This window comes from Apodemus sylvaticus, chromosome 11 (assembly GCF_947179515.1).
Source record: "Apodemus sylvaticus chromosome 11, mApoSyl1.1, whole genome shotgun sequence".
NCBI classification, from domain to species: domain Eukaryota; kingdom Metazoa; phylum Chordata; class Mammalia; order Rodentia; family Muridae; genus Apodemus; species Apodemus sylvaticus.
Genome location: NC_067482.1, coordinates 1,229,853 through 1,301,631, shown reverse-complemented (window position 1 = coordinate 1,301,631; position 71,779 = coordinate 1,229,853). Strand labels below are relative to the sequence as shown.

General features: G+C 45.5%; 2 protein-coding genes across 5 annotated transcripts in view; both read right to left on the bottom strand.

Moving 5' to 3' along the window:
* Positions 1–11,093: 11,093 nt before the first annotated feature.
* Positions 11,094–37,995, bottom strand: Cplx1 (complexin 1). The gene is made up of 4 exons (XM_052198800.1): positions 37,965–37,995; positions 37,703–37,825; positions 16,160–16,335; positions 11,094–11,291 (listed from the first exon to the last, which is right to left on the bottom strand). The coding sequence occupies exons 1-4, from the start codon at positions 37,993–37,995 to the stop codon at positions 11,094–11,096; spliced, it is 528 nt and encodes a 175-aa protein (XP_052054760.1).
* A 22,667-nt stretch (positions 37,996–60,662) lies between these two features.
* Gak (cyclin G associated kinase) overlaps positions 60,663–71,779 on the bottom strand; it is a 62,112-nt gene continuing 50,995 nt past the window's right edge. For 3 of the 4 annotated variants that reach the window (XM_052198719.1, XM_052198721.1, XM_052198722.1), the window contains 5 exons: positions 67,794–67,910; positions 63,066–63,278; positions 62,604–62,749; positions 61,389–61,565; positions 60,663–61,213 (listed from right to left, as the gene is read on the bottom strand). In XM_052198719.1, the coding sequence (XP_052054679.1) occupies positions 61,112–61,213; positions 61,389–61,565; positions 62,604–62,749; positions 63,066–63,278; positions 67,794–67,910 (755 nt within the window). In that variant the 3' untranslated portion in view covers positions 60,663–61,111. The remainder of the gene's footprint in view (positions 61,214–61,388; positions 61,566–62,603; positions 62,750–63,065; positions 63,279–67,793; positions 67,911–71,779) is intronic. The other variant, XM_052198720.1, reaches the window with a different exon arrangement.

The window sequence follows — 71,779 nt, the reverse complement described above, 5'->3', positions numbered from 1 at the left end:
ACTATCTTAGCTACTTTTCTGTTACTGTGAAAAGAATACCATGACCATCACAACTAAAAAAAATAAAAGCATTTAATTTGGGGCTCACAAAGGATAGTGGAGCCCATGACTTTCATGGTGGGGAGCGTGGTAGCTGGCAAGCGGGCATGGTGCCGGAGCAGTAGCAGAGAACTTACATGATTGGATAATGCCACCCTAGGGACACACCTCCTCCAACAAGGCCACCCCCATAATTTTTTCTAGCTCCACCATCCACGGAACAAGCCTTCAAATATATGCATGAGCCCGTGGGGTCTGCTCTCATTCAGACCACCACAGTTGCAAACACAAAACTTCAGATCCAAATTGAGTGCAGCCATCCACTTTCCAGGTGAGATCAGTGGGCAGCAGGATGTGAGATACCTGCTGTTTGAGACTAAAGCTGCAGCACAAGGCAGTTCCTTCAGGGAAATGCTGTCTGTCCCTCCGAAGGCCCCTCAGTTGCTACATTGATGTAGGCCTAGGGTCCCACTCCATGGTAGGTGATACTGTTTCTCCACCTGAGCACACATGGTATCAAAGAGTCAGATGTGGCCTTATGAAAGTCAAATGTGACCACCCCAACACACAACGGGCAGTGAAAACAGGTATTGCTCTTCAGAAGCTGTTACATGATACTATTACTGGGAAGATATTTACAAACATCTACTCACCCCCAGATAAGGAGCCAATGGCAGACCAAAGTATAGATCTCACCAAAGTCCAACTTGGTGAACCAGTGTTTTCTTGGTGTTAAAAGAATATGGATAAAGGATTATTTGCATGAAGCCAAAACTACTCATCTGCTTCACTAAAGCCCACACAGCATGGGTAGCAGTTTATAAAAGCTGGAAACCTGGAGCACACTGAACAACCTTCAGGCCTCTCAGCAGGTTGGGTATTGTGATCCTCATGGCTCTGTTGGTCTGAACCTTTTCCAGGCAGATCAACTGTTCTCTTCTTTCAGGTTTATCTTGTCTTTGCTTCTTCTGTGAAGTTAAACTGATCTGAGAAACCAGTTTTTACTCTTGGGGAGGAGGGAGCCTAGCAAATCTGATCAGCTTCAGCAATTTTGAGTTGCCTACTTCCTGGCTTAAAGGAGCTTCCTTGCAGGATGGAGTGTTTTGCCTCTCCTTAAAACATCCTGTTTTGCCGGGCAGTGGTGGCACATGCCTTTAATCCCAGCACTTGGGAGGCAGAGGCAGGCGGATTTCTGAGGCCAGCCTGGTCTACAGAGTGAGTTCCAGGACAGCCAGGGTTATACAGAGAAATCCTGTCTCGAAAAACCAAAACAAAAAAACAAAAACAAAACAAGACAAAACAAAAAACCCAATCCATCATCCTGTTTCACATAGTAAACTTCCTGCCTTCAAAGATTCTGCTGTGTCACTTCTCTTTTAAATCCCATGTCTTAAGTATCCCTACAAGACGGAAGGTTTTAACCTTGGAGGAAACTGCTTCACGACGGTAGCACACTTCATATAGAGGCACGATAAAGGTTACTGATCTTCAAGATGGAGGTTTTCATCTGCTTACTGTACACCACATTCTTCAGCTTGGCCAGTATGGGTTTTGGAGAGGCCAGTGTCGGAAAATTGCGCCTCAGAAACTGGCAAGTGTTCCTTCTAGAAACAGGTACTTTGCAGCATGTAGCTGTAAATGTAAACAGTGGAGTTCTTGTGTTAACCATGAAGGAAGGAATGAAACTGAATGTGGTGGCTCATACCCATAATACCAGCACTCAGGAGGCTGAAGCTTTAAGGACTGGCAAATTTGGAGCAATCTGGACTTCACTGTGAAACCCGGTCTTCCAAAGGCACCCACATAGTGTCTACCAACCATCTACCTGTAACTTCAGTTTCAGGAATCTCACTCCTGACCTCCATGAGCACCAGGCATGCACACAGTGTAAAGACATAAGCATGTAAAACACTCATACACATAACAGCCTTTAAAAACTGAGCTGTGTATGGTGGCATACGCCTATAATCCTAGCTCTCAGGAGACAAGGACAGGAGGATAATGAGTTTATGGACAGCCTGGGCTACATAATAAGAGTTGGAGGGGATTGTGGGGCACAGCCTCACCCACTCTGGTTGATTCCAGGTTGAGCAGCTCTGTTCTAACACATGTTCGCACCATTGTGCACTGTTTCACAAGTCCTAAAATTGACCATGGTCTGGAACCTCCTCGTTGTCGTGTATGAAACAGATGGCCTGGGAAGTGGGTGGAGTGGGGGTGCCTATTGGAAAAACTCCCTTCATCTACCCCATCACCACTTAATCCTGGCATTTCCTCTTATGTTGAACTCAGGAACCACCCCCCTTTATGGCTTAAAAGAATACCTGGACTTTCAATCAGAATTGCAGTAAATTCACAGTTTCAGGAGTCCATGCTCCCCCAAGACAGAATTTATTTCTCTACATTCTCTTGAGGTCTTCCTGAAGTTTTTCTCTGTTCCTCAGGACAGAGGCTGTGGCTCATGCTTTTATTGTAAGTATGTATAAAGAAAGATCCACTGATTTCATGCTGAATCTGTCAAGCATTCTCTGAGTTTCCATGTTGGGTTACATCATCTGAAACCTCTGACCCCTGGCTGAGGAGTAAGAGGGAGCAGGATAGCAAGCAGGTTGTGGAGTCCCAGAGTTCATGAGGACTTTGTAAGATCTTGTTTTAAGCATGATTCAGGTTGTAGTGTTTTGATAAATACTATTTGCCAGGTTGAGAACTTCTCTCTTGCTGTTGCTTATAAAAAAGTCTAATCAGAAATTTGTACTACTTATTAAGATAAAATAATAATTAACAGTTTTGCTTTGATTTGAAGATTTAACACATACAGATTTATATGAACTTCACTCTAATGAAGGCGGTGAGTACCTCAAGGAACTCTAATGCAATCCCACTGTTGTAGCTGAATTTTGGCTACTCTGGTTCTTTCTTCCACCCTTTCAACTTACTAACAAACACTAGGTAGGAAAGAAAAAAGGATAAAGGGGGCAACTATATCATTAGACTGCTTCCTGCTGATTAGGGGTGTTCCTTGGGACAAGTTTGCTGTTTTCTGTCAACATATTTAATTTCTTTTTGTCTCTTCACATATGACTACTAGACAAACTGCAGCCAATAGCATCCAGTCACCACTGGCCAACCAGACAGCAGCTCCTATCTGGGCATTTATGTATCCTCTGAAAAGTTCAGAAATCCATACATCACACACTGGAAGAAACTACCCACAGCTGGCAAAATCATGCCCCCCTAGAGCCCAACACAAATCATAGTGAACTGCTGTGGACAGTCTGAAGCACCCCATATCCCACACCTGAGATTAAAACAAAAACACATTCTTATAATAGTTCTGTGTTTCTAAAGAAACCAACGTTCTCACTGCACATTTTTATCACATCCTAGGTTATATTGTTGAGAATGTCATTAATAGAATTGTCCATATATATATAACCTTCACAATTGGATTCCTTCACTCCACTGAGTATCTTTAAGATTCATTCTGTTGATTTTGTCAATACTACTGTCAATACTGTTATTTAAATACTGAATATTATTTCCCTGTGTGAACATAACAGTATACTTGTAACCTGATGATACATTTTATTTCAGTTGTTTTAATTTTTTTAAGTTTATCTTATATGTAAGAATGCTTTATTTGCATATGAATGAGGTACCCATAGAGGCCAGAAGGTGGCACTGGATGCCCCTACAAATAGAATTACAGACCATTGTGAGCCACCATAGGGTTTCTGAGAATTGAGCCTGGGCCCTCTGGAAGAGCAGCCAGTATTCTTAACCATCTCTCCAGCTTCCAGAGCGCCATTGTTGCCCATTTATCATATGGCTACGTGTTGTGTGCAATCGCTGTACGTATCCCTCCTACCTTAGAGTTACTTCTTGGGGGAGAGGGGAGTTGAGATTGGGTTTCACTAGGGTTAGGGTTAAGAGCCCTGGCTCTTTATAGACCAGACTGGCCTTGAACTTAGAGATCTGCCTGCCTCTGCCACCCAAGTCCTGGGATTAACTACTCAGTGAGTTACTTGTTTTCTTAACTACTGAGTTTTAAGAAATGTTTGCATTTTCTGAAGCCAGTTGGGTAAGTGATTTGCTAATATTATTTTCTCCTCATATCTACTTGTTTTCCCCCTCCCTTGACTTTTCTAATAGATCTTTCTCTAATAAAGTCACATTTATAAGAACATATTTCTTGTATTCCTCTGTGTGTGTATATGTGTGTGTGTGTTTTACATCATGTCTAAGATCTCTGCCAAATGCCAAGTCACAAAAGTATTTATCTATTTTATTCCAAATATCTTGCAGCTTTATATTTGCTATTACATTTTTACTTAATGGTGTGAGGTCTAGCATCCTATCTGGATACCAGTTGTTGAGAAGACTGTCCTTTCTCACTAGTTACTTTGTATTGCTGTGAAAGACCAAGAGGCCTTGTGTGTATAAGTCTTATTTCTGAATTCTGATCTGTCCCCTTGCTTACTGCTTACCGTCTTAGTGGTTGTTGCTCTAGAAGTGTTAATGAAAAATGTGATTCTTCCAACACCATTAAGCTACACCCTCAGTCTGTTCTTTTAATCATCATCATCAATTATTGTGTGAGAGAGAAAATACAGTGTAAATTAGTCAGCTAATATACACTTGCTACTTGTAGGAGTCAGTTCTCTGTCATGTGGGTTCAGGGGATCAAATTCCAATCATTGGGGTTGATGGCAAGTGCCTTTACCTGCTGAGCTATCTTGCCAGAATGTTCTTGCTTTGTTCTGAACTTAGGAGGAAAACATTCTGCTTAATTATTACATGGTCATAGTTCATAGGACTGCACACTATAAATCCAAGGCCTTCTGGCTTCCACAAGTACTCACAGACTCCTACACACACACACACACACACACACAGAGAGAGAGAGAGAGAGAGAGAGAGAGCCTGAATGCATATTACTAGCTGAAAGAAGCCATTCTGAAAGGCTACATACACGATTCCAACTTGATGGATAATGACAATTCCAAGTATGTTGATAGCTTATAAAGATGGGGATTCATAGATAGTTGCCAGGGCCTTGAGAAGGGAGGGATAAACAGGAAAGCAAACCTACAGGCTTTGGGGTGATGGACTACTCTGTTACTCTCTGAAGGCCAGACTCACACAAAAGTAAACCCTGTGTAAATTAAGGACTTGTGTTAGTCTTCCAACTGGCTCATTGTAAGTAGTGGAGGAAGCTGTGAGTGTACTGTTGACATGAGCATCAGCCACAAGGACCAAAGCCTCAAACCCATGAGAAACTGGCAAAGTTCTTCCCCATATTTGGTTGGGCTCAAAATTGGCAAAGCCTTTCTCTGTCCAGGTATTTACCTGTTATTGATCATTAGCAACTATGTTTGCAGCCTGAGATTGCTTGGCTAGAGAGACTCTAACAAGGTTAGCTAACCCCTCTCCTTGTATTGTACATAATAAGCACAGGCAGGTGCTCAGATGAGGCTCCACCAGAGTATGTACACACAGCCCACCTGACCCAGATTTTCAGTACAAGTTTGTCTGTCTCTCTGTCCTTTCATTCTCTTTCTGCCAGAGTCAGATTTCCAAAAAGAATGTGAGGTTATGAGTTTAGCATTTATTTTGTTTGTGTTTGTTGTTGATCTGTCTTCCTATACATATCAGTTTGACCTTGAACTTATAACAGTCCTCCAGTCGCTGGCTCCCAAGTGCTGGCATTCACAGCTTGTACTACTATGCTTGGCACTTGGGTAAGTTTTGAAGATCCATAAGGAGTCAGAATGGGAGCAGCACTCCAGCCTTAAGCTTAAGCCTGTATGTCTAAGTAACCCTTTGCCAATATTCTAGGCTCGTCACTTCCTCCTGTTCCAAAATAGCTAATCTGTATGCAGAAATTCAGTAGCTTCAAATACATGTGCCCTGAGGTTTCACTTGACAGCTCTATAACCCAGGCCTGCAGTTTCTTGATCCCAGCAGGCCACCTGCTGACAGTGGAGCCAACGAAACTCCAGATCACTTCCCAGAGTCTGGGGGTAGAAGCTTGCCCAAGCTATTATATGGCCTGACTTTCATTAAAAACTTCGGCCTCGATAGATCGGTAAACTATCATCCTGGCTCTAATTTCTTTTTGCCCCCTTCCCATGCATCCCCGGGGTTCTTTTCCAAGTATCCGGTTCATTTGTAGCTGCTGGGAGCAACACCCTGCAGCCATTTCCACCTGTCCTTCTTGAAGGAGAGAAATTCAGGAAGAAGAGCTGCCCTAGCCAGGCAGTGGTGGCGCGCCTTTAATCCCAGCACTTGGGAGGTAGAGGCAGAGGCAGATGGATTTCTGAGTTCGAGGCCAGCCTGGTCTATAAAGTGAGTTCCAGGACAGCCAGGGCTACACAGAGAAACACTGTCTCAACCCCCCACAGAATCTGCCCAAACTGTTAGCGTTAGATACTGAGTCACTGGCCAGGGCACAGGCCTTCTGTGGGAGAGTGTTAAGGCTCGTGCATGGACCCCGATGAAGGACAAGTAAAGCAGGTCTGGGACACCCTGCTGACCCTGGGCCTTCACTGAGTTTTGGCACCCAACTGATGACCTAAGATTGAACACAGCAAAAAGCCTTCTCCATCCATCTACCACACCCTTCTCAGATATCAGGGTGCTTTAAGGACCTGTGCAGTGCAGGGCCCTCCCTAGTTCTGTTCTCCAGAATCTTGGTCTCACACCTTCATAGTATGGCAGCCAGCCAGAGAGCACATGGTAGTACACATACCAACCAACCCAGAGCTGGCACAGGTTGTCAGCTCCTGGTTTATCCTCAGCCTACCCTGACTCAGCTCACAACAGATGAGGCCAAAAGCAACAGGCTAGCTCAGAGTGCACCGGAGGGTTGAAAGATGGGTTCCGGGGTCTAGAAGGCATTCACCTGCACAGCTATTACTGGTCTTCTGAAATATCCAGCATTACTTGCTGCCCCCAGCAGTTCTCTTGCACCTCATTTTACCTGATCTTTATTTAAAGTCACTATGGGGAAAAAGGAAGGTAACCGTCCCTGTCAGCAGAGAGCCTTAGTTTGTGGCGAGTAGAGTAGGAACCCTAGGGAAAGCAACGTTGGTTGGTACAGGGCCCTGTCCAGTGAACATCTCCATCGGCTTTTCTGCCTCTGACCTCCATCTCCAGCACTGCTCCCATTCATGAAGAGGGAAAACCAGTACATGTTGGTTGGCATCTCAGTTGTAACTGCTAAAGGACAAGACCTATCTCACACCTGTAAAGGGTCAGACTGGAACACATTCAATTTGGTTTAGAAAAGAGAGAAAGCTCTATTCATGGCTTCTAGGGAAACCATGCTGTTGGTGAAGGGGGAGATAGGAACACCTTCTGAAGGAGAGGTGAGGTTAGAGAAGGAATAAGGGGAGGGTGCAGGCCATGAGGAGGGGGGAGCGGCGGTGGTGGAGGGGGGAGCGGTGGTGGAGGGGGGAGCGGTGGTGGAGCGGGGAGTGGTGTCAGTAAGGGGCGGGAGCATGTGACGAGAAGGTGGGACTGGGAGAGTTGAGGAGGTCAGACGGACAGACGCAGTATTCTGAGTCCACACCTTCCACCTTGCTCTGTGCCAGAAGGAGTCCTGTCATGTCCCCCACTGCCCCTCCTCCCCAGCCCCATTTCAAAACTGGTCTGAAGTTGACCGAAGACCTGAGAGTAACCAGTGTTCCAAATGTGTGGACAGGTGGCCAGAACCCAGGGGTCCTTGGCCCTGCTGGGTAGTCATGGACAACAGGATCTGTCTAGCTGCGGATTAGCAGGGATAGACAAAATGGTCCTTAATTGTTGGTCTTTTTAGTTTTTCGGATGGTTTGTGATTCAAAAGAGCTCTGCTTCTCGGTGCAGGTCTTAGTGAGCGGAGCATAGATCTGACTTCAGGGGCTGGCCACCTGCAGACACCAGGAAGAAGCTGTAGCCAGAGACTGGAAAGCTGCCGAAGTGTTCAGGATATGCCAACATTCGAAAGACTGAGAGACCTCCAGTGTTTGGGGTGAGGCTGGCAGATGGGGCTTTGTAGGAACATCGTGCCCCGCAGCATCAGGAATACCCACACCGTACACACACACACAGTGAGAGAGAGAGAGAGAGAGAGAGAGAGAGGTGGTGGGAAAGAGGGAGAGAATACACCCACATGGCTCCTGCTTCCTATCTTCTTGGTTTATGACAAGCCACTATATCACTTATGTGTATCAGTTCCTGATCCTGCCGCTCAGTATCCATTTCCCTCCAAACAGAAGTCACCAGTTACAGTAAGTATTTAACACCTCTCCCATTACACACACACACACATACACACACACACACACACACACACACACACACACAAAGACACACACACAGAGAAAGAGAGAGAGAGAGAACTATAAGAGAAGGGACCTCAATTATTCCAGGCCCTAGATGACACTATAACATAATTCACCAGGATCTGACCCATCAATCCTTGGGCAGCCAAAGGATCAAGTTCTCCAGCAGCTAAAACATTCAGGTCATTTTTTTTAAGTTCATAAGGAATGCAGACTGGGCTGTGAGGTAGGACACCCGGTGACAGATGGGGAGGCTAATGGGTGTCCTTGTGTGAGCATCCCTGCTGGGTGACAGTATGCAGCACAGCTCCAGAGAGAGGAGACCCAGAGATTTGGGTCTTAGGGACACATCCAGGAGAAAGAAGTGGCTGCCACCCCAGCAAGTGCAATGGCATCTGGGTCATAGTGGTACCCAGAAGGAAGTGTGCAGAGGCAGCTGCAAGGGCATCCCCCAAGATAGTGAGATGGACACGGGAGATACTGCTGTACTCGGAGGAGAGCATGACCTCTTTAAATCATAACCACACTTCTCTCTTCACCTCCACTCACCCCTGCAAGAGTGAGACATATGTAGCCTTTCTGCTTGGACTGGCAGATTTTGCTGGACCATCCGTGTGTAGGGAAAGTCATAGGACTTCCCACCATTACTATCTCCTACAAGAGAGGTGTCCCAAAAGGGAGACAAACAAGGGCTCTTTTAGGACAACTGTGACCACAGCACCTTGGGCGGATGAGCATGGGGCACAATGGGATTGAGGTAGGGACTGATAATGTGCCAGGGGAGAAAGCTGGCAAGTCCTGTGGTCACCTCTTCCCTATTCAGCAGAGTTGACTGCCATCTCAACAGGTGTACTAGTGTTACAGGAAATCAGGATAGCCCCTTGGGCTGGGCAGGGGAGCAGAGCTGTGGAATTCCTGGTGGGCCCAGGCCTGGGAAGCAGTATAGTCTAAATTCACCAGAGCCTAGAACTGTGAGGAAGAAAGTTTGTATGTCCTGGAGGCTCATCCTGGGCACTGGAGTCCCGAAGGGATCTTTGCCATCTGGAGAATAAGACAAAGCAGGAAGTCTACGTCAGGACCAAGGGACACCCTGTATTTGTCTTCAGTGTGAGAGAGGGCACCCCCTCCCACACCCCGGTCGAATGGTAGTCTTGGAAGGAGTAGCCACACGGTGTGAAATCACTGTTTATTGGCTGTGATTCCCTCAGAGAGAAAATGTGAGGCCTCTGACATGCAGGAGGTGCAGGCACGAGGACAGACAGACAGGTAACACATGGGCTATTCTAAGCTCAGTGCCCGGTGCCCCATGCGCTAGGAACAGGATGCAGGATTGACTCAAGAGAGGGCCATCTGCTTGGAGCTGGCTTCTCAAGTCATGAAAACCAGCCAGAGGCGCAGATAGTGGCCCGGGTGAGCAAGGTACTGTGGGCCGAGCATGCTTCATGTCTTTGGGCAGAGGGCGTTCTGGTTAGTATTGCAGTCTAATTGTTATGGCTTCTCTAAAGAGCTATGTAAGGTCATGAAGGTCAATGCTAAGCCACACACCTGGCCCAGAACTCATGGACACTTAATTCAGTTTTAATGTGAACAGGAAGGGTCGGGAAGACCAGGCTGGCCTTTCTGTCGAGATAAAACTTACCAAATACAGACCTCATTTACCTGAGATTCAACATATTATGATGTAAATTAAACAAATATGAAGAACAATGGCTGCTGGCTGGGCAAAGGGGAGTAATTGGGTCATACTGCCCCTGGCCACACACAGAACAAAACACCACAGGCCAAGCCCAGGAGCTTGCATTTACCTGCCACAGTCAGCCCTTCAGAGGGGGAATAGTGGAGAGGTGGGACACTTGATTAAGTGGCCCTCTGTCTGCTCTGCACAGGGATCACCAGAACCCAGGGCTTTTAGGAAGCTAGGCATCTTGAAGGTAGTGTCCAGAGGTAAAGCCAGGAGTACCCTAGGAGCCTTCCTGCCCCCAGGAAGAGGACAGGAGGCCACCAGGGAGAGGTGGGATCAGGGAAAGATGGACTCTGGAAAGTGCATTACAGATGATGTCAAGGGACTCCAAGTATGTCTGAAACCACCCACTCCAGATCTATTGCCGTGTTTCCTCTGGCTGTGGAATTCCTAAGCCAAACCTTGCAGAGCAACAGAGAAAGAGACAGCTGGACAAAGTATGCAAGGGCTGCTGGGGAAGACTAGGGTGGTAGCTCACAGACAGGAAGACAGAGCAAATGGTCCAGCAGGTCCAACAAGTCCAGAAACTGGGGCAATGGACTCAGAGAAGGGCTGGGGCCCCAAGCACCCATTGCTCATTCCCGAAGTCCCACCCCACTATGGCTGTGCTCCTGAGTTTAGGCCCTGACTGGTGGCCACCCATCCAGGGGTGGTCAGGGCTGGCCCTCGGGGCCTGACCTTGGGCAGGCTCTGTGGGAATGGTGAAATTAAGATTAGTAAGGAGAGGTCCAACCACCCAAAGGCGAGGATGCACAGCACAGGGGCCTGAGGTCACACCCTTGCCTGGGGGGGGTCAGTGGTGGCAGTACGGGGAGGGGTGGCCAGAGGCTCCCGAGGCGCGAGGAGGACATGGGCAGGATAGATCTAGGACTATGGCTTATTTTTGCGGGGGGTGGGGTGGCTGCATCTGCTCCCAACATCCCTTGTTGGGGGGAGACTCCGCGGGGGTCTGTACAGTGGGCAGGGCTCCTGGTGCTGACCCAGTATCATTACTTCTTGAACATGTCCTGCAGTGGCCCAGGCAGGTACTTGATGACAGTGTCCAGGATGCTCTCATCTTCCTCCTCTGGCTCATCCCCACAGCCCGGTGGGATAGCCTTCTTGGGTCGAGTCAGGCTGCCTTCTGAGTTGGCCTCCATGGCTGCCTGAGCCTCAGCCTCACGCTCCTCCTTCTTCTTGATGCCATACTGTGAAGGAGACAGTAGTCAAGGTGGAGCTTGCATACTCCCCTCCCCTGTCCCCAGCATGGGTGGCAAAACACAGAGAGGCCAGGTTCTTCTTCCTGCACCGAAGAAACCAACCAGCGACCCTGAAAGGTGGCACCTATGGCTGAGGAAGACACCAGCTATGTCCCAGGCCTGTCCTGCTCACCAGGGCTCCAGCCCACCAGGTTTTAGAAAAAAAAAAAGGAACAATTAAGAGGTGCCTGAAGGATACATGGGATGTGAAAGAGGAAAAAAAATCTGGGAGTGTGTGAGAGAAGACTCAGCAGTTACAAGCACTTGCTGCTCCACCAGAGCTTCACAAGTTTGATTCCCAGTACCAGTGTCAGGCAGTTTATAACTGTCTGTAACTCCAGCTCTAAGGAGTTCAAAGCCTCTGACTACTTCAGGCACCTGTACTGATGTGCACATGTACTTAAAAATAATAAAAATAAATATTAAAATAAATTTGGGGGATGCTACAAGGGAGGAATGGGAGCAGCAGGAGGGTGGAGAAAAATCACTTTGTTTATAGTGACATCTAACATACATGATTTTAAAAACATATATATATATATACCCAATAAACTCACTGCCCCCTCCCCCATTCTAAGGGAACACAGAGACTCCTGACACCTGCTTTCCCACCAGCCTGCCCACTCCTGTAAAGAAATGGCAATACTCAGTTTCCAGCTTGGGGTCTGCCTGGGCGCTTGTCCTCTACCAAACACACCTTTCCTCTCTCCTGGTGGATTCCAGTGCAGAGGATGAAGCAGCTAAATACAATCAAAACCAGAGGACACCAAGTATCCCTTGTCAGCATTTAGTCTAGGCTCCGCCCCACAGTTACCTGGCAATAGCCAGGTATGCCTGACTCACTATAAAAGGGGCTGCTGGCCTCCTCCTCTCTCTTGCCCTCTGCTCTCCTCTCTCCTGCTCCCATTCCCTTCCCTCCTCATGTGCTCATGACCTCTACTCCACCTCTCTCTCTCTCTCTCTCTCTCTCTCTCTCTCTGAACTCCCCCTCCCCATGCCCCAAATAAACTCTATTCTATACTACACCAACATCAAGTGTCTGGTCCCTTAGGGGGAGGGGATGCCTCAGCATGGGCCCACAGAGGCACCCCTTCCCCCACACCATACCATATTCCATCAAACATATTCCTACTTCCTACCTTTTTATAAAACACAACATCCCTAATAAATAAAAGGGCTCATCTCTGCTTCCTCAGTCATCCCTCCACACCCTTAACAGAAATGAGAATATAGGCCTTGATGGCCAGGGGGTAAAGCATGACAGGGGGACAGTCATTTCCCCAGGACCTGTTAGTACCAGACAGAGAAGTGATGGGTCAGCTGGCATGAAAGGCATACAGCATAGACCCTCCCCACAGGGCTAGTCCCACTGCAGGTCAGCTACTGGGAAAGCCTCACCCACACAGGCAGAGCCCCTGTGCTGCAGAGGGAGGACATGTGGTTCAGTGTCCTGCAGGGTAGTGCGTGGGCCGGAAGAGATGTTTCCAGAAACTAGGTCAGGCCAGACGAGTTTCCTTCCAGCCAGGGGAAGAGTAGCAGGAGTAGGCCAGGTGAGGTCTGTGGGCAATCAGAGAGGCTGAGCTACCTGGGTGACTAGTGCGGTGGTTACTTTCCTGAAGGCTACTCTGTCCACTGAGGATCAAGGCCACTCTGAGGCTACAGCCACACTGAGCTCTCTTAGGGAAAGTCCTGGTTATTCTGCCAGAGGATGCCATCTAGGCTACATCCCAGGGACAGACTCAGGTGCTGTGTCCTGTGCTGATCTTCTGGACTCCAGGAATAAATGACAGCCTATCCCAGGCCAGGTATCCATTATGTTAGGTCCAGAAGCATCAGACCAGTGACAGGACCCTGGGAGGTGTCAGTCAGATGTGCTAGAAGGCACACGTTCAAGAGCCAGGAGAAGATGGGGGAGGGCTGGGTTGAGGGAGTGTCATGTATAGGAGACAACAGGAGACCTAAGAACACTGTTAGAAAGGCTGGCATCCACCTGCATGACCTTTCATCAACATACAGCTGAGAGAACCCAGGTGAGTACAGAACTGTGGACCCTGAGACATGCCAGCCCTACAGCTGGGCCTTGTCTCCTTACCGGAAGGAAGGTTCTGGTTCAATGGACAGTTCACCGTGGCCATCTGGAAGTGTGTATGTAGTACATACGCAAACCGGAGGTGTGTGTGTGTGAAAATCTGGCTGTGTTCACAAACAGGGGGTAGAAATACACATCGGATGGTGGGTATGCAAACCAAGCACCTGCTCAGATGGCTTCCTAATGGATGTGGATACTTCTCCAGGAACTGCCCCTCCCTGAGACAATCCTGAACGGCCATGCCCAGTTCTTTAGATAGGCTATCTGGAGGCTCATACCATATATGCATATGAAAACTGGCCCCATTCTTAGTCTCCTCCCCTCTCCCTTATCACTGTGATGCCTCTCATTCTCTGACCAGGGCTCAAGACACTAGGGGTACACATAGCCCAGGGGACACTGGGGATCCAGTTCTAGTGAGTAGCAGGAACTGCCCAGTGAGGGCTGAAAGTCACATCGGACCAGCAGGATTCGTACCTATGGGGAGCGGGGGAGCTAGAGCAGCAGCAGTGAAGGCCCAGGAGTCAGGACTGTAAGCTTCTGGGTGGCCAAGCAGTGATACAGAAGCAAGTAGATGTCCGGAAATACGACAGCTTCCACACCATGCTGTCCAGCCCAGGATGAGGGGCATGGGGCCCAGTGCATCTGGGAGTGCCTGGGACTCTGGCCCTACAACTTCCCCTTCTTGGGCTCACCCTTTCCATCCGCACCAGCACCAGTGGGGCCTGCTAAAGGGGATCATTTGGATATTCTGCATTTCTCCCTAATCAGCCAGGCATAGGCTGTTAACTTTCTGAAGCAATGGCTATCAAGCTTCCTAATGCTGTGACCCATTAATACAGTCCCTCAGTTTGTGGTGATCCCCAACCATAAAATCATTTCATTACTACTTCATAACTGTAATTTGCTACTGTTGTGATTTGTAATGTAAATAGTTGTGTTTTTCAGTGGTCTTAGGTGACCCCTGTAAAAGGGTCATTGGTCCCCCCCCCCCATGGGTCTCAACTCACATGTTGAAAGCTACTGTTTTGAAGAACAAATTTCTTCACAATTTCCAGGGAAATATTTGAAAACATGGAGAAGGTACCCTGCATGGTCTTCTTTGAGTCCCAATTTTTTTAAACACACTGAGAGGTCAAAGCTTTGTGGGTAGGGTGGTATTTGGCAGGAACTTCCTGAGGGGGACCGAACCAAGCACAGGACTCTCCTGGATCAAAAACCCAGCCCCCGAACATGAACTTGCCAGAGCCACTACACACCTGGGCATCTAGCATAGTACCCTACCCCAACCTTGTTCTTCCATCCACAGGTAGCTGTTCTCTCTTAGCTCTACCTAGGGAGGGACCTCTGTGGCTCTCAGCTTTCTCTTGGTTTTCTTTTCCTCCCTCTAACCCCCCTCTTTCTCTTTCTCTCTCTCTCTTTCCCTCCCCGTTCCCCTCCCCCTCTCTCATCATTGTTGTCTGTCTCTCTCCCTCTCCTCCTCCCACTTCCCCTCTCCCTCTCTCTCTTAACATTGCTGTCTGTCTGTCTCTAACTCTCCATCTCTCTATCTCGCATGTTCATCCTCACCCCTCTTGATACATTACAATTAATTTTGGGGTCCGCTACTACGTCACTCACATGATCAACAGCACATCTTGCTAACCACAATAAGTGAGTCACTGGCCATAGAAGGTAGGGGCAAAGCAAATGCGCAAGCACCTTCTGCAAGACTCAGAAAACTATCCAGGGACAGTGCTTCAAGGCAAATGTCAAGTGCAGAGCCCAGACCCCGTAAACAGCACTCTACAACCAAGTGTGAAGAGAGGGTATGCTAGGGCCTCACATACCTCAGAGGCCAAACATAGGTGGAGAGGTGGCTGGGCACATTTGGCCCTTCGTGAGATCAGGGACCCAATGTGCCCAGCCACCTACTGGTCATCTCCCACTATCCACCCTAGGAAATACAGTTTCCTTCCCCGTGAGTCCCAAAGATCTGCCCCAACCATTGACACACCAACAGAGAAACTGGCGTGGATGTTCAGGTAGGAGGGGGACCTAGAACCTGGGATGTCTAGCATCTCAAGTCCAGGACTGGAGGACTGTGTGACCCGCTCCCTGCTTCCCACCTACCCACCCAAGCCTGCTGAACCACCCCCACAGAGCCTACAAGGATCTTATTCCCCTGGCCTGGAGCTTCCCTTCTGAAGTGGCCAGGGACCATCCTCCTGAAAGAGGTGGTTGTATACGATCCTCAATTCAGAATGCTACATGGGTCCTCAGTTTTTCCACCATGAATAGGCACAATGCTCTCTGACTGCCCTACTATCCCCAGCCCCAGAGATGATCACAAAGGTGACTGGGAGCAGGGAGGCTGCCACCCATCCACCCTGTGTAAGTCCAGGAAGCGAAAGTAAAGGGGAACTCTGGCCCTGATTTTCCTGACCCACAAAGACTCCCAGCTCAACCAATCCCCATTCCTCTCTTAGAGCCTTCTTCCTGGGCAGAGGCCAAGGCTCCTGAAGAACAGCCGGTCCAGTCCTGACATGAGGAGTAGGGAAGGACAGCCCTCAGAATGACGCCCCACCCAGATTTGAATACCTATAGTCACACAGTTAACAGTCTGGTTCCCAAGGTTTTGCTCCCTGAATTAGGAGTAAAAGGGGATCTGTTAGCAAAGGAAGGAGGCTGCCTGCCTCTGGTGGGGTGCTGCCCACAGCACTTCTCCCCGAACCGGTCAGTTGCTCACCTTGTCTCTTATGCCCTGCCGCATGACCTCACGCTCTGCCTCCATCTTGGCATACTTGGCTTTGCGCTCCTCCTCTGCCTGCCGCAGCGCCTCCTGACGCTCCTCCTCCTTCTTGGCGGCATCAGGGTCCTTCTCCTCATCACCCCCAAGCATCTTCCCCATGTCCTTGGTGGCCCCTAGGAATAACCGGCAGAGGTCAGGCAGTGTCATTCAGGGTTCCTTGTCCCTTCTGCTGGCCAGGAGTGTCCATCCCTTGAGAGAAGTGAATGTGTTTGTCTGTGTGCTTACACACAGACACACAGACACACAGACACACAGACACACACACACACACACGCACACACGCATGCGCACACACACAGTGAGTGGTTGTGTTGAAGTTGCATATTCATATTATTTGTCTCTGTGTATGGCCATGTCACTGCATATGTGTCCACTGATGTGTGTGTTCATCTATGTGCTCCTGAAGGACAGATGTACATCCTCCCTGAGACCTGTGTCCTGTAGAGGATTGAACAGAAGGTGATGGAAGGAAAATCCAGATGTGCAGATATACAGATAATGAACAGGCAGGAAACAGATGTATTGTGGGCAATGGTGGTTGCTAAAGAAGGTGACAGGCATGTACCCATGACCCAGGCTGAAGGCACTGCTTATCTTCAGCACCAAGCCCTAATTGTCCCTATGCTAGGTACCACTTTTCTCATGAGTTCCTGAGTCACAGGCCCTACAGAAACCACCCCAAACGCCCTTGCAGCTTAGCCCATAGGACAGAGGCTATAATTACACACCAATGGATGATCCTTAGCCCATTTCTCCAAGACACCAGTGACACTCAGGAAGGGGATCTGGCAAGCCTCACAAGATCTCAGAGTGGGGCACTGGTTCCTGGAGTTTTGTGTTTCTGAAGTACCTGCCAACCCTATACACCATGGCAAGCAAGAGCAAGACCAGCTGTCCTCTTTTCTGTGCACAATGCCCTCTGACCATATCGGGAAGGCTGGTGGACCCAGGATAAGAAGGCAGAGTCTCTTTAGTAATGTGGGACAGTGGTATTGGACACCAACAACAACTTCTTCTTCTTCTTCTTCTTCTTCTTCTTCTTCTTCTTCTTCTTCTTCTTCTTCTTCTTCTTCTTCTTCTTCTTTGTTTTTTTGGGGGTTTTTTTGGATTTGATTTTTTCAAGACAGGGTTTCTCTGTATAGCCCTGGCTGTCCTGGAACTCACTCTGTAGACCAGGCTGGCCTTGAATTCAGAAATCCACCTGCCTCTGCCTCCCAGAGTACTGGGATTACAGGCGTGCACTACCACGTCCGGCTGGACACCAATTTCTGAGCCCTGCTCTTCAGGTGCCTGTAGAGCCATGGGTTCTCTTGAGAGCCAGAGATATTTTGGCTGCCTGAAACTCTAATACAGGTGATAGGGTATGAAGAGAACAAAGGCATCTTTTTGCTGCTGTCAGGATGGAGACAGAGAGCAATCTTGAAAGAGGCTTTTGCTGACAAAGCAGATCAATGAACCTAACTCTGTCATGAAATTGTCAGTTTTTTATGTTAAATATGCCTATAATGTGGTTCAAAAACTATAGTCCCAAGTATTTACTCAACGGAAATAAAGCTTAAATTCTCATGAATTCAGGGACAAGAAAGTTACAGCAGTAATAGTGAAAAACAGAACAACGTATCTGCCCATCATCAGGCATTGGGCAAGTCAACCACAGACCATGCAGATGAGGGACAGAGCACTGCTCAGCATGGAAAAGAAGTGAACCATTGATTGGCACACCAATAGCATGGAAGAAGCTCAGGATCTTTGATGCTGAGTGGAAAAAAAAACTAGAAATGACTGAAATGGTTTTTACTTAAGTAAATACAAATGTGTGTACAGAGCCATATTGGGGCAGTCATGCACACGGTTTGAGTTTGACCTTGGTCAAGGACAATCCCTGGCTTCAGGCAGGAATCTGCCTATTAGGACATAATAGGGAAGTAGGTTAAAGCAGGAATTTTTATCCTAGGGTGGAGAAGCTCAGTGAAGGTTAAGTTCATTGTTCCTCTAGGTCTAGGAATTCCTGAATTAAGCAGGTGACACCCAGCTGCCGGAGCAGTCAAGATGAGGACCTCCAAGAGAAGCTAGACAACTTCCACCAGAACTCAGCCCGGAGTCTGGGGGGAAGGGTTTGCCCAAACTGTTAAAAGGTCTGGCGCCATTAAAGTTTCCGGCCTTGATCAGTGAAACGTTGTCTTGGCCCTTCTCCTTTTCGCCCCTTCCCCATCCATCCCTCAGCTTCTGTTCCAGCAACCCAGTTCATAATAGCTGCAGGTAGCTAAGGAATACAACAAATGTGGCTGATCTATGAGGAGAAGACAACTTTTGTTTGAGGTGGCTACAGTCTTGAACCTGTGGACATTTGCTGACTATTCTCTGTATTGGATTACTTTGCTAAACATTAGCTGTACCACAATTCAAACAAATATGTAATCTAAAAGACTAGACGTGGTAGAGACCATGTTTCCTGATCTAATCTAGCTACCAGTTCTAAACAAAAGATCAAATTTACAGCCACAGAGGTTCAAAGATTAGAAACATACCTGTAGTTTGCCCTTCAACAGAACTGGACATTAATATGTAAAAAGTTTGAAAACAGTGAAAGCAAACTCCTTGCAGTTGTTCTCCAGCTTTTAGTGAGTCCTTGGACCCAGTATGCACCTAGTAGTGTTTGCCTAGGGCACTGGCACATCTCCTACAAAGCTGTGAAGAAAGTCTGGACAGTTTCAGTCCTGAACAGTTTTATTTCCCAAAATCTTAATTCCATGATTTGATGAGCCTAATCTAAAAGACTATATGTCTAAAAGTAGGGTCTGTGTTTTGGAATAATAACAGTTTTTAGTCATAAGGAAATGAAAAAAAAACAATGTGGAGGGGATTCATAATCATCCTGAGAAAATTAAATCCTAGCTGGGTGGTGGTGGCACATACTTTTTTTTTTTCAAAGATTTATTTATTATATATAAGTACACTGTAGCTGTCTTCAGACACCCCAGAACAGGGGGCCAGATCTCTTTACGGATGGTTTTGAACCACCATGTGGTTGCTGGAATTTGAACTCAGGACCTTTGGAAGAGCAGTCAGTGCTCTTAACTGCTGAGCCATCTCTCCAGCCCCCAGCACATGTTTTTTTATTGGATGTTTTATTTATTTACATTTCAAATGTTATCCCCTTTCCCAATTTCCCCTCCAGAAACCCTCTATCCCATCCTCCCTCCCCCTGCTTCTATGAGGGTACTCCCCCACCATGCTTTTAATTCCAGAACTCGGGAAGCAGAGACAGGAGGAGCTTTGAGTTTGAAATCAGCCGGATCTACAGAGTTCCGGGACAGCCAGAGCTGCACAGAGTAGCACCATCTTTGAAACAAACAAACAAACAAACTAAACAATTAACAAACAAACAAACCAAAAAGTTAATCCACTGTAAGATTGGAATAGAGGGTCCATAGAGAAAATTTAAGCTGCTATGGTAAACAACAGCAAATGAGGATGTGCTTACAGCACACAGGTGTGACGGCCGTGCTGCTGCTCTTCATGTGAACAATACATGAACAATAATAGCGAGCACAGCATCTTAAAAAGACACGGTGCTCTGTCTCTCCACTTCTCTCCACTTCTCTTGCTGTTCACACCATCTTCTACCTAAAACACTCAGCATATTCCAGCAAAAACTGACCAGAACTAACTACAGAGAAGGACGGCCAGGGATGACGTTTACTTAACGCCAATTATTTTGCCCCCAGACTAACCCATGGCAACTGTCATAGGAGAGAACTTGCATTTACAATCTTGGAAACAAACTGCACTTGACAAAGAAATCTGTCGAAACTATGAAGAAGATACTATCTATTTAAGCTTCAATGTTTGTGAAACACATACCATTTCCCTGTGGGGCAAGCTTACTGTGAAGATGGTGACACACTGTGGGGTGCAATTGCATGCTGTTTGGATCGAGTCTCTCACTTAAACTTGAGGTATGTTAAGAATCTTGATAAATGTAAGATTCTGGCAGCACAATGAGTGACAGAAAAATAAAAATAGCAAGACTGAAATAGTGATGCACACCTGCAGTCTTAGAACTTGAGAGGCGGTGGCAGGAGGATCATGATTTCAAGTCCAATCTTAACTAAATAGTGAGTTTGAGGACAGACTGAACTACATGAGATCCTGGATCAAAGCAGAACAATAACAACAAAAAAGAATGAAAACACACCCTCTAGAGTCCTAGGGAGGGCAAGAGAGTAACAGATAGCTCCAAGATGCTCCTGTTGCAGATGTTTTAAATGTCATTATATCCACTTCTGGAGAAGGTGCACACTGAGTCCTTGGAGAAAGGGAATTAAGGACAGAGGCTTGGGAAAGCAGCCAGACATTATTACGTACACCCTTCTACCTAACCATCTCACTCCAGCCGTCTGTCAGAAATGGGTCTGTGTTGAGTCACAGGCTCACAGATGTCCACTACCCTAGCACAAGGCTAGAGACAAGGATGTTTTGAGCATGTAACCACATGACCAGTTAACATCTGTGGCTACAGTGCACTTGGGGATGTGGCACACCCAGGAGAGGATGATAAGTGTCCCAGGGGAGGTTGAGGGGCTGCCCAGTGCACTATGTCAGCTACGTGCAGGAAAAATACAAAAGGCTTCATGTCATCCTCCCCATAATCCTCAGCCCTGAGAATTGTTCACTAAGATCCACTAAATGCCAGTCTCTGATACAGTGAGATATCTCTCCACATGCCCACTGGGACATATATCACAAAAACAGAAAAGAGGAAGTATTGGTAAAGATGTGGAAAAAGTGGAACCTCGTACTGGGACAGAGGTAATGTGTAATGGTCCAGCCTGTAAAAGACAGTTTTGTGGGTCCTCAAAAGACCAAGCATAGAGACTGAAGAGAGAGCTTAAAGTTAAGATCACTTGCTGCTCTTGCAGAAGACCTGGGTTTCCAGCACCCACATGACAGTTCACAACTGTCTGACTCCAGTTGTGTAGGGTCCAGTGCTCTCTTCTGGTCATCAAGGTTGCTGAACACACATGGTACAAATGCACTTGTGGGCAAAACACTTACAGGCATATAATGAAAAGGCCAAGAACAGAATCACAATATGGCCCAGAAATCCCACCAGTGAGTACTGCACACAAGTGTTGAAAGCATGAACGCAAACAGATATTTGTCCACCATTAGTCTGAGCAGCATCATTTACAATATCCAGGAGGCAAAGCCACAAACGTCAGCCCACAGGTGAACAAAGAAAGAAAAAAATGTGTCTGTCCATACCTTACATATTGTTCAGCCTTAAAAACAAAGGAGGTTTTGACACAAGACGACATGGAGAGACTCTGGGGACATTATGCTGAGTTAAATGACCCAGTCACAAAGGACAGCTGCTGCGAAGTCCTTAGAGCACTCAGATCCGTGGAGCAGAAAACAGAAAGTAATTTGGGGGCTGGGAGACAGAGAAACCTAATGTTTCCCTGGGACAATTTCAGTTTGGAAAAATGAGAATAATAAAAATTTAAATTTCTTATATTCCCATCTCCCTGGTAGGTTTCCCAAAGCAGACATGAGGTTGTGACTAACTTGGTCAAAGCATAACTGGTAATGACATCCTCTATGCAATGTGTGCAAAAGTAGCCTCCCAAGTAGCCAATGGGCTGTGCAACATGGAAACTAGAGGAAGTGAGGTCCTGGTATAGGCCCTAGAAAGCTACCAGCTTGCAAACTCCCCAACATGGTTTCTGAGGCCATGTTGGCTTGCAGGAGGAAGTACGCCTCTGCCATAGCCCTCAGCTGTGAAGAAAGCAAGCAAGCCAAACAGAAAGGAAATTAAGATGACCAGGGGCTCAAGAAGTGGCTCAATGGCTAAGAGTACTTCCTGTGTAAGTATGAGTACCTGAGTTTAGATTGCAGTACTGATGTCACAAAAAGCACATCAAAGGTGGAGAGAGTAGAAGCCAGCCTATCTCCAGGCACAGAAAGAGTTGACGTTTCAAAGGAATAAAGTGGCAATAATGAAGCTGAACACTCAGCATCCTCCTTTGGCCTCTTTACATGTATACTCCCCACTCACACGTGCATGCACATACACCAGCACCCTCACACACACAAGTAAGCAAATAACAACCAAATAATAATTGCATTTTTCAATCCTCATGGGAAATCTTGAATGAAATCCATACCTCAAAATATAGTTATTATAAGAAGCTGAGAATGATGTCTAGGAATTCACAGATGGGAGCCTTCAAACACTCAAGAAACAGATTATTCCCATGATATTTAGAATGTTCTTGGAAGAAGTGGATTCTCTGAGTTGTTTTTACTAAATTAGCATAAAAGCAATGCCAGAAGTCATGTGGAAGGAAAAGGAGGAATGAAAGAGGGAGGAAAGAAGAAAAAAGGGAGGGAGAAAGAAATGAGGGAGGAGGGAGAATGGGAAGAAGGAGGGGAGGGAGAGAACTAGAGCTCCCAGCAGATTAGGAACCAGCACATGGGCCAGAGTAACATTCAGCCGAAGGGAAACTGACATCTGTCACTTTCTAGGGAATACTATAGACCAGCACACCCTGAGTTCAGGGATCATTTGCAGAAGGTGGAGATGCGGCAGCATCAAAGCATCAGTCACAACACAGATGCGACCCAGAGGCATGGTGGCCATTGGGCACCTGTGTCATAAGGTACTTTTCTGAGCACTTTTGTGTTCCCAGATCCTTCCTGCTTCCTTATTTCCTGACTAACAAGCCAGTGGGTTCTTGTGTGCCTGGGGTGGCTACAGTTTCATCCCCTTTAGAGCTTGCGCCATGCCTGACTATAGGCCTGCCTCCTTCATCTTGCTTTGTATACATGTGCCTGAGAGGTTGAGTCTCATATTTTCCATAATACACGTGTAAGGGACAGACCTATCTTACAGGTCACAGGCAGGTTCTGACTATGTCTTCCAGGTGAAATCTAAATTTTCTAAACTTCCTGTCAGTAACTCTCGGGATGTACCTGGGCAAGTGGCCAGTACACAGGTTTGCCCCGAAGGCCCAGTTTTCAGTGTGTATCTACAGGCCATGGATGGACAAGCTATTGTAGCTGCAGGATTTTCAATCCACACCCCAGTTCTTGAAATACTAACTCTGAAACTTGAGATAGCTCAGCTGGTTAAGGCATTTGCTGCCAGGCCTGATGACCTGAATCTAATCTTGGGACCTACATGGTAGGAGAGAATTGACTCCTGCAAGGTGTCCTCTGATTTCTACAAACACACCATCTTACATGCTCATGCACACACACAATAAAAAAGTAATAAAAATTTAAGTGTCTGTCTGTCTGTCTCTCTCTCTCTCTCTCTCTCTCTCTCTCTCTCTCTGTGTGTGTGTGTGTGTGTGTGTGTGTGTATGTCTGTGTTAAAAATAAACCTTTTAAGATAGGTGGTGGTGGCCAGGCAGTGGTGGCACACGCCTTTAATCCCAGCACTTGGGAGACAGAGGCAGAGGCAGACAGATTTCTGAGTTCGAGGCCACCCTGGTCTATAGAGTGAGTTCCAGGACAGCCAGGGCTACACAGAGAAACCCTGTCTCGGAAAAACAACAAAACAAAAACAACAACAATAACAATAACAAAAAAAATAGGCAGTAGTGGTTTACACCTTTAATCTCAGCACTTGAGAGGCAGAGGTAGGTGGATCTCTAAGTTCAAGGCCAGCCTGGTTTAAAGAGTGAGTTCTAGGAAAACAAGATATACAGAGAAACCCTGCCTCGGAAAAATCAATCAATCAATCAATCAATCAATCAATGAAACTTTTTAGCAGTATTTGGAACTTTAGCAGTATCTAGGGCCTCACATAATAACTGGGCAGACTCTTGGTCACTGAGCTATACTCAAACCACTCAAACAAAGGTTTGAGAGCAATTTAAGTTTACAGAAGAATCACAAAGGAAAAGAGGTCAAAGTTCTGGGAAGCTGCACCCAACTTCCTGGGTAACTGACGTCTTCCAGCTCTCAGGCACACTGCCAAGAGTGAACCAACACAGGAACACTGTATCTAAGGTCTCTCTTCTGCTCAGTTTTCCTGAGTTTGTGTGTGTGTTTGTTTGTTTGTTTGAAGACAGGGTCTCTATACGTAGTCATGACTGGTCTGGAACTTGGTAGATAGAGTAGAGTGGCCTTGAACTCACAAAGATCCATCTGCCTGTACTTCCTGAGTACTCGTATTAAAGGTATCTACCACCATGCTCAGACCGTTTCCTGGGTTTTTACTTCCACTTTTCTGTTCAGGGATTCCAGCCAAAATTGACACGGCAACCAGTTTTCATATCTCTTTGGACTCTGCTGGGCCAGCCAGTGTCTCAGACTTGTGTTGGTAATGATAACTGTTATTTGAGCCTTTTGAGAATTTTGCACACTCTCTCAGTTGGGACTCTGGGATGTTTTCCCATAGTTTGGTGGAACTGTGGATTTGAGGCAAAGGAGACACTACTTTCACACCATGGTGAGTATTCCCATGCAGACACCTCCTGCAATACTGTTGCTAACCTTGGTCTTCCACAATTACCTTTACTTTCCTATGCTCTATTCTGCAGAGCTCACTGTGCAGTGCAAATGTAAAGGTCACGGTGGCTTTGATATTTTACTCTTGCTTTTTCTTTTTGTTCTTTAGTATTTTGGTTTAGAGTTTTCCTTTCTTCCTCCTCCTCCTGATCCTTTCATGTGCCACCGCGCTCAGTAGATGTGAGTCTTATGAGCATTCCACTCCACTCTATGACATGCCTTTTTAAATTTCTTTAATGCAGTCTTTCAATGAGTACATTCTTTTATCTAAGTTGACCAATTCCTTGGCACAACATTAATAATATCTATTTGTTGTTCTCTTACTACCTGTACATCTGAAGAGATGCATACATCCTCATTTCTGATATTTGTCATTTGTATCTTCTCTCCTTTCCTGATCAGTCTAGTGGTAGGCATATTGATTTTATTGATCTTACTTTGGCTTGTTTTTCTCTATTTTATTCATTGCCTCCAATTTTAACCCGTTGGGCTATCTTTTTGGATTCTTATGCTAAAAGCTAAAGTTAGTTGTTTATAGCCTATCTTCTAGTAGAGTTTCATGGTAGAAATTTCCTTCTAAGCACTCCCTTAGTCATGTATGGTGGTGCACTCAGGGGGATGAAGAAGGACAATTGTGAATTCTAGACCAGCTCAGGCTATATAGGGAGATTGCAAGCCCCATCTGCCCAGGAACCAGGCAGTTCCCTGGAATGCTGAGAATTGTAGTTCTTAGAAAATAACAACTTATAGGAAAGTAAGGTTGTCTATAGGTTTGTCCACATAAGCTCCTACAACACCTGGATTGAGGCCATTCCAGATGGGAAATTAAAGGGAATAGTCCTGACCAAAGTCCATCTCTTGGCCAGTATTTAATATTTATTAAAGCTTGCTTTAATTTTGGCCAAAAATAATGGAGTTGATTTTTCTGGCAACTTGCAGGATTAATAAGACCGTCTCACCAAAAAGGGGGATGTTCAATTTTTCCAGTTCCTTATATACTCGCTACATATTAACTTCCTCCTGAAGTATAGTTGGCAAGAATTTTCTCCTATTCTGTAGGGTGTGTCTATACTCTGCTGATAGTTTCTCTTGCTATGCAGAGGCATTTTGATTCATATGACAATATCATTTATTCATTTGCCGATTATGTTTTTTGTTGTTGAAGAATACTTTATTGAATTCTCTGCAACAATAAATGGGCTGGAGTGCTATCTGTTGTATCTGCTGATTCATAGGATGATTTCTTGTGCTATTGGAGTCCTTTTCAGAAAACTCTTGCCTATGTATGATGTTCCTCAACAAATAAATAAAAAAACATCATCAACAACAAAAGGACTACAGAATTTCAGTCATAAGGAAAAAATATCCTTAGTGAAATAATCCAGACTCAGAAAAATAAATTTTAAATCTTCTTTTTCATATTCTAATTTTATACTTTAATTTTTATGTCTGTCTGTCTGTGTACATACTTGTGTGTAGGTCATAAAACTAGAAAGTGAACTACAAGAGGGAAAAACAGATCTGGAGGTGGGGAAAGAGTAACTGAATATACTTGATGTGAAAACTGAAAGACTACAGCGGAGAAAGAGACAATGTAAGGTGGAGATAAATGGGTGGAGAAGAATAAGGAAGAATGACTAACAAAAACAAAACATGCATGAAAATGCCATAATGGAACCTGTTACTTTGGATGGTAAACAGAAAAAAACAAAATAAACACGAAAGCAGATCCAAGGTAATGGGAGATGGGGTAAAGCATGGAGCTGCAGAGAGAGCTGAAGGAATGTTTGCATTCTTGTGGTTTAAATGAATGGTCCCCATAAGATCATATATTTGAATACTTGGTCCCCAGCTAGTAGAACTATTTGGGAAAGATTAGATGGTTGCACTATGTTGGAGGTGTACCACTGGGGGAGGCCTTTGAGGTTTCAAAAGCTCATGCCATTTCTGGTTATTTCTTTTTCTGCCTCCTACTTTCAGATGAGGATTTAAGCTACTGTCCAAGCACTCTGTCTGCCTGCTCCTTACATGATGGTCATGGATTCACCCTCTGAAACTATCAGCCCCCTAAAACGCTTTCTTCTGTAAGTTGCCTTGGTCATGGTGTCTCTTTACAGCAATAGAAAAGTAACTAACATAGTCCTGAAAGAAGAGCCCTTACTTACTTCAGATCCATCACTCAGCCACATAGGTTCAGACAGAACCATAGTTCCATAAAGGTGTAGAAGCATACCACCCAGCTCACCACACATAACCAAAAGAAAGTTCAGAGTCCCACACAGTCTGTGAACTGTGATCCAGTCAGAAGAACATGATCTTGAAGTCTCCAATCAAAACAGAACGTACTAAATGTATATTAGAGACACAGCGAGACAGGGAAACCAAATACAATATTGCATAAGCCTGTGGGCAGCAACCGGAGACCTCCCTGCTGTGTCCATTAACTGTAACAACCAGGTGCTGCCCATTAACAAATGTGAGGTGACCCACATTCCAAAGTTCTTGGAAATTAAAGGTGAAAGTAAAAATGATAAAAACTTAGCTGAAGGGTTAGAGGATAAATTCTTGGAAATAAGAATAAAAGCTACAGTGACACAAAAACAACAAAAACAGAAGAAAAAAGAGTGGAGAGAAGGAAAAGAAAGAGAACAAAGAAGCAGCAGGAAAACATTTCCAGGAACTGAACATTACACCAGCAGGATGAATGAAACAAGACCCATAGCAAGATATTAACTCCGAGAAATTCCTGGTGCTGAGAGTCTATGCAGCAGGCTGGAAGCAGACAGATTCTGGCTTCACCTGAGACCTCATAAGCTGGAACAACAACAACAACAAAATATGCCTTCAAGTGTATATGGGAAATTCATTCAAATCTGTAATTTTATACCCAGCCCAACTGCCTCTAATGAGGGTGAACAAAGTTTGCCTGTTCCCCTCCCCACAGCATTCTCAGAAAGATCCATACTGAGTAGCTGTCTAGAAATCTATTAATATGTAGAGAAGGCTCCAAGGAGAGAAACATGCCTAACAGTGTGTCTGCATGGTCACCCAAGTGAACACATGGTACTGAGTGCTGCTGTCTGGAGAGGAAGAGATCAAGTGAAAAATAAGAGTCATATTAACTACAGGACAAACAAAAGGCTTTGTAAGAAATGAACACAGTCCTAATTAGCTCCTCACTGAACAAAGCATACAGTGTGTGAGACAAGCACCAGTTACAAGGATGACACCTAGGAGTATAGTGCCATGTGTTGTAAGGTGTCAGAACTGACATCTGATCCAGGTAGGCATCTACTTAGGAATGTGTGAGGAGGCTTGCAGACATCTACCAAAAAGGTAGATGTGGAAATAGAAAGTGACACTGTCTCCTTTGGTTAGCTAAAGTTGTCACTGACTTCATTAATCTAAAGGGCACTGGATTAAAGAGGCTGTTGACCCAGTGCACTGCTCTATGCCCCCAGGCCTTTGTTTGGAAAGGCGGAGGGGAGGGGAGAAAATATAGATATATTGCTTCTGAAGCTGGACACTTAAGCTACACACTCATTCTATATCTCATCACCAACAAGTTGAGTATTTGCCCAAGTCAGCCTACCATGCAGAGTTCCTGAATATTTACCATTTATAGCTGAATAGGTGCTTCCAGGAGGGAAATGAGACCAGACTCATGTGTTGGCAGAAACATGAGTGAGCATTTAGAATCATGGGCTGCTCTTACACAGACCTGGTTTCAGTTCCTAGAACCCACATGGTAGCTCACAACTATCTGTAATTTTAGTTCCAGAGGGTCTAATGCTCTCTTCTGGCCTCCATGGACACCAGGCACATTTGTGGTAAAACATACATACATGAGGGTAAAACACTCATATACATAAAGTGAAATAAATATTTTTAAAAGGTATTATAAAGTATCTTTTATGATATAAACCAGAAAACATGAAAAGGGGAAAATCTGTTGAGGTCCATTCCTTAACCCGTTGTTTCCATGTTCATGATGGGATGACTATTTAAAACCACAGTGGCTATGGAAGCCATTTGATCTGACTGGGTACAGACCCATGGCTCTCACACACTGTTGGCAATAAATCAGCAGTAAGAGAACTCTGCAGGGCTCTTGCCAGCAGAGATGGATCTACAAGAATGCCATTTCATTTTCATAATTGCCTGTATTGTTTTGTTGTTACCCTATACTATTTTAATAAGAAAACATACTTTTAGTTTAAGAGACAAACTTATTGGCTGTGTGTAATGGTGCATGGATTTAATCCCAGCACTTGGGAGGAAGATGCATATGAGTTTAAGGCCAGCCTTATTAAGTAGTGAGTCCCAGGCCAGCCAAGATTACATAGTGAGACCTTATCTTAAAAGCAAACAACAATAGCAACCAAAACCAAACCAAACCAAAGCAAATTTAAAGACATAAACTTACAAGTATCACAAAATCCAATGTGAACATCAAAATACTTAGTGTATGAGAAAACACAATGTTAGCTCAATCTTCTACATCTAGCTAAAAAATATATAAATGAAATACTATAAAATAGGAGGAGATAAGAAAGAATGAAAATATATAGGAAAGTCCAGCATCTGGGAAGTGGATGCAGAAGGAACTTGAGTTAGGCCAGCTGGGGCTGCTACACCTGTGTCAACTTGACACTGACTGGAGTTATCACAGAGAAAGGAGCTTCAGTTGGGGAAGTGCCTCCATGAGATCCAGCTGTGGGGCTTTTCTTAATTAGTGATCAAGGGGGCAGGGCCCCTTGGGGGTGGTGTCATCCCTAGGCTGGTAGTCTTGGGTTCTATAAGAGAGCAAGCTGAGCAAGCCAGGGGAAGCAAGCCAGTAAGTAACATCCCTCCATAGCCTCTGCATCAGTTCCTGCTTCCTGACCTGCTTGAGTTCAGTCCTGACTTCCTTTGATGACTGGCAGTGTGGAAGTGTAAGCTGAATAAAAGCTTTCCTCTCCAACTTGCTTCTTGGTCATGATGTTTGTGCAGGAATAAAAACCCTGACTAAGACAACATCATAGTGACAGCCTGTCTTTTTCAGGTAGGGTAGTCAGGGAAGTAAGTGGTGAAGATTTTGAACGTGATGTAAACATTATGTACTATGTACACGTGTGATACGCAGTACATGATATACCTGTAAATAAGAAAAATTGCTATGTTAAATAAAATATATTTTTAAAAGTACATAGAACCTTTAGAGTTGCCTTGTCAAGGTCTTGACCATTTCTGACTTAAGCAGTTGAGGCTGAAATATTGGTATTTATTTTTTAAAATATTATCTCAGAATGTGGCCCTCAACTGGAGACTTGGTATGTAGACCAGGAAGGCCTTCAACTCAGAGTCTACTGGCCTCTGCCTCTCAAGTACTGGGATTAAAGGTGTGCTACTACACCCAGCTTTTTGGTATTTATTTATTTATTTATTTATTTATTTAGTGTGTGTGTGTGTGTGTGTGTGTGTGTGTGCTCATGAGTGAGAATGTGCCATACTGTGGATATGTAGGTCAATGGACAACTCTGAGAATCAGTTTTCTTCTCCTAGTATGTGGAAACCCAAGGATTGAACTCAGGTCGTCAGGCTCAACAGCAAGCACCTATTCCTACTGGATCGCTTCATTGATCCTGAAATGATGTATTTAAAGAACATATAGTCTCTAGAACATTGAATAAGATTTTTGTTTAGCTGCTTTTTTTTCCCCTTTGAGACAGGGTCCTTCACTGTTGCCCTGTATGGAGTGAAACCTGTCTATTGTTGTAGTCTTTGGATAGAGATTTTCAAATAAAGCCACAGGAATGGCAGACCAACTACACAATGGCATCTGATAAATACAAGAAACAATCAAAGTAGAATTCTAGGCAAAAACTAGAGAGTGTTTGGAATGGTTTTATATTATCCATTGGAATTTTAAAATTAAGATGAAACACCTTGTGCTGATTTTAGTTTTTGTCAACTTGACATGAATTAGTTACCCGGGAAGCAAGAACTTCAATTGAGGAACTCCTTTCATCAGGCTTGCTGAAGTAAGTCTGCATAGGCATTTTCTTGATTAGTGGTTGATATGGGTGGGCCAAAGGTACTGTATGTTATGTCAACCCAGCCAGATAAATGGTATTGGGTTTTATAAGAAAACAAGCTGAGCAAGCCATGGAGAGCAAGCTGGTAAGCAGCATGCCTTCAGGGTCTTTCCTTCAGTTCCTGCCTCCAAGTTCCTGTTTGAGTTCCTGTCCTGTTTTCCCTTAATGATGAGCTATAAACTATAATCTGAAATAAACCCTTTCCTCTCTAAGCTGTTATTAGTCATGGTGTTTATCACAGTGACAGAAGCCAAATCAGGAGAGACATTTCTCTCCATATTCTAACTACCTCAAATTGAGGAAGCTATACTAGGCGTTCCCTCTGCCTCTAGCCACTGCAATCCCTGATGAGTCCCAACCCACAGTGGAACTCCCCCTTCCTTCTTGGCTTCTTTCTGGGAATATCCATTCATCAGACATACTTGTCCTCACTCCTATGGAGTGTAGAGGAGGTAGCACATTCTGTACCTGGCAAGCTAGAACTCTTTATCCTTTCTGGGCAAAGAATAAACTTATTTCTAGAGACAAGACTCCACAGTATGTGGCCTGAGATGTTTGCTGAACATGTGTCTCCAATTCCTATCTCTCAGCTCACTAGGGATGTGTAGTGTTTTGATGACACAGAAAGTTGGCTTTCTGTTTATTCTTGCTTCTGTAGACCCATCCCATCTCTCTCTTGAGTATTGAAGCCCCCAATCCTACCATGCCATGTCTTCCGAGAGAGGCAAAAAGGTCCTGGGAGAGATTTTATGACCTGGGCTTTGCTTTGACCTGGCCTCATACTTGTGCACAATATTGATTGGTTCTTTATGGTTCTGCCTTGGGAAGCAGATTCAGAGTCCTCCAAGGGCCAGTTTTCATTCTAAATCTATTCCAGACTGTGTTGTGGAAGGCAGAATCTATGCCTCATGACCTGGGCTAGATAGAATAAACATACTAACTCAGTCTCTGCAGATTTTTGACCTGAGACATCAAAGACTGCTCCTCTGCCCAAGCCTTTCTGTGGTTCCACAAGCCTTTATATGCTGACTGGAGCTCAAATGGTTGCCTTACTGGCTGGATCCTTTGGAGAGGCTGGGGAGGCCTTCTATAGGTACTGCCACCCTTTCCTATACGGAACAAAGTGTCAGGCAGACAACTGTATCTGATCTTGGCTTTTAGGAAAGGACAAAAAGAGAGGAAACAGAAATTAGATGAAGTCACCAATTAATAAACTCAAAGAGTTAGGCTCTGTGACAGATGGCCCCGCTGCTGGTCTTGAATGTGACTGTAATCCTGGCCCTCTGCTCAGTCATTCTGCCAGTCACTAGGACTGATCCAATCCATTGCCTCTGCCATGTGCTCTCCCTCACAACCAACCTCAAAGGACTGGAAGTGACAGCACATTTTTTCTCTACTGAGGGAGACAATGGTCAGGAATAGAGAAGCATGACCCAAGGAAGGGGCCTGGGAAGCCCTCCATCCAGCTCAGCAGCTAGATCCTGCCATTTCCATTAGGTTCAGCCCACCTGGGAAATGTCAGGCTGAGAGAAAGACCAAGAACAGCTGTTGCAGACAGTGGGGCTCCAGCCTTCCTCAGAGCCTGCCTGACTAGTCCTTCACATCTGGGTCTAGCACCAGACACCAACTCCCAGTAGCAATACCCAACACTGAGCACCAGTTGAGTGTCTCTGGCCTCAGGGTGCACCTCTCTTCCCATAGAACCATGGACTGCTGAGCTAATGGCTCTGCAAAAATGAAATATGAGGCTCCAGGATCTTAGAGATAGAGAACAACGGTGAGTGTCCTAGTTCAGGGGATAGGAAGAGTGGCCTAGCAGTACCACTGGTATTATTAAGACCACTGTCTTAATAAATGAGGATAACTCTGGAAAATTAAATTATGTGGAGCAAAAGCATGTGGGGATGGGTCTGGAGAGCTAGTGAGACCAAAGAGGTACTTTACTGTTCCCCAGCAAGAGTTTCCTTCCTCCAAGGAACATTTAGGCACACAGGCATCTCAAAGAAGTCCTTGGCTAATAGTAGGAAATCTCCAACAATGGGGTTCTGTGGAGCAGGGTGTTTACTCCTTTCAACCCACCTTATGGAAGTAGACAGAAGGGAGCCAAAGCAGAGGTAGGAAAGGTGCTGGGGAGGAGCTTGCAAAGCTGCCTCTTCTCTCTTCTTCAGCTTGGGTTGTGCTTTGCCAGGCTAGTTAGCATGAGGAAGCGTGGGTTTGCCCCGACTCTGAAGCTCCTGTTCGTCTTACTGTTAACCTCCAGTACTAGATGGCCTGTCACAGCTAATTCTGAAGCGTGCATCATTAGCAAAGGCTTCTGAGAACTAGTGACCATTAGGGCTGTGAAATGTACGGGAGTCCCAGCCAAGACTTTTTGCCAACCAACAGGTCCGAATGTGAATGACAATCAGTGAAGTGCTCAGCTTGCTCTTCAGTGTCAGCCAGGACTAAGGCATTTAAAGCTGATCTGCAGCCTAATCAACCCGGAGTGTCCTCTCCGAGGAAGAGCTGCCTTTCAAGCTTTAGGGAGAGAAGCTGTTTCCCTCAAGTGTCCTTCTAGTCATTGAGAGTTATGGGACACAAGTTGGATCTGCTGCCATGCATTGCACTAGTGTCTTCTGAGTGCACAGGAGTGTGGGTATTTTGTCCTGAAGTGTTTGCTAGCTGCCTGCTCTACTGGGTAAGTCAGGCAGTGTGGAATCCTATCTATCAAGGGCTCGTGGTTAGCAGGCCTGGCATCAAAACTGCCCAGCCAAGCACTGAGAGCACTTAGTCCCTGCCCTGGTATGGAGTCTGTGCATCTACACTGGCCCTCATTTTTCTAGCTGCTTCAGCCCAAGGTAGCTAGTGGAAAGCTTCCACAAGATTGCACATACGCATCTGCCAATCAGATGAAGGGCTGCTCTTAGTTTCAACCCAGGGTAGAGGAGTGATACCAGAATAGCAACAGCCACTTCAAACCTGAGGAGTAGGATAAGAACAGAAGTGTAAGAAGGCAAAGGTAGGGTCATAATTCTTATTCATGCCAACTCCAGCCGCCTCCCTTCTGGGTGTCTGGTACTTTATCATGAGACACTTTTACACTTCACCTGCAGCCTAGCTCAGTGGCAACCCCATTATCCTCTCAGGACAGGAAGCCTTGAGTCTATACCTGTACTCCACACCACCAAGACCAGCAATAGTCTGGGGAACTCAATGCATAGAGCTGCTGAGACCAGACCCTGGCAAAACTCCTGGATGGGGTTAACCTCACCTAGAATCTCAGGGTGTCAGGCCCAGAGTGGGTCACCATAGGATACTATCCACACTGACTAAGTCACCCCAGGCCACTGGAGCTGTCCAAGTATAAGAGCTGTGTGAGAGGCCTTGCTGTCTTGGTTTTGCTCTTGGAACACATAATGAGGATACCCTAAGAGTTTCTTGAGACAATCCATGCACTTATTGTCCCCTAGGCCTTTGCATATTCATTTTCTGAGAACAGAACATGTTACTGGCACATAGGGTGTCATACTGAGAATAATGCAAGAACAAGCAATAATTTCAATTCTTTGTGCCAAAAGAGCCACTTCTACCTAATTTAGCTGATAAGAGCCCAAACCTAGAATATCACCCCCATATCTTGCCCAGTCTTCTCCAAGAATAATTATACACCTGAGCTATTTGCTGCTTCCTACACTAAGTATTCTAGGGGATCTTGAATCACAGACTTGCACAGATATGGCTAGAGCACCTGGCTCCAGTTCCAGGGCACTCTGCTGCAGAAGAGTTTCCTGCTCCCAAGATAGCTGTCACTCAGTAGTGCCAGCAGAGGTGCTTACTACTGTCTCCTTCCTTCAGTGACTGAGCACTGATATTGGCTCACTTAGGATTAAATTATTTTAGTAAGTTCCAGAGTGGTCCAAGGCCACAAAGACATTCTTACATTGGTAAGAATGGGTTTGTCAACAGGGGCCATTATCTTCCATGATTTTGTCATAAGAGAATGTTCCTTCCATCCTGTCTGGCTGGCACAGGTACCCACAGTCATGCTGTTGCATGTCATGGGGTGGGAGTTTTGGTGTCTGCTTCCAGGGAGAAAAAGAAAAAAAAAAGATGAGAGGCAGCAGACTGTTTTCTGACAAAGTATCTAGTCAAAGCCACTATTGTCTAAACCCGGCCCCAAGGGCCTGCCTGTTGGATGGTCTGTGAACCATGAGGCAGGCCATGGGAGCAAAGGGCATCAAGGGAAAGGGTAGTAATGGACAAAGAATAGTAGGGCCTGCAGCAGTGGCTCAGCCTCCAGACCTGAGATGCAGGTGTGGCACTTCCGGGCATGTCAGTGGTTACTGAGCAAAGAGTAGTGCTAGCAGGTGGTGGTCCTGTCTTAGTAAGGCCTGACTCAGACTCCTAGAGAGTTACACCAGAGCAAGAAAGACCATACTCTGCAATTAGCAGCTTCAGGTGCAAGCATCCCAGGGCCCAATGCCCATTGTCAGCCTGGACAGGGTCAGGGGTACAGAGATCATAAGGAGTCTGGAGGATCATGGCTAAACAAAGCAGGTGAAGTGAGGGGGGTGAGGGAGAAACCGAGAGAGAAAGCTATGCTGCTGAGACGTGACGGCTGGCATTTACAATAGAAGGAAGCTGATTCTGGGCACTTGTCCACCTGGCCTAAGCCAAGGCACCAGACTTTCATCTTAAGTCTTCCTTTTCTCATGCAGTGGGGACTCCAAAGTGTCCTGTCCTGATCCAAAGCTACCTCATGGTCCACAGAAAGAATGCAACAAATGCCACTAGAAGAGAGAACTGCTAGCAGAGAGCAGAACCGGGGCCTGACAGAACCCCACTGGTCCACTGAAGTTGCTCACACAACAGAATCTGGGCATCCACATAGCATCTACAGGAAGTACCTGAAGTTACCTACAACTTCACAGCCATCCAAGGTGAATTTATCTCTGAACTGAAAGCCTGTGAATGACTCATTGTTCCATAGCATTCACACACAAGCCTTGGTCTCTCTGAGCCTCATCTCTAGGATGCCACTGTAGCCCAGGCCTGTCTCTTAGGAGGCATTAGGGACATGCCAAAGGGAAGAGAGAATGCTGGTTAAGTGCTGCATGTAAGGCATGAGGCTTCAAAGTGGGGGCTGCTGCTCCTGGCAGGCATGGTGCTAGAATAGCCAGGCAAAGACAAGAGCATGTACCACATCCATGTCTAGCCAGATTCCAGACCTACCCCTCTTTGGTCTAGGGTCTTGTGAAGCAACAGATCACAAGTTCCTGAACATGAAACCATAAGTAGAGATGGCCCAATAAAAGAGCCACATATCTGCTTCTGGGCTATTATTTTCTTTCCTATCACCTTTCTCTGGGCTTGATCCGTATCTTGGGGTTTCTGTTGCCTTCTGACCCTTATCTGGAACGTATCCCTCTCCTCCAACCATCTCTGACTGGCTCCATTTTGCTCACACACACCCTAAGACACCACAACTGACACACACTAGAGCGAGGGGAGCTTGGGGTCCATGAGAAGACTGCAAGTGGCAGAGGGAGAACTGCTACAGTTCTACTCAGCATCACGAAGGCTACATCCTTATCTCCACACAATGAGTGTAAATTGAATATAGGGTAGTTTGGATGGTGCTCAGCCTAGTATGTGGCTACTACCCTGTAGCTTCTGTCTGCTGGTTACCACCCCGCCCTGGCAGCTTTCACAGCACCCCAAGAAGCACGCCCCATTGCTGGTGCAGGAGAAACTTTGGGCTGACATGGAACAATGAGGGAATCCAGGCTGGCAATTACCCAGCTAATTTCAGCTGTGTAGACAGCCAAATCAGAGATTTCAGTTTCTTTAAAAGCCCACCTCAAGGCCTGAATTAGCCACCAAATTAATTGTCTGTAGCAGCCTGGGACTTTCTGGGTATAACTCCGGTCTCTTCTGATACAGGATGCTGGCTTGTCTCTGAATCCTGTCCCGGTGATGTAATCATTATAATTAGATTCAACCCGAGTGTCTACCACAGTCGTGAACTCTCAGCAAGCACATTGGGTCTCCTTTTCATCACATATGAGTGAAGTCATAGACACCCTCTGGGAGATGCCTATTTCTGCAGAAGACTCTCCTCTTTCCTGGCCCCAAGGCCCCAACCAGCTTTCTGTGAGTGGTCCCCTTCCCTTTTCTATACCAGCAAAGGATGCCTAACACATTCCAGCTGAGACCCACACCAGTCAAGGGGCTCCCCTGCAGGCCACAAGGACTCTTCAATAGTAAAATTGACGTGAATTCTCAGCATTGAAGTTATACAAGGGTGTTAGGTTACCCAGAGCAGGCAGCTCTGAACAAACTGAAGACTACCTAGGGCAATCTCAGACTCTACAGGCTTGAGCTGACCAAACTGCCCTGCTGAAACCCATTCCTGCCAAGAGGGTACCAAACCTTCTGCTCACTGTTTCAGTGCCTCCTGGCCAAGAACTCAGTCCACTGTCCTCTACCAGCTTCTAGTCCTACTCTTGCTAGCTTCAAAGATGGCTTTGGGCCAAGTGGCGACAGGACCCTCTTCAAACAGTGAGTGAGCAGGCTGCCCTCACTCAGAGATGTAAAAGGGGCTATAATTTCTCCGTAGAAAGAGACCTGGTTACATAGCTATCCTTTCTTGTCCTTGTGAACAGTACTGTCTCTAACCTGGGTGAAACCCATAGCACCCAATGCCAAGTCAGGATCACCCAAATCTTGTTTCCTAACCCAAACCTGGTGCAGGTTTTGTTCCCATGACTGACAGAATGAGGGCTGCTCACAAGCCTCATTGGGGTCTCCGCCTTGATCAGTGCTGCTTGGCTCTCGATTTGTCTCAGAATGACCAGTGGGTTCCACTGCACCATGGCTTGGGAGCACAGGGCCATCTTACACGGCATGTCCTCCCCATATCTCGTATTAAATCTCAGAGCTTGAGTCCCCAGGGATTCAAAGGTATTGGGCTGGGGAACTGCCTTAGCCTTGTTCTGAGGGTAAGCAACCTTATCTGCAGAGCCTGTGCGTGAGGTCAGAAGTGGTCATGCAGCAATGTGTTTTCGTGTCACTGCAGTGGTGGAGACATGTCTCTGTGAGTATCAGATGTCTGGACATCCCTGGTGGCCCAAGCCCATGCCCCCTCCCTGCCCACCTCCTACCTCCCAGGGCCTGTTTCATCACGAACTCCATGATGATGGCTTGATTCCTCAGCAGCCGCTCCGGGATCAGATTTCACATTCAAGTGTGGTCGGGGTCTTCTGCCTAGAGAGAGTAGGTGGTCATAGGTACCCTGACCAACCTTTCCTGAGACCCCTATCTACTCTACTCCTTGCTCTCCTCTCCACTATCCCAAGAGTCTAGGGTGAGAGGCTTTGAACCCATACCCAGACCAGAATGGCAAGGTTCAGAACCCAGTCAAACCAACAGTCATCTTGCTGCTTCTGGGGTTTCTGAAAGAAGCTTTTAGCTGCCACTGCAGCTCACAACTTGGGCCACCATTTACTGGAGACTGGCGGCAGCCTCCTCAAGCAGGGGTGGAGCCCAGGGGGCATTTGAAGGTCAATGCTCTGCTATAGCACCCAGATTCTGACTGCTCATCCTCCTTGGCAGTTTTGGAGGGCAGGGTTCCCTCTGGGGAAAAATTGGAGAGACAAGTCCATGAATGATGCCCCTCAGGAAAGGTCCGTATGACTTCTGAGTAGTCTCAACTATATCTGTCTCTAGGGAGACTCTGGAGGCCCACAGCAGAACTGGCCCTGGACAGAGGAAAGAGTCCCCGTCTTCCAGTGGGAGGGGAAACAGATGACCCACTCCTGCTTCTGCATAGGGTAGGGCTACCCAAGCCAGAATGCCCAGCGTGGACTAAAGTACCAGCAGCGTTTGGAAAGGTGCTTTCTGTAATGCCAACAGCTGCAGAGACATCCCTCTTTGTAGGGTCTTTCCTGTCAAGGATCTAGTGTTTCACAGGTTTCCCTCTGCAGAATGAGACCCGAAGGGGTGCCAGGCAAGAAGAGTGTCCCAGAAGCTAGGGGTTCAGGGATGCCTTTGCAGCAAAGCCAATTGCCTTCTAAACTTCTTTTTGTCTCTGGGAAATCGGGGGATGGGGGCTCCGCAGGGCCAGCTATAGAGAGGCTAGGACACTGCGGAGATTCCGCAAAGACCAAGGCATCCCGTTCTCTAGCGGCCGCCGCACCCTTTGCTTTGCTGGGCGAGGTGCCCGACCGGAGCACAGCCTCAGGCCGGAGCGCGCCAGGGAAAGAAGAAAGAAAGAAAGAAGGAAGGAAGGAAAAAAAGACGCCTGTGGGAAAGGGAATCAAGGGCCGCTTCAGCACCTCGCGGTGGACAGCGCCTTCCAGGCTGAACAACCTTGGGTCTGAAAGGCAAGGAACCAAGAGTAGGGGAACCTAGGATACGGGTAGGAGACCCTTGGCTAGAAAGCAGAGATCCGGGAAGGGAAGTCCAGGAGTCGGCAGGAAGACTGGGCTGGGAAGGGGAAAGGAGGGATCCGGTTAAGGTCGGACTGGCTGCTAGGGCGCCGGTTACCTTCCAAGGTGGACGATCAACAGCAGCGCGCTCTCAGGCCGGCGGGGTCCATGTGGCGCTCTGTGCTGCTGCGGCTGCTGAAGGACACCGCGAGGAGGGCGCGTCACTCAGAGGCGCCCCCGCCCGCGTCCCGCATGACGAGGAGGGCGGGGCTCGGCGGAGATGGGGGGGCAGCCGCACCCCCGGTTCCCAGATCCTGGCCTGGCGCGGTCGACAGCTGCATTAGGGGCCCCTCCTTGGCCTGGGCCACTCTCTCCACACCGGCTTAGAGACCCTCCTGAAGTCCTCCCGAAGCGCCCTCCTGAAACGCAGGGCAAACGCAGGGTTGGGGGTCGCCATCCCTAATCTGCCAACCACGTTTGCTCCTGACTGGGTTGCTTTGCTCCTTTGCTGGCAGGGCGTGAGGAGGCGAGCACAACCCGAGACCCCTGATCGAGCAAGATAGGCCCACACATCCAAGCTTCTCCGGTGTGCAGCAACGCCAAATGTGACTCTGGTGGGATAGAAACCCCAGCCAGTCAGGGACGCCTGAAGGTCACTGCGGACATGGCTGGGCGGGGGCTCCTCGGAGACAGCCACAGCCCCGCCTTCAGGCCGCCCCTTCCCAGGGGCACCGGGATTTCAACTCTGCTGCGGCTGCACTGCAGAAGAACCCTGTGGCCACAAGGTTGGCCTGGCATCCCTGCACTTATTCTGGGGGGGAGGGGGGGCTTCTATGAGGCAATCTGCCCCGCAGACGCCAGAGCATATGGGGACACCTAAGCTGTTTTTTATTCTGGCTAGCCAGGGGGTAATTCCTGACCTGCAGGGTCTAGTGCTGATGGCCATTGCATTAACTGTTAATATTCCTCCTGGCTGAGTCATTCTTTAGGATTAGGCAGTTCTTGACCTTCACCCAATTCAGTGAGACTTCTTGCCTAATGAGTATTCCTCTTTCACTAACATCCCAAAGCTGCTCCCCAGGGTGCTCGGTGGCTTGGATTCGAGGAGGGGGAGGGGAGCTGTGTGCAGAGTCCATCCTGGACTCGCTTTTATCAGTTTTTGTTCCTTTGACCTGGCAGATTCAAAGTAGAAGGGACCCGAAAGAGAGCTGGAGTGGAGACAGGAAGAGAAAGTGTCAAGCCCCACACCTTCTAGCCCTGTCTTCAGCCTGGAGCCTTGGAGTTAGGGATACTGTCTGATTCCACTGGTGCCTGCCCTGCACCTAGGCATGTGCGCAGGAGGAGGGGATCATTCAGGAAGTTGGGCATGACTCACAGGGACACAGAAGAGTTAAGTCTCCCAAAGCCTTCCTTGCTGGCACTGTCCATCTGGGTTCACTCATCACAACCCTGGTAAGGTTGGTTGATGCCCCGTGGAATGGGGTCACCTGTACACAGATGTGCCCAGTCTGGCTCATTCTGTGGTTTGGGGGTCTATGGTGGTTAGCAAGAGCAAGGGCCACGGCAAGACAGATTCGTTGCTTCTCACTGGCTTTTCTTCTCCCCACCTCCATCCGATGGGCCTTCTGGTAGCAATCCCACAGAAGACCCCGGGCTGACCTCCCGAGACAACGCAGGCCAAGGGAATCCATTCACTGCCCCATACATAGTCCTGAGCCCAGCTGATATTATTAGAGGCAAAGGACCTGAGGACTAGTGGACTTCGACTTCCTCTGTTTCTGTCTGGCTGTCTCTGCCTTCCTGTGTCTGCCTTTGTGTCTCTATCAGCTCTATATCCTCTATGTCTTTTGCTCTTGTCTTTATGTCTTGGTGTATCTCTCTGTTTCTCTGTCCTAGATTGCTTTTTCCTGTATGGCTGTTTTGTTTGCATGTCTGTGCACCACATGGGCATATGGTGCCCACAGCAACCAGGAGAGAGTGTTGGATTCCCTGGGACTGTAGTTACAGATAGTTGTGAGTTACCATGTGGACTCTGGAAATCAAACCTGGGTCCTCTGAAAGTGCAGCCAGTGATCTTAACTATCGAGTCATCTTTCCAGCCTCCTAGTTTAATTTTGTATATGTGTTGTTTTGGTTTTTATTTTTTGGTTGTGGAGGTTCTCATGTGTTGTATACTGGTTTTGATAGACAGTGATAACCTTTATATTTGACCTTTGCAGGCCTGTCTTCACCTTCCAAGTCCTAAGAGTACAGTACAGTGCTATTCCCAGACTCTGCTGAGGGAAACAGGCAAGGACAGTCTCAAGTTTGAGTGAGAGAACCCTGGCAGGTGGCAGCTGCTTGGGCTTGAGAAATCTTTCAGGGCAGTGCTCCCCTAGGGAGAAGGCTCCATAACTGCCTCCCAAGCTGTGGTGTGGACCATAGCTAAGGCTGGCTGTTACAAGCTACCTATACTTCTGAGCCTAGGACACAAAGAGGCAACACAGTAAAAGGCCTCTGCCTAACTGACCAGCCATCTGGAGCAGACAAAGAGGCCTGAAAGCAAGTCGACCTGGCTGGCCTCAAACTCACAGTTTGAGATCACAAACTCAGCAGAGATTCTTCTGTTTCTACCTCCCAGCTGTTGGGAATTAAACGGATGCACTATCATTCCTGATAGCTTCTTTACTATTTTAATATTCTTGTTTGAGATATCTCTATATAAAAGGAATTTTGGGCGTGAAGAGATGGCTCAGCAGGTAGGGGAGCTTTCTGCTCTTACCAGGTTCTGTCTACAGATTTCTAGCTGTGTGAAGGATCCCAAGAACCTAGTGAAAAAAGACTGGTTTGTTGAAGACCCAGGAAGTGAGAGTTCTGGGATCCAGAGGACCTGTGTATTAGGACATACAGGAGACAGACAAACGAATCAATGGCCAAGTGATGTAGTCATCATGGAGGAGCTGACAGCTAGAGGGAACAGATTCTCAACAAGAGGTTAGCGCTGGACACCATATGCATTCATTCACAGATAAAGGCTGGCTAAGGGGCCTGGGACAAGGGAGGGACACCTTGCTCACCTGTCCCCTTTACAGGTGCTTAGAGGCTCCATTACCAGAAAGTACAGAATATGAGGTCTGAGAGGACCTCCTAAGATTGTCAGAAAACCCCATCTGAAGGATTGTCTAAAAGGCATTGCTAACGTGGCACTGGCAGGACTTGTCCTTTCCCCTTCTCTCTCCCTTGCAGTTGGATTACATTCCTAAGCTAGCTCTCAAGGTCTATTTCCTCATTTGGCCATTTCCTTATCCCTGACTAAAACTCCAAGGTCCAGCAATCAACAATCATATTTTGGCTACACTGGTTAACAGGTTCAATTAGGTCCAATCAGGTCTTACTGACTCATCCTAATGCACTTTTCCTTTGTCCCCTCAAAAACCCATTCCTACAGAAACACCTGCTGTCTTTGTCCTACCCAGAGGAAGCCCACCTCACCCCCCTTCTCTTCAGGGTAATAAATCTTAGTGCTGAAAACTTGGTGTCAGTGTGTTCATACTGACTCTGAGGATACAGAACACCCTCCACTTTGATTCCTCTGCAATGTAGGTTCTCCAGAGGGTAGGAAGGATAGGCTGCTCTGCTCTAGCCCCACTCTGGTCTCTCTGAAAACTCCCTCTAAGGAAACTATCCATCTGCCTAGACAGGTCCTGAGAGGCAGGTGCCCTCCCTACTCTGGGCTCAGAAAGGATCCCAGGAGAACTTTTAGGGGTTCTTGGAGTCATCTTCCATTCTGGTGCAGGGCCTAGCAGCAAGGAACTATGGGGAGTATCTTTGTCAACTGACTGATCCTCTTCAAGGCATTGATTCAGGAACTTCAAACAAGGTTAATAATTCAGTGCCTTGAATAATGTAGACCTGGGCGGATGCACCATCTGTGAATATATTTCTTGCTGGGTCCTGTGATTATTTAAAAGAGCGACACGTGACACATAAGGTGGAGAACTGCAGTTGTTCATCTGAGCTGGGCAGCAGATAGGGCTATGAGTGGAGGGGATTTTGGGTAGAGAGATTGCTTCTGCCTCACCGATTTCCATGGGCCTCCTGCTACTGCTGCCAAACTAGTGCCTGGGTAACAAAACCAAGCCTCGGTGTCCTAGATGGCTAGATGTCTATGTCTGGGAATTTGTCCTCTGAGATCCTAGGATCAGAAGCAGGGATGCTACCCTGGGTTCTACTATTACCAAATCATATATTTCTGAAAATGTCTAACATTAAGAAGCATGGTAGCTGCCACCAAGGTCAACCTTGCTCAGACCCAGAGCCTAGTCAGGGAGGCTTAGGGCTCCTCTCCAGTCTCAGAGGGAGAACCTAGTCCAACAGACAGAAGGACCTCTTGCTGGCTGGTGTCCTGATGCATCTCAAGTCTCTCTGCAAGTGTGTAGTGGCCTCAGTACCCTGGCACTCGACCCCAATTGTTACTTCTGTTCTCCTGAGAGGCTTTCAGCTTCATTCTAGTAGCCTCCAAGAACATAGCTCTAGAGGCCTCCTTATACCCTTTAAGAAGCTTGACCTGCCCTTCTCCAATCCTGAACTGTCAGCTCAGCCTGTAAGCACAGGGGCAGAGTACACAGACAGCTTACACAAGAGCTACTTCTGCCCCTAGACAATTTGGGCTTGGAGATATGGCTGAGTGGTTACCTGAAGATGTCATCGTAGAAAACTAAAGCTGGATGGGCAGCCCCAAATTTTCTAATGCCATGGAGTCCTGGAAGAGCCAGCATAGTTTGGCATGACCTGTACCACACCCCACTCCCCTTCTGCTCCTTGAGACCTGAGCCCCAGTCCCAGGAAGAGTATGAGCTAAAACAGAGAGAGAGAGAGACAGACAGACACATGCTGGTAGGACAGGGTAACCTGGAGGGTCTGAGGCATGCTAAGGTTCCTTATTCACTGCTGAGGTCTCACCCATTATAGCTAGGATACTTCAGGCCATACCCGGTGACTGTCACATCCCACAGGATGTGAGCTGGTCTGGGGAGACCCTGGGGGAAGTCTGCAGTGGGGGGTGGAGCCCTCTGTTTCTGGTGCTTCAGGCCAGCCCCATAAAGATGCATATGGAGGGCAGGGTAGGAAGGGCTAGCTGAACCTTTTTAGAAGGCTTGTACTTCCTTCCACTGCTTCTTCTCAGGTAACACACAGATTGAGGTCATGCCACATGTGAGTATTTCTGGACTGTCACATAGCAGAGAAGGAGAGGGAGGAGCTATTTTGGCTCTGCTGCAGCAGGACCCTCCACAGCCTGCTGTGCTTAGATGCTGGTGCGGTGCTCTGGCTCAGCGCTGGCTGTAAACGGCCCATGGGCATAGAGCTTCTCCTGATTATTGGTCTTCATGCCCACGGGCAGAGACATCCTGTTGTATTGTATTTGGGGTGTGGCCAAGTCAAAGTAGGGGTGAATGGGGGGCATGGCAAAGCAGCTTGGTTGGGCAAATGCAGAAGATGTCTTCCCCAATAAAGGGAAGGAATCCAGCGTTCAGCCTTATCAACTCAGCAACTTTAAGTTAGCCAGGTGAGAGAGCTACATCACAGAAGCCAGGGAACAGTACCATCCTGTGTTTCCTTACTTTTCTCTCTTCCCATAAAGCCAGTTGGTGGCTGTCTCAGCATACCACTGGTACCATAGAAAAGAATTTCAATATGAAGCCTAGTTGGAGGAATATTTTTCAGCATTAGAGATTAACCTTGGTGAGGTAATCACTCTACAGACTGAACTAGATTACCAACCTATGGTGTTTGTTATGGGATTTTAACATAGACTGACTTTCTTTTTTTTTTATTCGATATAATTTATTTACATTTCAAATGATTTCCCCTTTTCTAGCCCCCGACTCCCCGAAAGTCCCGTAAGTCCCCTTCTCTTCCCCTGTCCTCCCACCCACCCCTTCCCACTTCCCCGTTCTGGTTTTGCCAAATACTATTTCACTGAGTCTATCCAGAACCAGGGGCCACTCCTCCTTTCTTCTTGTACCTCATTTGATGTGTGGATTATGTTTTGGGTATTCCAGTTTTCTAGGTTAATATCCACTTATTAGTGAGTGCATACCATGATTCACCTTTTGAGTCTGGGTTACCTCACTTAGTATGATGTTCTCTAGCTCCATCCATTTGCCTAAGAATTTCATGAATTCATTGTTTCTAATGGCTGAATAGTACTCCATTGTGTAGATATACCACATTTTTTGCATCCACTCTTCTGTTGAGGGATACCTGGGTTCTTTCCAGCATCTGGCAATTATAAATAGGGCTGCTATGAACATAGTAGAGCATGTATCCTTATTATATGGTGGGGAATCCTCTGGGTATATGCCCAGGAGTGGTATAGCAGGATCTTCTGGAAGTGAGGTGCCCAGTTTTCGGAGGAACCGCCAGACTGATTTCCAGTGTGGTTGTACCAATTTGCAACCCCACCAGCAGTGGAGGAGTGTTCCTCTTAGACTGACTTTCTAGTAACCAGAATTAATAGGTGCTGAGGAAAAAATATATACCCAAGTGTATGTGTGGACTTCTTAAAAGAAAGGCACATTCAAGTGTTTATAATTTCTATGCAGATGGATGATTTTGATGGCTTCTGAAGTTATATTTAAGGGTGGCCGAGGAACCTTTTCTTTTTTGTAAATGAAATCATATGGCAGTCCCTGAGGTTCACTGGATGTGATTACAGCTAATAAAGTAAAAGCCTAAGTTACAAGAATAGCTCAGGGAATTGTTTTTATTGTAAACAAAGTTTATAGTCTTGTTTGGGAGATTTCCAAAAAACTGCAAGTTTATATCTGGGAAAGGATTAATGTTACATACTATATGCTTAAGTCATAAGCCTGGTTATTACAATTGTAATTTGATTATTATAATTTATGTGTATGTATATGTGTCTGCTTGTCTGTATGTACATCCTGGAGGTCAGAAGAAGGCAGTAGATCTTCTAAAACTGGAGTTACAGATGGTTGTGAGCTGCCCCATTTAGGTGCTAGGAACTGAACGCAAGTCCTCTGCAAGAGTGGCAATTGCTATTAACCCCTGAGCCATCTTAATAGTCACAGTGCTCTCATTATCATTTTAAATGAGACAGGGTCTCCCCATGTAGCTTTGGCTGGCCTAGAAGTATCCATGTAAACCAGGCTGTCCTCAAACTTAGAGAATCCCCCTGCTTCTACCTCCCAAGTCCTGGGAATTAAAGGGATATACCACCACTCCTGGCTGCTTCTTTACCATTTTAATATTCTTGTTTGAGATATCTCTATATAAAACGACTACTGGGGCTAGAGAAATGGTTCAGCAGGTAAAAGAACTTGCTGCTCTTACCAATGATCCAGGTTCAGTTTCTGGCACTCACGTAGCAGCTTATAACCACCTGCAACTCCAGTTCCAGTGGATCTGAGGTCCTACATATGTACATGCAGGCAAAAAATGCATACACATAAAACATTAAAAACAAAGTAAAAGGAACAATGACTTTATGTAGGCAAACTTCACAGAAAATTTCATTAATTGTACTGGAATTCTTGAGTCTCATCCCACAAGGGTTTCAGACAGACTCCAGAGTAAGAGGTCTTTTCCCTTTCAGTGTTTCCTTGTTTACATCCTCTTTCTCTCCTGCTTCACAGAGATGTGTGTGGACCATCACCCTGGAGTGGATGGCTTCTGTCCTGCCCTCCTGGGTAGATGCAGAATAGCATCCACCTGTCTCCACAGTCCCTCCAGGAACCCTGGAGGATCCAATAAGGTGAAGGAGAAACTCCTCAGAACCAGTCTGCCTAGCTCGTGCCGCCTTGGGCAGTACTTTCCTGTCCTCATCCACCCTATCCGCCAGCAAGTGTGACTCAAACCTGCCCGCTCAGCTGCTCGCTCAGTTAGTCACTCACAGAGTTACATGATACATTTGTGTCTTTCTCAGAAGTAGCCTATCTTTTTCAGTTTATTCTAGCAATCCTTGGAAAGTAGAAAGGAAATTCATCCAGTGAGGGCTTCATGTTGCATCTTATGGGGTGGGAGGTGGGAGGGACAAAGCAGAAGCTGAGCTCCGCCTTTGATGATGAACTTACTCTGCCAGTATCCTTACAATACCATATGAGTGTAAAGCCCCAGGATCCAAACATTTTCCTCCAAACTTTGCAATCAGTTTCTAGCCACAAACTTTGTGGATGTTCCCAAGCCAGAGCAGGTACAGATGAAAAGGGGCCCAGGAACATTTCTGTGGGTCACATCCTTGTCAGAGATCAGTCCAGAAGGAGGAGAATCTCTGGGCACCCAAGCATGAAGGGAACAACCTGGACTGCAGCTTTCCCACGCTATCCACTACTAGCCCAGGGAGGCTGGATTTACAACAAGCTCAAAACGCCCTGGCCCTTGCTGCTGAGGGCTGTCCACCGGTCCTCTGACTATTGGGAAATGTACAAGGCAAAACTGTCTCAGGACATATGAAATTGAATGTCTGAGATGGGTGCTCCTGAGCTGGGGACAGAGGCCAGCCCTATAGCTAGGCTAGCCCAAGCTCTAGAAAAGGATAAGACTCTTTTCTTCCTGGAGCTAAAGACAGATCACTCTTTCCTGCTGCCATGAAGCCATGCTGCCAGAGACTATGCTGCTTTGTGAGTTCCCGGACACATGGTGGACTGCGGTGGGCTTCTTTCCTTCTTTCTTTCTTTCTTTCTTTCTTTCTTTCTTTCTTTCTTTCTTTCTTTCTTTCTTTCTTTCTTTCTTTCTTTCTTTCTTTCTTTCTTTCTTCTTTCTCTCTTTCTTTCTTTCTTTCTTTCTTTCTTCCTTTCTTTCTTCCTTTCTTCTTTCTTTCTTTCTTTCTTCTTCCTTTCTTCTTTCTTTCTTCATTTCTTCTTTCTTTCTTTCTTTCTTTCTTCCTTTCTTCTTTCTTTCTTTTTTTCTTTCTCTCTCTCTCTCTCTCTCTCTCTCTCTTTCTCTCTTTCTTTCTTTTCTTTTTTTTTAGTGAATCATAAACTGAAAGTTTACTATATTCTTGTAAAAGCACATCCACAATTCACTTGTTTCTCATTATAATTATGTAAATAGAGAAGTATTATTCCTATTCTATGTAAACAAAAAACAACTTACCTAGAAAAATTTAGCTTGGTGGCTAATTAATGCATGAAGTGTTAGAAACAAGATGGTGGCAGATGATTACCCTCCTGGCCAAGCCAACTTATTTTAGCAAGTTCTTATAGAGGGTATTTGATCTGAATTGTAAAAAAAAAGTAGTAACAAGTATTATTTTATTTTTCCCTATAATTTTATTTTCCCCAAGTAGTTTTAAAAACTGCTTGATAAAATTTTGGAACCTGGGAAAACGGAGCACTGTAGTGGAGCCTGAAACCACTCAGTCCTCAGCCCATCTAGGAACTCAAGCAGATCAGCTAATAGATCTCAGTCTGTATTGATACCTGCAGGTCACTACAGTTCTTGAGTGTCCTTATAGAAAAGCTCAGATGCGGTTCTCGATTCTCTTACTCAGTGCTTCCAGGCTTTCTTTTTTTTTTTGTGACAAGGTATCTTGAAGTAGTCTTGCTTGTCCTGGAATTTATGTAGAACAAGCTGGTCTGAAACACTGATCATTTTGCCTCTATCTTCCAAGGCATGTATGGTGGTTTGAATAGGAATGGACCAAGTAGGCTCATAGATTTTAATGTTTAGTCACCAGGGAGTGGCACTATTAGGGGGTGTGGTCTTATTGGAGGAAGTGTGTCACTGAAGGTGGGCCTTGAGGTTTCAGAAGCCCACTCCAGGCCCAGTGTCTCTCTCTCCCTGCTGCCTACTGATCCAGATGTAGAGCTCTCAGCTCCTTCTGCAGAACCATGTCTGTCCGCATGACTACTGTGCTTTCCATCATGACAATAAAGGACTAAACTTCTGAATGTAAGCAAGTACCAACTAAATGTTTTCTTTTTATAAGAGTTGCTGTGGTTGTGGTGTCTCTTACAGCAATTGACTAAGATGACATTTGCCACCTTGCAGGGGTAGGAGATGTAGAGACTGTCCCAGAACTGTGCTGTAGGAGGAAGGAGGTGAGGACAGTGTCCCTAAGGAGCTGTAGATTATCTGCTATGTGTGACCAAGGAGAGAACCTGGGCAGGGCTCCTCAGTGTTTCCTCTAGGCAGGAGTATACAACCGGACCAGCAAAACTCTAATGGTGAAGGGATATTTCTCGAGACCTTCATCAGCCTCCCTAGGGATGGACTTAGGGAAGGACTAACAAGGACCTGCCAAAAAGGACAATCATAACAAGTAAGTCAGTGGGGACAATGAAGAGACTGACAGTGTGGCATTCATGCAGTGATAGACAGGCAGCCTAGAGCTGCCTTGCATCCATGGCTAAGAGGCAAAGGATGCTGACAAGTCACTTTCTATGCAGCTCTCAAGTCTAAGCTAATTTTCAGCTCCCAAAGCCTGGGAGAGGACATTGCAGTATCAGGCTAGTGTCATAGCTCTCAGAAGCTCCAAGAAGAAAGAGACATCTGGATGCATGTCTGATTTGGCTGTGTTGTGGGGATCCCAATTCATCTCTGCCCCCACAGAAATCCTTAGAGGAAAAAGTAACTAGTGGTAGGAGGTCACACAGGGAGTGGCTGGTGGAGGCCTCTAGAATATCATCTCACCCAAAGACAGTAAGTTAGAACCATAGTTCACTCTGATGGGGACAGCCATGCAGGGGAGCCCTAAGGTAGGCCTAGGGGTTATGAGGGTACTGAGGATGCTGCAGGGTCATGCCCAGTTCAAAACAGTCCTGCCTCAGAGACAGTGCTCCTCAGAAGAAGATAAACGCTTGAGCCACCCTGCTGGTGGTCTCTCAAATCTGCAGAGTAGGTCTGAAATAAAGGGGATTCCGGCAGGTAAGGAACACTAAACTGCAGCCTGCACTGACCCTGCAGGGAGTGTTGTCTTTCCAGCCTCTGCTGTGAGGCCAGGTTGTTATAAAGCCTGCAGAGTACCAGGGTAGGCTGTGAGGTAAATGATTCCTGCCTGTATCCCACACCGAACACGAATATCAGAGTACCTGAGCCATCTGGCTCTAGGATTCCTTAGACTTTTAAATCTATTTCATTACAGAGCATCATTGAAGACCTTAAAACACATTCCTTCCCTTTCAGGGACCAGGCTTGCCTTGGCCCTAATCCTGCCCAGTCATTTGTTCCCAGTAAGATCTACTTTGAGCATGAGGTGTTCCTCTCAGGCTCCTGTACTGAGGCTTCTTTGCCAGCTGGTGTTGTTGGCAGGTTACTGCCTCACTGGGAGACTAACTTCATCAACAGATTAGCCCCCTGAAGAGTTCGTGCTGGCTGGAGAGATGGCTCAGCAGTTAGGAGCACTGGCCTCAGTGGTTAAGAGCACTGGCTGCTGCTCTTCCACAAATCCTGAGTTCAATACCCAGAAACCACATAGTGACTTACAACCATCTTAAATGAGTTCTGAGGCCCTCTTCTGGCATGCAGCTGTATATGCAGATAGAGCCCTCTTATACATAAAATAAATAAACAAATCTTAAAAAAAAAAATAGAATTCATACTGAATGGCTATTAGTAGCCAGAATGTGGCTAGAGAAAGTCTCTGAAGTATATTCCCATCACCTCTTCCTTTTTGTTCTTTGCTTCCTACCTGCTGTGTGATGAGCAGTTTTTCTCTGATATGCCCTAACACCATAATATGCTGCCTCACCTCTGGCCCAAAGCAATAAAACCAGAATACCATGAACTGGAAGGAACCTCTAAGAAACCATCAGACCAATTCTTTCTCTTTGTTTTTTCTCTTGTTACAATGACTATCTTAGGGTGCTATTGCTGTGAAGAGACATGGCAACTCTTATAATATAAAACATTTAATGGGGGCTGGTTTATGGTTTCAGAGGTTTAGTCCATTATCATCATCATGGCCGGAAGCATGGCAGCATCCAGTCAGACATGGTGCTGGAGAAGGAGCTGAGAGTTCTACATCTTGATCCACAGGCAGGAGGAGACTGTGTGTCACACTTGGCATAACTTGAGCATAGGGGACCTCAAAGCCTACCCCCTACAGTGACACACTTCCTCCAAGGTCACACCTAGTCCAACAAGGTCATACCTCCTAATAATGCCACTCCCTATCATGAATCTATGTGGGGCATACCTATTCAAACCAACACAGTGACTAATACAATCTGAATGAACACAGCTGGGAAGAGTCCAAGATGGGGATGTTTCAGGTTCAGAGATACACACTCAGGCAGGATTTCTCAAGAAGGACAGGGTGGAAGGTCACTACCTGCATTAGAAAAATATTAAGTGAACTCCTTGTTCAGTTGTGCTTGCTAGCTCATTTGACTCTTGGTGTATCCTTTTCTCAAAAAGAAATGACCTTAGATACTTTTACTTTGGGTGTTTCTTGTGCAAAACTAAGAATATTTGTTTCTCATACAAGGATCTCCCATAGGTTCTAGCTGGCACAAAGGTCTGTCTATCCAACTGTGTGGTTCCAGGGAAGAGGGACCAGTCCTGGGAGGAGGTACTCATGACTCATAAGGGAGAAAGAAGACAGCAGGTCTCCATAAAGACTGGAAACTTGAGAAAAGCAGTCAAAAGTACATGTCCTGGCACAGTCCCAAGACTGTGCATCCCGTGCCACCCTGAGCATCCCCATGCCACCCTAAACATCCCCATGTCACCCTGAGCATCCCCGTGCCACCCTAAGCATCCCATGCCACCCTAAGCATCCCCATGCCACCCTGAGCATCCTTGTGCCACCCTGAGCCCCTCCTAACGCTTGGACTTGCCTCCATCACTGTGAACTAAATCTGAGTTCCTTGAGGCCTCACTCGACACACCAGTGTGTGTGCTTCCAGACTGATATTCCAAGTTTTCCTTTTCTTTTCTCTTTTATTTTCCTTTCCCCATCTCTTCCCTTTTTCTCACCCCTTTCTTTAACACAGGGTCTCAAAGCCAGAAAGATGGCTTGGTGATTGAGAGTACTTGCTACTCTTCCGGAGGACCCAGGTTTGGTTTCCAGTACTCCCACTGTCTGAACTCTAGTACTAGAGGGTTGCACGCCCTCTTCTGGCTTTAGTAGATACTAGGCTTGAACAGGACACATATAAACACATGCAGGCAAAACAATTATACACATTTAAAAAAATAAGACAGGGTATATATGTACCTATTTTCAGGCTGACCTGAAATGCTCTGTAGAACCAAATTTACAATGGTTCTACAATTTTTACAAAATTGTCCTCAAATTTACAATGTCCAGCCTTGAGTGCTAAGTTTATAACCTACCACATCAACCTGTTGAGCTATTTTTCAAGTGGATGGTATTATTGTTTTAGGGCTCTGATTGCTTTACATTCTTACCAGGCCTTATCAGAATCTATATTTGCCTGTCCACATATGTGAAGCATCCCAATCTTCAGTTGCCTTGAAGACCTTACATTCTGTTCATTGGCCCCACTGACTTTCTCTCATACATCTTGGCCTTGCCTGCTGTGATGGTGGCTGTTGTTTTCCTGGGTCCCTGTTTTTTAGTGTTTAATTGATTTCATGCTATATAGAGTAATTTTTGTCTTTAAGGAGAATTCAAATTACTAGATGAATTTTGGTGACGTTGCCTATACTTATTTTTCAAAATTCTCTTTCTTTTTTGCTCATTCCCTCCTCACCCCTACACCAGAACTAGGGATTAAACCTAGGGCTTCGTGCATGCTAGGCAAGTACTCTACCACTGTGTGACATACTCAGCTTTCTTTTGATCTTCAGAGACAGGATCTTAGTTGCCCAGTTGGCCTTGAGTTTGCTTTGCTCCTAAACTAGCCTTTAGCTCAGTCTGTAGCCCAGGTAGACCTTGAATTTTTGAGATAATTTGGTCCTTGAAGCTCAGCCTTCTGAGTAGCTGGGATGATAGACAGGCCTGTACTACTACCACCTGGCCCAGCATATACACACTTTGATAATTTAGGTCTTTAAAAGTGTGCCCATTTTATCTCAGGTATTCCATTTCATAACATGTTTTTTTAGTGTTTCTAGGCTCTGCTGTGATAGCTCTCTTTTCTATTTCATAAATCCTTTCATCCTTAATACTTATAATTTATATTTTCCCCTTTGTACCTTGAGAGATTACAGATATCTGCCAACATTACTGAGCTTTTCAAAATCTAAACATTAAATTGATTTTCTATTGTGTACCTTAAACATTATTTTATATCTATCATTAATGTAGGGGAGGGCATGCCACATTACATATGTGGTCAGAGAACAGCTTTGTCGAGTCATTTTCTCTTTCTAATTTTATATGGGTTCTAGGGATCAAACTCAGATTGTCTTCCTTTCTCTTATAGTGTATTTTTTTAAAGTTTATTTATTGTTATATGTAAGTACATTGTAGTTGTCTTCAGACACACCAGAGGAGGACATCAGATCTCATAACAGATGGTTGTGAACTGCCATGTGGTTGCTGGGACTTGAACTCAGGACCTTTGGAAGAGCAGTCAGTGCTCTTGACCACTGAGCCATCTCTCTAGCCCTAGAGTGTATTTTTCATATTGATGTCAACTCTTGTCTTTACTTTTTCATCCCTCCAGTTTGTTTTGGTTTGATTTACTTCTCTCTCTGTCTCTCCCCTCTCTCTCTCTCCCTCCCTTCTTCCTTCCATCCTTCCTTTCCAAACAATGCTTCTCTGTGTAGTCTTGGCTGTCCTGAAACTTGTTCTGTAGACTAGGTTGACTTTGAACTCATAGACATTTGCCTGCCTTTGCCTCTCAAGTGCTGGGGTTAAAGGTGTGATCCAACACCAAATGGTTTCATTTTTCTTGCAGTCTCCTATAAATTTTGACATGTTGGTGACTCATTTTTATTTCGATTTCTTCTGTGACTTCTCCTTTGGCACATGGTTTACTTTAGACCTTTTTACTTGATTCCAAGTATTTTGAGTTGAGAGACATATTTTTCTACAGTTGAATTATAATGTAATTCTTCTCTGGTCAGCAAACGTGCTCTTTCATGCTGTTTTCTGATTTGTTGAGATTTGTCAGATGCTCTGCTTCCTGTTTGAAATGAATGTGAGCTCTTCAGTCTTAGAATATTCTATACATATATATTAGGTGTTAGTCTGGTCTTATTGATTTTCCAGGTACTTACAATTAATGAAAAAGTATTATTGAAGGATTATGACTGTGGATTTATCTGTTCTTTCATGCTTTACCAGTTTTGCTTCATATATTTCAAAATTCTGAGCATTTTTGAATATATTTAAGAAGATGTTTCCTGATCATTGTGAAATTTATTTTTCATGTAGATTCTATTGCTTCAGCCTCCAGAATGATTACAGGAGTGAGTCACCACACTCAGCTACTTTGTTTTTTGTTATATTGCTCATGTTGAGGTCTGCTTTGTTTAATATGACCAGACCAGCTTCCCCAGTGTTCTTGTGGTTCACCATTCTACTCTTTTCTCAGAAGGTTGTTCAGGGTTAAATCCAGGAGCTATACTTATCAGGCAGTGCTCTAACACTGAGCTACATTGCCTTCTACAGCATCTTTATTTTTTTTATTTTATTTTTTTTTATTGAATATATTCATTTCTATTTCAAGTGCTAAAACCTTTCCCGGTTTCCCCTCTCCCCGAAAATCCCCAACCCCTCCTCCCACCCCCTGCCTCCAAGTATATGCCCCCACCACTCCGCCTCCCCCCATTTCCCTTTGTTGGGTATCTATTGAGCCTTCACAGGACCAAGGACCTCTCCTCCCACTGGTGCCCGTCAAGGCATCCTCTGACACACTTTTGACTGGGCCCATGTGAACTTGGTTGATGGTTTAATCCCTGGGAGTCCTGGAATGTCTGGTTGGCAGACATCATTATTATTACCATGGGGCTGTAAACTCGTTCAGTCTGTTCTCCAACTCCTCCATTGGGGATTCCACGCTCAGTCCAATTGGTGACTGTTTATAGGATGAATCTCCAGGTAGGGCAGTCTCTGGGTGACCTTTCCTTCAGTCTCTGCTCCACACTTTGTCTCCATAGTTGCTCCTATGAGTATTTTGTTCCCTTTCTCAGAGGAACCAAAGCACCCCCCACTTCAGTCCTCCTTCTTGAGCTTCCTGTGGTCTGTGAATTGTAACTTGTTTATTTTGAGCTTTTGGGCCAACATCCACTTATCAGTGAGTGCATACCATGTGTGTTCTTTTGTGACTGGGTTACCTCACTAAGGATGACACTTTCTAGTTCTATCCATTTGCCTAAGAATTTCATGAATTCATTGTTTTTAATAGCTGAATAGTACTCCATTGTGTATATATACCACAATTTCTGTATCCATTCCTCTGTTGAAGGACATCTGAGTCCTTTCCAGCTTCTGGCTATTATAAATAAGGCTGCTATGAACATAGTGGCACATGTGTCCTTATTACATGTTGGAGCATCTTCTGGGTATATGCCCAGGAGTGGTATAGCTGGGTCCTCAGTTAGTACTATGTCTAATTTTCTGAGGAACTGCCAAACTGATTTCCAGGGTGGTTTGACCAGCTTGCAATCCCACCAACAATGGGGAAGTATTTCTCTTTCCCTGCATCCTCGCCAGCATTCTACTGCATCTTTATATTTAAAGTAGGTTTACACACAGACCAACAGCTTAATATTGTTTACTAGAAATCTCTTCCTTTCAGTAATACTTTAAACATTTTAATCAAATTTATGTCTACCAACCCTCATTTAAAAATCATTTTTTGAGACAGTCTCTCTACATAGCTCTGGGATCCTGGAATTCATTATGTAGACCATAATTACAGAGATCTACCTGCCTCTGCCTTCCCCCCTGAATACTGGGATTGAAAGTGTCTACCACCACATCCAGTTTTGACTTCGTTTTGGTTGATTGTCTTACAGGATCTACTTTTGCCTTGTTTTGATTGTTGATCTCTTCATTTTGCTTTCAAAGGGCTTCACTGGAGTTTATACAGCTTTTGCTCACCTTCACATGTTCCTTCCTCTGTATATTTGTAACATTTTACTTCTATGTATGCCCTAAACCATATCATGTATTAGTATTGTTTTAACCTTGGCAATAAAAAAAAACAACTTAAGTTTTAAAACAGGCATGATAGTGTGTGCCTGTAATTACAGCACATGGGAGACTAAGGCAGGATTTGGGTACGGCAGGCGGATCACTATGCTAGGCTGGGCTATACAGTGAAACACTCTTTAAAAAATTCTTTCATGCCAATCCACATATTGAGGCTTGTGTTCTCTATAAGCTGTTAAACTTCCAGTGGCCACTTTCTTGGGGGGTGGGGGGGTTGCAGAGTTTGAAGGTTTCACATCATACACACAGATCTTTACTTAGAAACATCTTGGAGGCCGGGCAGCACACCTTTAATCCCAGCACTTGGGAGGCAGAGGCAGGCAGATTTCTGAATTTGAGGCTAGCCTGGTCTACAAAGTGAGTTCCATGACAGCCAAGGCTACACAGAGAAATCCTGTCTCGAAAAAACAAAACAAAATAAAACAAAACCAACCAACCAACCAACCAACCAACCAACCAACCAACCAACCAACCAACCATGTTCGAAGGCTTAAGAGTGTTTCTGCTGCCCCTCCTTAGAATTCTCTCTTGGAAGGTTCTGCCCTTGACCTCTCCAATATGCACAGGGCAGTGAGCAATAGTTTGTGGTCTTCTCTTCTTCGAAGGATTCCTGTCAAAACTATCTGCTGCTCAGCATCCCACAGAGGACTGTGGTATGGACTGACAAATGGTTAGTTCTTTCATTCCTTGAAATCTGGACATGAAGACTTGACTGTGAGCTTTCTTATAACATAGTGTTCACACTAACCCATGGAGCAGCTGCATGAGGGCATGCTACCTGCAGTATATTATACTGACCCCTGTGCTTGGCTCAGGAAACCTGGGAAGAACCAGGGTAAGGTGGCTGCAGCAGGTGTGTGAAGTTCATGTTTCCAGTAAATGTTGATGCCAGAGCCAAGCAGCATATGGGTGGGCGCCGTGTCCCCAAGTCTTTCTCCAAAATGCCAGGGTTTTGCTGTAGAAATAGAGCTCCCATGCTCTTTGCAGAGCCCCTTTCACCCTAGTGCAGTTGTAGTACTAGAACCAAGAGAACCACCAGGCTGCGTACTGGTGTTGGGAGTGTGAGATGTATCAATCCCAGGGAGGTTGTGAGCTCCATGTAAAAGGTTGCTGGGTCTCTGTGGGGACAAACCTGCATCATCCTTTTGTCCCTCAGATAATCTGAACATACCCAATCCCACTCTTGGGGGCATCTGCTGACCCTACACTCCAGGCCACTTTCAGAGGCCTTCCCACCAGGTACAGCTACTCATCTACTTCTTTCAAGGTGGGCTCTCTGTTCATTCTTAACAAAAACAGGCCCATACCTGCATCCTAGGTCCCGTAAAAGCAGTTCCCTCAATATATGGGGGTGAGGGGGATTATCATTATGAGGGTGTTTACAGACTACCGTGGGAAACACTGGCCATGTGCTAAGTAAAGTCTTTCTAGACTGGCCTACCTTGATTGGCTATCAGGTAGGAAATTACACCACTCAGGAACATTCCAAGAACATAGTGTTTATGCTGTGATTTGTGTTCTCTGTGTACTTTTCTCCACATGTGGGTGCTTTCAAAACTCATGCATGAGCCCAATTCCTTTTGAGTGCCAGTCCTCTTGGGTGGAACTTCCTTGTTTTTCAGTCAGGGTCTCTCTTCTGTTTCCTTCATTCTGCAATGATTTCACTTTCCCCAAAACCTTTGGGAGTCTGGGCAGGAAACCCAGTGCCCAGACTTAATTACAATTGAGGTTTCTGGCCCAACGGAGGGCTTTCCAAGGGTGAAGCTAGGCACAGTGGGAGATCTACACCTCTAACACCCAGAGAGGAGGTGGTAAAACCAATAAACTGTGGGAAAGATTTGGGATCCAAAATTTAGGCCTGGGGTAAGGAAGGTTTGGGAGAACTCCACATTGTAGGGTTGTCAGAATAGGAACTGGAGACAGCAGGAGGGCTGGAGCAGAAAGGAGGATGGCTCAAAGCCTGACATAACAATCATCAGTGGGGAACCAGCAAGGTTCCTAACACTAGTCTTCACCTCTTCATGGTCCCAAAGACCCCGATTCTACCTTTTCCCTATCACTAGAAGCTGTTTGCTACCACCGACTGTGCCCATAAGCCCTCTCTGGGATAGCACTGGATACTTGGACACTCCCCAACACAATCTGCTTGAGTCATCAGGTTTGAGCTGGGAATCTTGAGCAATTTTAATGTGAAAAAATCCTGGCTCCTATTCAGGCTGCTCATTATTATTATTATTATTTTTCCCCCACCCCGCTCATCATCATCATCATCACCATCATCATCATTATTATTATTATCATTATTAATTAATTTATATATATTTTTAAAGAACTGAACACTAAAATAGCAGCAAACATAGCAAATGGGAGTCATTAAACAATGGAGTGACAGAATGGGGCCTATAGCTTTCAGGGTCAGATTAAAGCGGGTAGCAGTTGATGCTAAGTATCACCTATGGGGCAGAGTGGGTAGTGGTCCCCACCCAACTCAGACTCTAGGTCTGCACTGGGCTAGCGGCAGTGGCACTAGCTGAGTGGCAAGGAAGGAGGCTCAGGCGTTCCAAACTGAGGCTTTGGTCACCAATTGATGTGTTCAGGGGCAGCAACTGCAAACTTCTAGCTTCCCAAGACTGGAGCTGGGTTCACTTGGCGTCCACTCTGGTGATGGTAGCTAGGATTCCCAACACTATTCTACTTGGACATCACACTTGTCCCCAGGGTCCTGCCGGCAGTGACCACAGCTAAAGGAATAACATTTCCCTCTGCAGCAGATCCACAAACTGACTGAAGTGATATGACAGGCCTGAAATGGAGCAGCGTATGGGAACAAAGGACAACTCCCATATATACATGCACTTTAACATCCGTGTTTATTCATGAGACCGGCTTTCCATTTCCTGCTCAGTTGAGGGTATGATCAGCTGGCCTCCTGGACAAGACCATTCACAGTTCCTGGTCACTAGACCGGCAGAAAATAGCCCCTTCGCAGGCTTTTATCCTACGGTGCATTAGACTCCACTGTCTGCACTTATTGTCTCATGTCTGCTCTTGCTTTGCTAGCCCAGCCAAATGCACACCCTCATCTCTAAGCCAAGAGCAATAAAGAGGTTCAGCAGTTAGTGACTGAGGCTTTGGGCCAAAGGTACCCAAGACAACTTGTACCCTAAGAAATGCCACTGGGACTCTTACAGACAAGTTCTCTTACATACACATCTATTATACTCAAAGAGCTACTATGCCTTACAGGACTTGCATGTTTATCTGGGTGTCACAGCTGGCACCATATGGATTTGGTGACTTATATTCTAGATAAAGAGGTCACACAGGGAAGTGGCAAGTGGTCTGTCAATAAGATGATTCCTTAGGTCCCTGTACACAGATGCTACTTACAGACCTCCAGAGGAAGATGAATTACTCATATCAGGCTGAAGTCAAGTCATCAACCATGGGCTGTAGCCCCAAACTCCTACAGGGAAGCCTATCTACCTGTGATAGAGGCAGCTAAAGAAATAGTTTTCAATTCCCTGAATATTAACACAAAGTTCTTGCCCTAATCCCCAGAGAATCAGAAACAGATAGGCAGAGTGCTCTACAACCAGATCCTGGTACCAGGAACACTCTGATTTTGACACTGACTTATGATAAACCTAGGACACCCTGGTTTGCTCAGTGTTGTCCTAATCAATATATACTTGTATGCTTCAGACCCAAATCTAGGGATCTTGTTGCCTTTTATTGAGTCTCCAATTAGTATTACAGTCATGGCTGTCTGCCTACCTGCTGGACTATTTTGAAGCAGTGTTCCACACCCCAAACTGTACTCTGGCCATGGATGTCAGTCTAATGGGCAACATAAGCCACCCTGCTTCATGACTGTGTCTTGTCTACACAGTGATGAGAAGGCCTAACATTGAGCTCACACCCACCCCAACATTTCTTCAGTCAGTGACTTTTAGACCTGGGCCACTGGCTTCAGTTTTCATTACAGTCCCTAGAGGCTGAGAGAGATCTAGCCAGCAGAGCAAGTGTCTGGGAATAACATGACCCAACACTGCAGACTCTGGCTGGTGGAAGTGTCCTGACCCCTCTGCAAGAACTCTAGTTATGAGCTAAGTACAGTAGAATTTCTGAAGATAGTATAAGACTCCAGGCCTTGGGAGAAATCCAATGTTGTGGGCCAGGCTCCCTTCTGATGTGTTTTCAGAACTTTCCTTTAGCAAAATGCTCCCTGAAGCATATTGATGCTGGCTGCAGTGGTCTTTACAGCCAACGTCACAATCCTATAATCCATCATGGGTAAAAAACTGAGGAACAAATAGGTGACCAGGTACTAGGTAATAAGTGCTCTACAAGCCAGAGACTGTACCAGCCATCAGAAAATAGTTTAATTATATACAGATGATTGGCAAACTGATCAGAGAGAGTAGGGTGTGGATGCACCCTCATATTTGAAGAAATGACAGGAGAGAAGTGCCAGCGACATGTGCCATCCAAGAGGTGACAGTCACCAGACACCAAGTAAATCACAAACTGTAACAGCTGTGGAAGGAATATAAATCAACACTTTTCCTCTGGGACAAGAAAAAGAAAAACAAAAACAACAAACATCAGATCTGAGGAATGCTTTCTCTCCCAGCCATGGAATGGTATTTGTCCATGATGAATGCAGGGATGATTGGGAGTAGATGGTCCAGGCCCCTGGGGCAATATCACCTGCCACACCTGTTATGGTCCCATTTGTGCCTCAGTCAGGCCAGCAGCATTCAGGATTCACGAGCAGCTCCTGCAGCCATAACCATCACAGGCCTCAGAAGAGGGGCCTCGAGCCCTGGTTTTCAAACTCAGACCATGCATCATTCAGCTCCATGAAGATCATCTTGGCATACTGTTCATACGGCTGCCCTGTGGCCTGTGGGCAATGGGGTAAGAGCCAGCCTGACTACTCAGCCAACCGTCCCACCAGCTCCTTTCATGTAATATAGCCAGCAGGCAAAGGCCCCTAGGGGATGAGAGGCAGAGACAACCCAACCACAAGGTCCAGAAGCCCAAGGGCCATCCTGGGAACTGCCCCCCCATACACTCACCTTGTCAGGATGCACTACTAGCACTGCACGGCGGTACTGCTTCTTCACCTGCTCTGGAGTCACCAGGTCAGCCATACTCACAGGAGTCCAGCGGCTCTCCCCGTCCCACAGTACTGTGTGCAGAGTGGACAGCAGAGCACGAATGTTCCTTTCCTTGCCTTCAATCCAGTCCAAAAGCTACAAACACCAATGTAGAAAGAACCTCAGGAAGGAGATGTATTTAGGAGACCTCCCTCCCTGCTGTGTGAGGGTAGGGTAGGGAAATCAAGGCAGGCAGCAGAGGAAGTACTGAAGGATGTTCAGATGCTGAAGTGGGTGGGTGCACATTTCAATGGACCTGGTCCTCAAGCAAAAGACCACCCTCAGGCCTGGGGAGCAATCTTCTGTGGAGGCCCTTAAGAACATGGTTTGGTAGCTCTTTGTTTATTCCTATAGGAGAACAGGGCAACCATGGTCATACTCCCCACGCCCCTCATCCCTCTTCCCTAAGACCAAGAAGGTCCCCAACTTAGACCTGAGCCCTCAATTTTAGCACTGAGCCCTCCACCGGGCCAGGCTACAGTAGTTTGTGGATAGAAGGTACCATGGACGGAACTGAGACCCTTTTCAGCCAGATATGAACTCCTAATCTCTCAATATAGCCCCCTGATCCAGGCACAGGGTTCAAAGGGGACAAGTGGGTTCCTGGTAACCTTTCAGGTAGTTAAGGTAAAGTCTACACTGTGCCCTAAAGAACTGACTACCTCAGCTGGGTGTGGTAGTACATGCCTTTAATTCCAGCACTTGGAAGGCAGAAGCAGACCTCTGTGAGTTTGAAAGGAGCCTGAAACCTACAGAAATGAATATATCTAAGATCTACAGTGGGATATTCTGGCCATTGTACTATGCTGACTCCTTACTCTACTGTGAGAGCTGGTGTCAGGACCAAAACCCAAACAAATCTTCAAAAGTTAGATGAAACCTTGGTTTTGATAGGCACAAGTCTGCCTATCTTGACCTATATGCCCTCTTGACGACTCAAGGCCAAAGTCAAACATGTCCAGAGTACTAGAAGCCCTGTATGATTCCCCAGTGCCCATGAGGAAACATTAAATGTAATATCAGGTTGCCCAGGAATATACTCCAAGGGTCTCCAGGTGCCAGGTCCATGCATAACAAGTCTCTGGCTGGAGACATTAGCCTTTACAGTGTGGCCTGAGCCCTGGAGTTACCCACCTTCAATTTGAGTGGGTCTGTATCTCTGGCAAGTTCCTGTTTCCTCATCTCTGCCATGGTCTTTGGTCCCTTCTTGTCAGACTTAGAGAAGCCTTGATTAGGCAGCAGATCTTCAAAATCATTTTCTGAGACCTTTGGCTTTTGGGCTAGAAAAAAATAAGACACTTTTTATAGACACTGCCTGTTTTTACCTTGTTTCCTGGGTGTTATTTGTTCTGATACCTGGACAGGAAAGAAGAAAAACATGGCCTCAGAGCCATCTGTTAAAAGCCATTGAGATGTGGGAGGAGAGGGGCCAGGCCTGCAGAGATGCCTCAAGACACAAATCTGCTTTCTGGGGCAGCCTCTGTAATCAGCATAAATACAGCTTGCTGTCTTGGCTGGCTCTGAGGGAGGAACAAGGGGCTCAAACTCCAACCCTATAGATAATTGTATAAACCAGTATGCAAATGCAGGACTTACCAAAGCTGGGCACACGAACGCCCCTCTCTTCTCGGGCCCCAATCACGCTGAAGTGAGACCTTAGTTGTTCAGAGGCTCTGGGGGTTGCCTTGGCTTGGGGGGTCCACGAGGGTCCAGGGGCCGTGGGACGACTTCCTTGCCAGGAGCTGTTACTTCTGTGAGTGGGGGCTGATGTGCCAGCAAAGCCCCCTGCAGGAAGGCCAGCAGGCAGGCCTGGGGGAAACCACAGACACTTGTAAGCCACTTACCAAATGATGAGTTACTTATTCTGGGGCTAAGGATACTGTATTGCTGGGACCTGTGCTCATGAAACAAACCACTGTCACTTAGTTGATTTGTTCTACCTAACAAGTACCAGGGATACACAAGGTTGTGTTGCTCAGTGTTTCTGGATGAAGGTTTGATGCTAGGATATGCTACATCCCTACATGCACATCTACAGGGGCTTGGTATCCCCATCTGCTGAATGGTCTAGGGGGCTGTCTTGTTATATGGATACTGCTTCACAGAACTTCTCAAATGCATGGCTGATTCTTCAACTTTTTGTGAAGTCATAGAAGTTGCAAGATTCATGATGAGAAGTCTAGAGCACCTTCACACAATGTCTCCAGCAATGAAGTTCTTTGTGATGGTGTTGTTACCTTGTTAATACCTAAAATCACCTAGGAGATGACTTCTAGGCATGTGGGAGATTATCCTTTCCCCCCCTAAGACAGAGCTTCTCTGTGTACTCCTGGCTGTGCTGAATTCTCTCTATTGGCAAGGCTGCCCTCAAGCTCAAAGATCTACCTGCCTCTGCCTCCCAAATGCTGAGAATAAAGGTGTGCACCACCATGCCTGGTGTTGGGCATTATCTTAATGATATTCATTGATGTGGGAAGAGCCATCCTAATTGTGGGTGAAATCGTTCCTTTGGGCAGGGGACCCTGGACTGTATAGAACAAAGAAGGTAACCCAAGTATCATCAAACATGCATTCATCTTTCTTTGTTCTCTCACTGTGTGAAGTGATCAGCTGATTCAAACTCCTGTTGTCTTTCTATTACCAAGGAATATGAAAGAGACTTTTACTTGTTTAATCTTCATCCACAGAAGAACATCTATTCAGAGTTTATTTCCTTGGCTATTTAAATAGCTCTTCTCTGAACACTTGCAGAATATTTACTTGTGGATTTTTATAGAAATATAAACTCATTTCTCTGCGATAAACACTGGGGTCCTATATTTACATGCTTACTTTTTTAAGAAACAGACCATGAGTGGCTGTATCATTTCCCATTCCTGTAAGTATGTGTAAATATAAGAAACTCAATTTCTATGATCCTTGCTGATGCATGATTACTTCCCCCAAAGCAACTGATGATTCAACATTGTCTCATGCGTGTACTGGCATGCCAGAATGATTGATCGAACCTCAGTGCCTGGCCTTTTGCTAACACCACAGTCTTGGTTTCTGTGGCCAGAGAGTGTACCTCAAAGTCAGGGTGGAGATTCTATACTACTCTTAATAACAAGAAGCCCCAATCATTCTAGTTTATCTGCTTTCTCAGATAAATGTGACAATGAAGTTGTCCATTGTACAAAAATCTTTACTGGGATTTTAGTGGCAAGAACATTAGACCTACAGATCAATCAGCGCAAAGCAAAGGGGCAATCTTGTAATATACAAACATTTAGTGTCTGTTAACCTCAATTGCAATGTTTGAGTTGTATTTCCACCATATTGGCACTATGTGTTTATGTTTATAGTTGTAGGCTCTTTTGTCACTGTTTGAGACAGGGTCTCATGTAGCCAAGGTTTGAACTCCTAATCCTACTCTAGCTTCCTGAGTGCTAGGATTATAGGCATAAGCCTCTACCCCTACCTGATCTGAAAGCTTCTGAAAGCTTTTTTGCAAAAATTAACTATACATAGCACTGTTTTAAATTCTAGTTTTATTGAGCTGTTCTAGTAAACCTAACTGCAACAGACTACTATTTGTTGATCTTAGGTACTGTGACTTTATAGTTCTAAGCCTTGTTGATTTTCTCTGATCTGTTCGGCAATTGTGCCACATGCATACAGGAACACTTATTTTTTTCCTTCTGTCATATTTAATTTCTTCTTTCTCTTGCCTTAAGTCAGTGGCTGGGTCTCCCAGTAAGTGGAATGTAACGGGAACATTTGCCTTGCTCCTGGGTTCAGAAATCTTACCAATTTGTCACATTTCATAGGGTTTTTATTCCTGCTCTGAAGGCATCCTCATCATGTGCTGCTGCAGACAATCACCCTTTTGGCAGCACTGGTAAGATCATGCATGCCATTATTCCTTGGTTGATAAACACGGTAGATGTCACTTACTGGGTTTGGAAAGGCAAATCAGCCTGGTGCTCCTTGAATATGCACCACTGGGTAGTTGTTGCCCTTTTATCCTTTGAAATATTCTGTGCCCTAATGTTCTGAGGGTATATGTCTGTTCTTTAGAGGACTGACTGGCTTTGAGGCTTTCACTCCTCAATTATCTGATTGGGCTCTTATATTTTAAAAGTCAGTTTCCTCTCTTCTAAGTTTTCTAAGAGACTATATGGAATTGGTCATATAAACATTTGGTAAACTTCTCCAGTGAAGTCATTGGAGCCCAGGAATTTTCTAAAGAATTTATTATGAATTTATTCTTCATAGTGATAACCCATCCAAGTGCCCTGCTTCATGCTGAGAGTTTGGAGGTGGCTGCCTGTGAGGTGTTTGCATATCTGGATGCTGCCAGCACTTGCTTTTATTCTTTAACCACTTTCCAGAGCTATCTACAGATCCTGACAATACCTGACACTGATAACATAGTGTGTGCTGCTATGGTTCCTTTGCGGTCAGTAAGTTTGTTTACCAAAATTGCCAAGGAAACAGTATTTTGTTTCATTGATTTGTCGTTGAAGAACCTTATATAACCCAGGCTGGCTTCAACTCATTTTTGAAACCAAAGACAACCTTGAACTTATCTGATCCTCCTGCCTCTACTTCCAAGTGTTGGAACTAAAAGTGTATCATGATACCTGACTTGGTGCTGGAGTTTAAACCCAAGGCCTTGTACATTCTAGGCATGTATTCTGCTAAGTGACAGATTCCCAGTCCCTGTTTATTCATTAAAAACAGTTTTTTCCTTCTTCCTGTTTGCTATAGATTGCTCTTTTATTTCAAACTCCTTGAAGTGTCATTTATTAGTGACATACACCAGCTTTTCTTTTCTACCTTCCTTATCCCCCCCACCCCCCCTTGAGAAAGGGTTTCTCTGTATAGCCTAGGCTGTTCTGGAACTCTCTCTATAGATCAAAGTGGCACTAAACTCAGAGATCCAGCTGTCCCTGTCCCTGTCCCCCAAGTACTGGGATTAAAGCCTGGCTAATTCATCTTTTCTAAAATATGTAACCTACACCCTGTAGCATTCTCTAGTTGTATGTTCCAGGTCCTTCTATGATGTAAGATATTTCACTTACAGGTACATTGATATTTCCTGGGCCTCCTCTGTGTCATTTAAATCAGTATTTTCCTTTGTATTCTTACTATAACCAATTTTCTGATGGTCAGAGTACACTTTGATTTCAATTCTTTTGTCCTGTTGGAAGAATCTGTACTCTATGCTACTGATATAGCCTAGGACAGTCAAATACCCCTTGTGACAGATGGTATATGCTGCCATTTTCATTTGTGACTTGGGCTTGCTTAGTTTTTGGTTTGGTTTCCTTTAGGGCTACTGTTTTCCCAGGGGTATGAAAGAGATAAGGGCTAGGTTTGTCCAGGAAGGCAAAAAGGAGATGCCTGCAGCCCCATCCTGTGTTCAGACCCATCAACCCCACGTCCACATAGGGACAGGAAAGTCAAAGATACTAGGCAGAAATCCCTAGAAGACCCCAGAAATAGAGTACAATTTGAAACAAATGGAGACCATTAAGAAAAAAAGAAAAAGCATACAGGAAGTTAACTTATGAGAAGCATTAAGAGAAAAACCTAAGAAGAGAGTAACATCAGAAAGGAAGAGAAGGAGCAGACAAGGGCCCACCCAGGGTGCCAGTACCGGAAATGGAGTAACAGGGTCAGAAAACCAGAGCTGAGGATTTCAAGTGCCCAGTGTCAGCCATGGCCAGTTATGTTTTAGTGAGTGACATTACTACCACCTAAGACATGTCAGAACAAGCAAGTCCCGTGCAACAAGCAACCTGATAATATCCTCAACAAGAAACTACATGCCCTACCTATAGCTTATTGTACTTCCCTTCTCAGAGCTATGGAAGAGGAGGTACTGACAAAGGAGCTGAGGATCCCAAGGGAGATTCATTTTAGGAGAAAACCTGACATGGTACCCAGAAAGCTCAGGTTGTGAAGACAGGAAATACACAACATGAGCCAGCCCCAAGACCAGCATGGACACTGCAAGGAGTAGCACTTGACTCCATAGCTGACCCTTACCAAGAAAATGTTGATGATGACACCCTGTACTAAGCAAAGAAAGCCTCACCAACTGCTAGGCTGCCTGTACTTCCTGGACATACTATAACCCTGGAGTTAGCTGATACAGATACTACATGGTCACGAAGGTTGTATATCAACATTAGCTCTACCAACTCCCATTTTATAGTCTTTTAGTCAATAGGTGTTCAGAATAGAAACAGACGCAAGTTCCTGGGGTCCCTGGACATAGAGGTATAATAGAGCATGGAAAGGAGCTTCTTGTCACAGAGAATGGCTCCTCATTACCTTGGAGGCTAGAGCTGAGATCACTGAGATCGGCAAATGGGTCCAGGTTCTGAGACTTGGTTTGGCTGGGGTTGGGACCCGGAGGGGCTGGGTGACCTGCAGAAGAGAAGAGGGGACCTGAAAAGGGACAAGGGCCATTAGACTTGCACAGCACAGAATGGAACAGTCATCCAAAGTTCTTGATCCTTCCTTTCAGAACCAAAGGCCCCACTCAAGGTTTGATAATTCTTTAAGGAGGGAGAAGAACACACAGAACACACCTGGCAGAGTAGCTGGATCTAGCATCCACACAGCTCCTCGGAGAAATTACTGAACATTTGGTACCAAGAATCAGAAAATGTCTTCAATGTTCTGACATTGTAGTACCGTTTGTTATAATCTCTCTAAAATGTGACTGTCCTTCATGATATACTAATGTAAATTTGAGATTAGTCTAAGCATAAAATTTTGAAATAATTATTGCACAAGTACTCAAAATATTATCCAGTCATTAAAAGTGATGGCTATGCCATCCCACCCACACCCCAAGGTCAGCAGCAGAGGGGAGAAGGGCCTCCATGCTCCCTGAGACTGAAGGGACAGGGCTGTGTACAGTTATTTGCTGCAAGGGCTATAGGCATGGGCTGTTGAAGCTGATTTATCATCTGATGAATAAAGCAATTTAGAACTGAAAAAAAAAAAAGTGATGGCTATGGAGATGGAAAGATGACTTGGTGGTTAAGAGTGCTCAATCATAAGGACCAAACTTCAGATCCCAGCACGCAAGTATTAACATCTTCACATAAAAAGCAGGTGGATCTCTGTTAAGTTCGAGGCAAGCCTGGTCTCGTGAAATCCAGAGCAGCCAGAGCTATACAGTAAGATTCCATCTTAAAACAAAACAAAATAAAAGAATTGAGTCAATGAGATGTGTCAGCAGGTAAAAGGGCTTGCTATGTAAGTTTCATGACCTGAGACTGATCTTGGAACACATGAAAAAGTTAAATATGTGTGTCTGTAATCCTGGTACTTGGTGACATGAGAAGTAGAGTCAGGAGAATTGCTTAGAAGATTGCAAGCCAGCTGGTGCAGCAGAAATGAGAGACTCTGCCTCAAAAAGGGGGAAAATAATGCCCTCAAAAAGTTGTTCTCTGAGTTCCAAATGTGCGCCATGGCATGGACATGTGCCACAGAAGATGTAATCCACACTCACACATATGTTAGTAATAATAATGCCAATAATAATGATAGTGACAATGACGACGATGACGACAACAACAGCAAAGAGCTGGCTATATGGGTAAAGGCATATGCTGCCAAATCTGATGTCCTGAGTTCAATCATTATGCATCACAATCCCTGGGGCCTTTTGGTGAAAGTAGAGAATGGAGTTACCCAACCTGTCTTCTAACCTCATGCTCCATAAATTAAGACAAAGTAAAAAACGCTTTTCCCCCCCTGTTTTTAAAAAAGAAATTATTTATTTTATGTATATGAGTACACTGTAGCTGTCTTCAGACACACCAGAAGACAGTATTGGATCCTATTACAGATGGTTGTGAGCCACCATGAGGTTTCTGGGAACTGAACTCAGGACCTTCGGAAGATCAGTCAGTGCTCTTAACCATCTCTCCAGCCCCCCCCAAAAAAAAACTTTTGAAAATTAAATTTAGTGCCATGCAGTAATGGCACATGACTTTAATCCCAGAACTTGGGAGACAGAGGAAGCAGAAGATATCTGCTATATTGGAGGCCACACCAGCACTAGGAACCCCAGGTAAAATACTGCCCATGGCCCAAAAGCAATCCTTACAGCCCCCCAACTGCAACCTTTTTCCTGGCCTTCATATTCCAGCCCACAATTCCAGAAAGAAGACTTTTGCTTTTCTGGAGACTATATTAGGAACCCCAGACACCAAGCAGGTACCCGTTTTTCCAGAGGTTATGCAGGTACTTAGAACTCGAGAGGCAACACCGGCACCCAAAACCTTAGAGGTCACGTAGCCTGCAAAAACCCCAGCAGAGACAGACTACTGGACCTGAAGACTCACTGGTCACCAGAAGTCAAGCCACTTAGGCCAGAAGACCAGAGAGGAAACAGAAACTAAGGGGGAAAACACCAAAAATCATCCATCTAACAAAGATAAACTCAGAAATCAGTACCTAAAACTTTAATAACCCCAAACCCAGATGACCAGAGGCCAGTGTAAGAACACAATCAACAACAGTCAGGGCAGTCTGGAACCATCAGAGCCCTGCTATCCCATTGCAGCTAGTCCTGGATATTCCAACACAGTTGAAGCACAAGAAATGTTCTTAAATCCAATTTTATGAAGATGATAGAGGTCCTTAAAGAGGAAATGAATAAATCCCTTAAAGAAATTCAGGGAAATGAAAACAAACAGGTTAAGGAAATTAATCAACTGTTTAATACTTGAAGATAGAAAAAGAAGCAATGAAGAAAACATACAGTGAGAGAATCCTGGAGATGGAAAATCTATGTAAGTGAACAGGAACTAAAGATGCAAGCATCACCAACAGAATACAAGAAATGTAAAAGAGAATTCTCAGGTGTACAATAGAAGAAATTGATACATCAGTCAAAGGGAATGTTAAATCTAAAAGTTCCTGATGCAAAACATCCAGGAAACCTGGAACACCATGAAAAGACCAAACCTAAGAATAATAGGAATAGAAGAAGATTCCCAGCTCGGAGATCCAGAAAATTTTTTCAACAAAATCATAGAAAAAAATTTTCCTAACCTAAAGAAAGAGATGCCTATAAACATACAAGATGCATACAGAACACCAAAAAGATTAGACCAAAAAGAAAGTCCCCTTGCCACATACTAATCAAAATACTAAACCTATAGAACAAGGAATAGAAGAAGATTCCCAGCTCAGAGATCCAGAAAATTTTTTCAACAAAATCATAGAAAAAAATTTTCGTAACCTAAAGAAAGAGATGCCTATAAACATACAAGATGCTTACAGAACACCAAAAAGATTAGACCAAAAAGAAAGTCCCCTTGCCATATACTAATCAAAATACTAAACATACAGAACAAAGAATGAATATTAAATGCTCCAAAGGAAAAAGCATAAGTAACATATAAAGGCAGACCAATCAGAATTACACCTGATTTCTCAACAGGGATGCCAAAATCCGGAAGGGCCTGGACAGATGTCTTACAGACTCTAAAAGACCACAGATACTAGCCCAGCCTATTATCAAAACTGATAGATGGGCAAATAAAATATTTCATAAGAAACTCAAATTTAAGCAATATCTGTCTACAAATCCAGCCCTACAGAAGATACTAGAAGGAAAACTTCTATCCAAGGAGGTTAAGTACACCCATGAAAGCACAGGAAATTAATTTCACACCAGCAAAATCAAAAGAAGGGAAGCATGCGCACGTGCGCGCACACGCACACGTGCACACACACTGAAAACCACCACCATCAAAATAACAATCATTGGACATTAGTATTTCTCAATATCAATGGACTCAATTCTCTAACAAAAAGAGACAAGCTAACTAAATGGATGTGAAACAGGTTCCATCATTCTGCTGCATACAAGAAACACACCTCAACATCAAAGACAGATAATTATCTCAGAGTAAAGGGCTAGAAAAAGATTTCCTAAACAAATAGACCTAAGAAATAAACTGAGTAGCCATTCTAGTATCTAATAAAATAGAATTCAATTAAAAGTTAATCAAAAGAGATGGGGAAGGATACTTTATACTCATCAAAGGAAAAAAAATCTAAGATGATTTCTCAATTCTGAACATCAGTGCTCCAAACACAAGGGTACCCACATTTGAAATATTACTAAAGCGTAAATCATTCAGCAAATCCCACACATTAATAGCAGAAGACTTCAATATCCTACTCTCACCAATGGACAGGTCATTAAGACAGAAACTAGACAGAAAAATAATGGAACAGATGTTATGACCTAAATGGACCTAACACCTTTCTACAGAACATTTCACCCA

Bases quoted from the DNA above. Each gene is read 5' to 3' on its own strand.
- Cplx1 (XM_052198800.1), bottom strand. From the start codon at position 37,995: ATGGAGTTCGTGATGAAACAGGCCCTGGGAG. The intron at 37,826-37,964 runs GTAGGAGGTGGG...CCTCACGCACAG, and splicing joins GATGAAACAGGCCCTGGGAG to GCTCTGCAGATAAGGTTGCT. The intron at 16,336-37,702 runs GTAAGATGGCCC...GGTTATTCCTAG, and splicing joins ATATGGGGAGGACATGCCGT to GGGCCACCAAGGACATGGGG.